The sequence below is a fragment of the Talpa europaea genome, assembly GCF_964194135.1.
Source record: "Talpa europaea genome assembly, chromosome: 15".
In the NCBI taxonomy this organism is placed as follows: domain Eukaryota; kingdom Metazoa; phylum Chordata; class Mammalia; order Eulipotyphla; family Talpidae; genus Talpa; species Talpa europaea.
Window position 1 is genome coordinate 80,925,571 of NC_140083.1, and position 72,089 is coordinate 80,997,659.

At 37.6% G+C, this 72,089-nt stretch overlaps 6 protein-coding genes across 6 annotated transcripts; 5 read left to right on the forward strand and 1 right to left on the reverse strand.

Moving 5' to 3' along the window:
* The first annotated feature begins 18,805 nt into the window (after positions 1-18,805).
* On the forward strand, positions 18,806-19,931 carry LOC311184988 (olfactory receptor 9K2-like). The gene has a single exon (XM_084255323.1). The coding sequence runs from the start codon at positions 18,839-18,841 to the stop codon at positions 19,778-19,780; it is 942 nt and encodes a 313-aa protein (XP_084111449.1). The 5' UTR covers positions 18,806-18,838; the 3' UTR covers positions 19,781-19,931.
* Positions 19,932-26,552: 6,621 nt separating this feature from the next.
* On the forward strand, positions 26,553-27,497 carry LOC311185525 (olfactory receptor 9S13-like; the record flags this gene model as incomplete). Its single annotated transcript, XM_084256150.1, has 1 exon — positions 26,553-27,497. One exon carries the CDS (start codon positions 26,553-26,555, stop codon positions 27,495-27,497), a length of 945 nt encoding a protein of 314 aa, XP_084112276.1.
* A 6,207-nt stretch (positions 27,498-33,704) lies between these two features.
* On the forward strand, positions 33,705-34,652 carry LOC311184955 (olfactory receptor 9S13-like; the record flags this gene model as incomplete). Its single annotated transcript, XM_084255290.1, has 1 exon — positions 33,705-34,652. One exon carries the CDS (start codon positions 33,705-33,707, stop codon positions 34,650-34,652), a length of 948 nt encoding a protein of 315 aa, XP_084111416.1.
* A 15,227-nt stretch (positions 34,653-49,879) lies between these two features.
* Positions 49,880-50,836, reverse strand: OR10A7 (olfactory receptor family 10 subfamily A member 7; the record flags this gene model as incomplete). The annotated part of the gene is made up of 1 exon (XM_084256151.1): positions 49,880-50,836. The coding sequence occupies one exon, from the start codon at positions 50,834-50,836 to the stop codon at positions 49,880-49,882; it is 957 nt and encodes a 318-aa protein (XP_084112277.1).
* Positions 50,837-58,577: 7,741 nt separating this feature from the next.
* Positions 58,578-59,513, forward strand: LOC311184975 (olfactory receptor 6C76-like; the record flags this gene model as incomplete). The annotated part of the gene is made up of 1 exon (XM_084255310.1): positions 58,578-59,513. One exon carries the CDS (start codon positions 58,578-58,580, stop codon positions 59,511-59,513), a length of 936 nt encoding a protein of 311 aa, XP_084111436.1.
* An 8,566-nt stretch (positions 59,514-68,079) lies between these two features.
* Positions 68,080-69,018, forward strand: LOC311185527 (olfactory receptor 6C74; the record flags this gene model as incomplete). The annotated part of the gene is made up of 1 exon (XM_084256152.1): positions 68,080-69,018. The coding sequence occupies one exon, from the start codon at positions 68,080-68,082 to the stop codon at positions 69,016-69,018; it is 939 nt and encodes a 312-aa protein (XP_084112278.1).
* Positions 69,019-72,089: the final 3,071 nt, after the last annotated feature.

The following is a 72,089-nucleotide window of genomic DNA, read 5'->3' on the forward strand; positions in this document are numbered from 1 at the left end:
ACTGAGCACAGTGAAGAAAAAATAGTGCTCAGAGCAGTGATTTTTTAACGGGAAAAAAGTGTTCACTTTAGATTTTTTTTTTTTTTTCAGAAGAAGACTAGAGGAAGGAAATTTTTCCTTGACTTTCATTCTCTTATTTCTCAGGGATAACCAAGGTGTATCCAGAATTTGCAACTCTGGTTTTTGCTTCTTGGTTTTTTGCTTCTAAATCCTCCCCTCCTGCTCCTCTCCCTTCTCTTCCTAAATGGCACAGACTTAGGCGAGGGAGTAACCAGTTCTTCGAATTTCAAGAAAGATCTCTCTTTGTGTCGAGATTCTTTTTTTTTTTTTTATAAGAAATAAATGTCTTTTTTTTTTAAACTTTTTTTTTTTTTTTAGATTTATTTATTTATACATGCACTGGGTACAGTCAGAAGCGCGGGAGGGTGAGAGAATTCACCAGAGCCAGAGCGGGGAGCAGAGCAGGCAGAAGGACCGAAGTACACTGCTGAGGGGAGCAGCGGGCGGCAGGAGAGGTCTGCGCGCCATGTGGGACCCTCGCCGGCGGCCGGGGATCGAACCAGCGCTGCAGAGGCTGCGGGCAGCTTCGCATCCCAGTGCTCAACCGCTGCACCACCAGGGGAGGCCCTGTGTCGAGATTCTTATACGTTTTTTCAAAGAGATTCAGGGGCATTCTTAATGCCTTTCTCTCTATAGTCACAAATTGTGCTTGTCTTTTAAAATCCAGCTTTCTGGCATTTCCTGAGAATGGATACTTAGAAAACCTTCAGAGAAGTATGAACTCTTTCCCTCTCCAGACTTCCATTACACCGTGGAGCTCTCCTGAACAAATTGATCTTCTTTTGCTTTGCATTAGAGACATTTGCATACTTACTTTTATTCATTTTTCTTGTCTTGCTTACCATGTATACATTCTTTGATTTTAGCGATTACGTTTTTACTAATCTCTATACCATCTACATCTCATCCATCTTTAATTAGAATACAATAGTCACTAAATGTAGGCTTGCTAAGAAGAATGGTCATGTCTTTGAGAGAGAATCATTCTGTCTTCTTTTACCTCTTTGCTATCTTTTCTTGCCTTTTCTGCTTAATTTCCAGATCCCAAAGAACACTCTGCAAACCAATTAAAAGACAAAGTGAATTTTGAAATTTTTAAATTTAGAGGAAAAAATTTCTTTTTATGTCGTTTGCTTTTCATTTTCCCTTTACAATTTTTTTTACAATTTTTTTCCCAATTACAATTTTTCTTACCTGTTTGAGAAGATCCACAGCAGTATTTGGCTTCCCTGGATATTTTTTAAAAAAGATTTCATTTATTTTTGCATAGAAGAACCAGGGTGTAGGCCAGAGGTGCGGGGGATAAGAGGAGTCACCAGACACAGAGTGAAGAGCAGAACAGGCGGATCCATGGAAATACACTGCTGAGGGGAGCAGCGGGGAGACAGGAGAGGTCTGCTGCTCCATGTTGGTCAGGTCCTTGGCTGGGGATTGAACTCAGGCTGCAAAGGAGGGTCCTCGAGGTGGTGGTGCAGAGATTTAACCCTGAGGCCACCAGGAAGGCCCTTCTCTGAAATTTTGTATGAATTCTTTGTAAGACTGTTGTAACATTTATCCACCAATATGGCAAGGTGGCAACATTTTTAATTTTTAACTTTCATTCAAAAGCAATAAATTAAACAGTTTCACCTTTTAACTGTCTATACGGTCTTAGGCATATATGATTTCCCCTTGCCTCAAGGTTTATTACTTTTTATTTTCCCCAAAGACTTTTATAAAAATACTGTGTGGTAAAGCAATTGCTCTGTAAGCATTTGAGTACTTATTATCATTGTCAAAGCTTTTTCAGAAAGAGAAGCAAAATTAAAAATGTATTTTAAGAGTCACTCATAATCCATTACCATTTCCTTAGAAAAAAGTTTTTAAGCAGTTAAAAGAAATTTCTTCTTTCATGCATACATCTGTGTCAGGTAGTAAAGCAATAATATTTTAAGGATTTATAGGATCTCGAAGTAGATCTGGACTTGTGCCCAGACACAGGTTCTCATTTGGATCGATGTAACTTGCATGAAGACCTGGGTCGTGTTGGAAGAATTCACGCACTCTGTTCCAGACTGGTCACCATACACGTGAGGCCGTCTGCTTATTTTAAAATCAAGCAAATAACATGAAAATCAAATGCAAAATAAAACCCAGATTAGCATATAATCACATTAGCAGACTAATTGAGTCAGGAGCTCAGCACTTTGGGTAATAAGGTTGCACCCTTCAAAAGAAGAGCAAGAGAAAGTCCAAATTGTTTATCCATCCTTTTATTTCAATGCAGAACAGAGGATCTTGGAACCAGATGTGGCCAGAGTCCCATTCGGGCAGTTAGCACAGTATCACTTACTCTAGGGGACCCATAAGAGGGGATTAGGGGTCATAGACTGAGTGTGGCAGCCCCCTAAGGCTGAAGGGATTAGCATCTAATGCAGTCAGCTTTGCAGAAAATCAGGCTCAGATGAGGCTCTAACCCTTTTATTTATTTTTGTTTTTCAAAACCTGCAAGAGCGAGGGGTTTTCTTTTCTTTCTTTTCTTCTTCTTTTTTAAATACAGTAATGTCTTTTCCATTCTGAGAAATTGGGGCAGAAACAGGGACATTGGACTTTGGATCCGCAGGCATTTGATAGGTCTGAAATAAAACATGTTTTCCTTCTATCCATACTTTCTTTGTTTCCCCCCCCCCCAGACTTTTATTCTTTCTCTTCAATTTCCTTTTATCCATCCTCACCTCCTAGATGACTAATCCCAAATATTTTAGTTGGAACCAACTCCTTTATTCCTCTAAAATTCTGAAAGGAAACAGCAAAATAAACCGTATAGTCTGACATCTTAATTTATTTGGAGCAGTTGTTAATGTGCTACCTTCTCTTTCAGTCATTCCAAAGACATTTATATAATGCTTATACACACACAAACACACACACACATTCACATCTGTGTGTATGCATATTTGTGTGTGTATATATGTGCTTATACGAACATGTACCTATATCTGTGTGAATATTATCAGGCATGTCTAAGATCCCCCTTGTAAATCATTGCATAAACTTTGGACGGCACTAGGATAGAATAAAATGAGCTAGTGCCAAGTGCAGTCATATATCCAGACTAACTATACATTCATCTAGTTCAACTTCTTCAATTTTGCTGAAGAGTTAGATGAATTTATAAGACAGCTAATAAAGTGTTTATGGCCCCAGATCTACTTAGATGCCAACGCTCAAACCCAGGAACACCAACTCTACCAACTGCGCTTTTTCCTAACAGGGGCATCTCCATAACAAACCCCACCTTAAGGGGGCCAGAGCTGAGCGAAAAGATGAGACACTTGGAGAAGGGCCTGCCTGCTGCCCAGCTTTGGACATGCCCTAGGGACTTGTGGGGCAAGAAAGGAAACACGGGGAGGAGAGACAGTTGGAAGAAACATGGGTGAGAGCTGCTTGGGGAGGCTGACAGTGGCGGCTTTACCTCGATTTCTGCTTTTGTAACAGGGGGAAGGTTCCAGGTTTCCTGCCCCACCCAAAAGGGGGGTGGAGCTGAGCAGGGAGAGGCGAAGCTGCAGAGGAGACTGAGGAAGGAAGGAAGCAGGATGGCGCCAGGAGGAGACCTGGAGGAGGCACATGTTGCTGAGAGACACGTGAAGAAACTGCTCTTGCTTTTTGGTCTTGGACGGGGTGACTCAGATGTGGGTGAGACCCGTGGGGAGGTGACAATGGCGGGTTTTGTCTTGATTTTGATTTTGCTCTTTTCCCTCCAGACTTGTCTGGTGGTTTCTGACTGTGGCAGGCTTTGGGGCCTTGCTCTGGGCCAGTCCTGCTTGGGTGGACTTTTACCCACGAGGGGACGGGTCACTTTGGGTGCTTGATTTAGAAACTATATTCTTTGCCTTTCCTGTATTGTTTCCTAATTGTATTAAAATTCCTTCCCATTAAAGTCTCATATGTTTTGTGTTGACGTGGCAGATGGCAGAACCTATTTAGAGTAGGCAGGTTTGGGGGGGTCTGGGCTGCCCCTCTCCCTGCCCTGTAATACTTTTGTTAGGGGGAAAAGGATGTCCCAAAGCAAATTCCATATAGGCTTTGTGGACTCCACCCCCACCCCAGGTCAAAGCCAAAGACACTGGGAACTCCAAATCCCATCACCACCCAAGGGAAGGGGGCTGGGATCTGAGGGTGGGGTTAAGCAGCCAGGTGGATACAAAAGGCAGACACGTGGGCTTTGGGGGCTCTCCATTTTGGGCTCTCGGCCAGCTCGCAGCGTCCGGTCAGCTCTGAGAGTGACTTTGGGTTTCCAGGTCGTCGGATCGGGTAGGACGCATTAAAGACTTTATTTCCCTATTTTCTCCCTGAGTTGTACCTTTTCCTTATTTTCTTTTTCTCTTGTAAATAAACCTTTTATTAACCCTTTTGCATGTGTCTGTAGTAGAGTATTCATAAGTCTCTTTAAAGCGCGCGGGTGAGGACCCACAGCCAGGAACCCGTTTAATATCGGGGTTGCTCTATAACACTTTGATTTTGCTCCTTCCGTCCCAGACTTGCCAGGTCCCTTCTACCCCTTTCCTGTGGTTCTTTCTAGAAGGTGCCTTAGACTTGTGGCAAGTTTTCAGGCCTTAGCGCTCTGCTTCAGGTCAACCCTGTTTGCCTGGGTTACCCATGAGGGGCTGGGAAACTAGCTGCCTTGTACTACCTAGTGGGGGAGAAAAAACTCACAAACCCTTGGAAAGTTTGCAATCCAGAGGCACAGACTGGTAAGCAGAGACCTATAGACAGGCCTCTGGTAGGCGTCCCTCACCTGTGACTCGCCGCCGCATCACTGGTGGCCTGCTCACACAGCCTTTTACCCAGCACGTCACGTCTAGATATTAAAAAATTACAAGGCATGCCAAAAGGAGAAAAATACGATTTGGAGAGATGCAGCAAGCATAAAAACCAGACATGACAGGAATGTTGGGGTGATGGAATTCATAGACTTTTCCAAAGTGTCACCAGAATCTAGTCTTTGAATAAAAAACACCAGAGGCTCCTTAAGCTTTTAAGAACTTACATCTATGGAGAGGCAGATGTCATGTAACCACAAAAAATATGGCATATATAATAATACAGCAGTATCAGTCCAGTATTACATGACACAGAGAAAGGAAGTGCTTATGCAGAGAGGGCGGAGGCTGTTATGCAGACATTTGTTTTGTACCTGAAGGGGTCAAAGTATATAGAGAAACACTCCAAGCAAGGGAAATGGTGAAGTAAAAGGTAAATGTTGTGTCCTGGGGAAAAGAACATTCTAAGGGATCAGCCCACAGTCCTGGTGGTGTATCTGGAGGTGGGTGGTTAAGAATGAGTTCAGGTAAGTTATTACCAAGTAGTTTTGTAACAGTGGAATCGCCATAGAAAGGGGGGGTTCCAGGTTTCCTGCCTCCCCACCCCTGCCCACTGGAGGGTGGAGCTGTGTGGTGAGGAGAAGCTATAAAGACTGGGAGAAAGCTTTGGAGAGGACTTTGGAAGAAGCCAAAGAAAAGATTTAGAGGAGGCGCGTGGACCAGAGAGACGTGAAGAAGAAGCCTTGGACTTGCTCCAGGGCTTGGGGGACCCGGAAGGAGACACTTGAAAGAGACAGAGACGTGAGTGAGAGACCCGTGGGGAGACTGACAATGGCAGCCTTGATCGTGACTTGGATTTTGATTTTGCTCTTTTCCTTCCAGACTTGCCTGCCCCTTCTGCCCCTTTCCTGTGGGTCCCCACCAGGAGGTGCCTTAGACTTGTGCAAGCTTTTGGCCTCCGCGGCCCTACTTTGGGCCAACCCTGTTTGGCTGAGCATTTACCCACAGGGGATGTAACTTTAGATATTTCACAAGCAAACTATTTTAATTATATTCTTTCTCTTCTCTCTATTTATTGCACACTAATTTTATTAAGGTCCTTTGCTATTGAAGGTCTTATGCACTAAGAGTTTGTCTTTATGCAGCCGATGGTGGATCTCATTTAAAACAGGCAGTTTTGGGGTTCCTGAGGTACCCCTCAGCCTGCCCACTAACAATGCCACTCTTAGTACTTTTATCACAATTATTAAGTGTTTATTCAATGAAAATAAGCCTAATAACTTATCTGATCACTCAGTTATACATGAAATAGGTTAACAAAATGTTCTTTTCATTTCATACCTTTGTACAGCACAGTTAATTGATTTTTTTCTCTCCCCTTCTGTTCTTATTTCTGGCTCCCATATTATCCAGTGAAACCATTCTACTAATGTTATAGGACAGGGAGAGGGGCAGCCCAAACCCCGCAAACCTGCCTATTCTAAATGGGTTCTGCCATCCGCCCCATCAACACAAAACATATGAGACTTTAATGGGAAGGAACTTTAATAAAAACTAGGAAACAATACAGGTAAGGCAAAGAGTCTAGTTTCTAAATGAAGCACCCAAAGTTACCCGTCCCCTCGTGGGTAAAACTCCATCCATATGGGATTGGCCCAGAACAAGGCCCCAAAGCCTGCCACAAGTCTAAAGCATCTTCCAGTGGGGACCCACAGAAAAGGGTCAGAAACAACCAGACAAGCCCGGAAGGAAAAGAGCAAAATCAACATCAAGATAAAAGCTGCCATTGTCACCTCCCCATGGGTCTCACCCACATCTGTGTCACCCCATCCACCACCAAAAGACAAGCGCAGCTTCTTCACGTGGCTCTAGGCTCCATGCGTCTCCTCCAGGTCTCCTGGCTCCATCCTGCTTCCTTCCTCAGTCTCTTCTTCAGCTTCTCCTCTTCCTGCTCAGCTCCACCCTCCCTTGGGTGGGGCAGGGAACCTCCCCCTTTCCTGGGGACCACCCTGTTACACTAAGAGAAGATGAATGGATAATTTTCACTGCTTTTAGGCCAAAGGAAGAAATTTCAGGTGCTAAGAAAAACTGGAGACTAAAAATTTCAAGATAGTTTATTTTTACCCAAAGAGCAACTAGTTTTCCCAATTTTTCCATCACTTTTGGTGCTTCAGTGACTGTTGCCGATTAACCAGTAGTATTGAATTTTATAGTCACTAAAAAAATTATACAGTAATTTTACAGTGACTAAATTTTTTATAGTAACTAAATTTTATAGTAACTAAAGTTGCATCTTCTGCGGGTAACTTCCTCTTCCAGATGCACATTCCTGTGATTTCTCCTGCAGTGCACCCTTGATTTACAAGCAGTCCTCAGGAGGTGCCAAAACAAAATTTACCACAGGTAACAGAGAGCGGGGCATGCCATTTTTCTATTTAGAAAGGCACTCTGTAGAATAGTACTTTCAAATTGCATTTTAAAGCAAACCGCAAATTTGGCAGTAGCTGAAAGACAGTATTTTGTTGTTTACTTTGAAAGAAATTACCAATTAGGTAAGGATTGAGTGTGAATGATTCAAGCCAGTTTTTCCTTACAGACACACAAACTCACACCTTGTCCTGTTTCATGCAAGATGAATATTCCCATCACATTATCGCTTGTCTGCTTTGGACTTGATCCTACTGATACTAGGGTGACAGTGGCGTTTTTACACAGAGAAGTGGCAAAATTTATTGTCAGTGGCTGATATCCCGGGCCTACGAATGGCTTATTTTGGCAAATTCCAGCAGGAACTTTCCTTCATCCTTTCAGGGCGATACATTTTTTTCTGAATTGGGTTTAGGAGACACAGATGACTTGGGGTCTCTGCTAGCGGGGAGTAGGCTGGAAGCAGGAATGGCCCGTTGAGGTTCTGTTCCTTGAAATGGACCCTACTCTTATCCCTCCACCGGCTCAGGAGAAACTTTTTCAAGGTGCCAGCCTGGTATTCATCCCCCATCTGTCAAGATCCCAGTCACAGGCCTGACTCTCATTAGAAGCCACCTCCACCTCTCTCACATCTCTACACCCAAACAATCTGAACAATCAGACCGGAGTCATGTCATTGTTTCCTATGGAAATCAGTCTCGTGGAGCCCCGGGGAAAAGACTTGCTTTCTTGTTCTACTTCCCTCCAATGAGGACAGGGATTGGAATGGCAGCTTCTTTACCTTCACTTACGCCTGGGGAGAATGGGCTAGGAATATAGAGTTGAGGCCCGGAGGGCCGAGAATGGCTTAGGGTGGAAGCAGTGGGTGAGCAAAGAATCCCTTGCCTAGGCCACAGTTTGTTTGGAGAGGACTTCAGATTTCTAGGATTCTGAAAACTGAGAGGGGGAACCTCACCTCCAACTCTGCTAAGTACTGGTATGTTAATTGAATGAGGATGTTAGCATGGGTGCAGGATAAAAGCACACCTCATTTGTTGCACTGTTACACCATGAATTTCACAAGCAAACTGAAAATCATAAATTTTCAACTCATTTGTTAGTTCTGCTGGACAGATCTGAATGAAATTTTTTTTTTTTTCTTTTAAAGCTACTCAATGATGTTCAAAGAGCCAGAAAGTGGTGTGCGGATAAAATATCTGTGGGCTTGAAAATTGTTTCTGTCTTTCATGGAGCTACTTGCTTTCAGTACTCCTCAGTTGCTTTTAAACTAAACTAGAAATATTTTGCAATTAGTCATTTATAGCTATAACCACACCTTTGAGTATATTTATGCCTCCTAGACATCTTGTTACAGTTTAAAATTTTTGCTAGCTGTCCCTTGTCCTTTGTCTTAACTTTTATTTCCTTGTTCCTTTTTTTTTTTTTTTTTTTGCAGAGAAAGCAAACAAGAATTGTGTGGTTGTTTTTTTTTTTTTAAACCCAAAGCGATGCATTTATGATGGAAAAATTCGATAATATGAAATCAGTGGTATTCCTGCCAATGTGAGCGAGACATTTGACTGTGAGACAGAGCCAGGGCCCAGGTGTTCTCCCCAAAGGGCATCGTGGGGGGTGGTGGTGGTGGTAGGAGTTGGATCAGAGAATGAATGAATGGGCAGACCCTGACAGCTGAGGTTTTGATTTGATTTGATTTGATTAGATTTGAGGGACTCAATTTTTAGACACAAAACAACTCTGTCTTTTCCTTTAGTTTGCCTTGTGTTTGCTTTTTGACATCTTATTAGAACACTTCTTTTTAAAGAAAATATAGGATTTCTCATTTCTTACTACATTAAACAATACTGAGAATAGTCTGACATTCAAAGCCCCTGAAAGCTGTCTTAATTGACCAATCTACCATTACCCAGATGCTTCCTGACAATGTTTGATAATACTTGCCAGACTGGACCATGGATTTTTATTTGTTTGTTTGTTTTTAAAACAAACTCTACAAATTTGTGTGTCTATTAATACAAACTCTGCATTTAGACTTTCCCAGCAGAGTGTGCTTTTGCTCCTATGCAACTCCTTACTTGGAATTCTTGTGATCCCCCCTTATCCCCCACTTTTTTCCGTAGACCTAGTTCAATCATGCCTTATTTCTTGAAATCAGTCAGACGGAATTTGGATCTTTCCTTCAAGTCTTCACGATTGTTTTTACCTCATCGGTATTATTTATGGCTTTTTATATTAATTTTTCCTTTAACCACATTTATCAATCTCCCAAATGTAGCCCAGACCCTCGTTAGAGCAGTGGGTGGTCTTCCCTTAGCCTCACCCCCACCCTTGTCCCACCAGATCCTTGTATCTGAAAAATCCATTATGTCCTCTACTACACATGTGCATTGTGTAGGGCCAATCTTAGCTCTCAGTTTTATTCATAAGTCATGCTAAAGGGGTTTGATTCAATGATCTTTAATGTGTATGGAGACATTGGTGAAGCGCTACCTAGTCCACAGTCCATGTTAACACCTTCATGAAGAGACTACAGGAATTTTGGAGGCAGGTACCAGCCTTAAAAAAAATCTTTTTCAGGGGCCTCCAGGGTGGCACAAGGGGTTAAGCACCACACTATGACGCAATCCACAGCCTCTGCAGCATGAGTTCGATCCCCAGTCGGCCAGGGAGCAACCCACATGGTGCAACAGACCTCTCCTAACTTGCCCGCTGCTCCCCTCAGCAGTGTACTTCAGTTCTGCCTGTTCTGTTCCCTACACTGTCTCTGGTGAATCCTCTCACCTCCCCCATCTCTGGCCTTCTATGCATAAATAAATAAATCTTGAAAAAAAAAATCTTATTCAGGGCCTCCCTGGTGGTGCAGGGGTTAAAGTCCAGCCACTGCTCATGAGTTTGATCCCCAGCCAGTGAGCTGACCCACATGGCGCAGCAGACCTGTCCTGTCTTGCCCACTGCTCCTCTCAGCAGCAAATTTCAGTAGAACCTGCCTGTTCTGTTCCCCGCTCTGTCTCTGGTGAATCCTCTCACCCCCTGCACCTCTGGCCTAGACCCCAGTTCTTGAATGCATAAATAAATAAAAATAAATCTTAAAAAAATCTTATTCATAGAATATGACTTATAAATGAATTTCTAGAGTTTACTTTTATGAAGTTTAAAAAGAGGCTCCCCAGTTAGCAGAAATGCTGCTGTGACCAAACTCTTGTTGTCCTGTCCCTGGCCCATGGCCTGTGGGAGCTCAGCTTCCCGAGGGGTGCAGAGGCCGGGGGTGACAGATGGCCGGGCCCCAGCAACAGTTTGTGGAAGGAGTCGCTGAGGGGAACTGAGAAGGGCGTGTGTCAAGTCTGCCTAAAAGGCAAAAGAAAAGCCTCAAGGGAGCTGTAAACACCAGGGCCAGTATTACAGACAGATTTTTGCACATTTGAACTTAGGAAACAAATGCAAAATGAAAAAGTGTCTCCTTTAGGCCGAGATTTGTTTTCACTGTCCCCACCATTTGAGCAGCCTCTGCTCCGGTCCCTCGGATGCTGTTGTCTCCGCTGGATCAGCTTCTTTTTGTCATTTTGGACAGGAGTCTTTTCTGATTCCACAGGTCCTGGGAAGGGGTCCAGAGCAAGGTCCTCACCTGACACCTGCGTGTTGAGACAGGTGCTCTGGATGCTGAACGTCTGGGGCTGCTGAGGGGCCAGTGGGTTTTGAACACCTAGAGTTTAAGAACATGAAGTGGCAGGAAAGACCAGAGTGCCCTCAGGACGGTTGTCTGGCTATTTGGTTTCCAAGTCTACCTCTAAGCAAGCAATTGAATCTCAAGACTTAATCTCCCAGCGGTGGAGTCTGTTTGCTCAAGGGCCATCTTGGGGCTGGTCTCTCTCCCTGGGGCCATTAACAGAAAAACCTGGAAGCCTGGATGAGCCAGGATGAGCCTGAGCCAGCACCCAGTGGCCATGGAGGGCAACAGCAGCTTGGACCAGCTGTGCTCTCACCTGGTAGGGAGCAGCAGGCCAGTCATCCAATTCAGGCTCAGCAGAACCAGTGCAAAGTCTTCTAACATTTTTTTTTTTTCAGGAAAGTTCTTTCGAAGCACCATCTACTTTCATGAAAGGCCGAATCTTTCATTCAACACACTGGGTATTGTTTTTAGCATTTTTCTCTGAAAGAGAGTGATAATGAAGTCAGTGATTATATGATCAAGGATATTGGACGTAAGTGTGGCTTGGGAAATTCACTTAATTTGTGAAAAACCCATTTCCAGGCTGGCAAAATGAAGAGGATATTTCTTCCTTATCTAATGATTTTGATTAATACTTTTTGCTTTTCAGTTCATGAAAATATTTTTAAAGGTATAATTTATATCATCTATAGTGTCATGCTAGATGGTCAAGAGAGGTTATTTATATGAAAGTGTAAATTATATTCATAAAAAGAGTCAAAAATTAAGGATCTTAATCCTAGTGTTATTCTGAGGGAGATTTAAGGTGGTCCCGCTCAGTCCGAGCTGGGACTCTGAGAATGAGTGAGCACAAAACAATTAGGGATAAACTGAAATGAGTCTGTCTTCTTCCTTTTAACCTCCAAGAACTTTTCCCTAAAGTTCATTGCCACACACTGCAGGTGATTACCCCGCTGAACAGAGCAGAGCATGAGCATTTCATGAATGCAGAGAGTTCTAGACATAACAAGATTCCTCGTAGGTGACAACAAGTATGGTGAAGTGGATGAGAAGGTGAGGGCACAGCTCGAGGGTCACCAGATTTGGGAAAGAAAACTACCTTTCCATTAGTTGTTTGATCTCCACTGAGTTATGAGAGCTGCCAAAGCAGCTACAATAAGTTACCCAGGAATCTGAGGAGGACACACACCTGCCTCCCCATTCAAGGTGGCTCATCTTTGACTGTCTCGGCAGGTGACCCAGGCACTGAACTCCTCTGTGTGCTCACTGAGGTGAGTGAGGGCAGGACAGAGGAGGGAGAATGGAGCTGGGGTGCCCTGCTTTCCTCTAGCCCACCCTGTGGTTTGTCACATCACAAACCCCCCTTCCCCAGCCTCATTTAAAGGATGCAGGGTGACGAATAAGACCTGTTTTCCCAGCACAGGACTGACTTATTCACTTTCTGTTTCATCTCAAATTGTCTTGAGTTCCAGGAACCCTCTCAGCCCAGGGGAATCAAGAAGGTTAGTGATCTGGTTGTGTTTAGCCTTAAGAGGAATCTGATTTAGAGTCTAAAACTGCTTTAGCCTGACCTATAGACATTCATTTACTAGTTAAAGTAAACAAGCGAGGTTCGGTCAGGTATGAGTGCAACGAGGGGTCGAAAATGAGAGGGGGGCTGGGAATGGCAAAAGACCAGAAGGAGCCAAGAAAAACTTTGTCCACTACCCAGTTTACACATTTTATCCCATAATATTGTTTCTTTTAGAAACAGCAATCATCTAGAGGCTTCCGGGTGGAGAAAACTCATACTGAAGGTGTTTACAGGCCTGGGAGTACACCCTGGGGCTAGATTCCCAGCCCAGCGCTGTCACCAAACTGATTGACTTGGGATAAAGGCCTTCATTTTTCAGAAATTCAATTTCCTTTTTGGAGGATGAAGGGAAACATGGGCAAACCTGATCCTGAACTTCTTTCTAAATGGAAAGTTCATGACCCATGAGAAGGTCTCCTTCAAGGCCTGCTTTCTACCACTGCCAAGCCTGAGTACCCACGGCCAACATGAGGATGTGCTGCCACCTGGTGGCATTTTGATATCGCATGCACTCGCTGGGAAATTTCTTTTAAAAGAAATACTTTCTGTTAAAGAAGTAAAGACATTTGCTTTCATTTGGAAATTTAGGAACCAGCACTTTACACTTGAACTTGCTTCCACTCATGACCCTATACGAGATCACATTCCACATCTACAGACATTAAAAAAACATTTTTTAATAATGAAAATTAATATATCATTTTCTTTTTTTCGGTATTTAGAAATTGCTAGGTTGTGACAATTTATGCTTCAAGTATAAGAACATCAATTTTTCCTTATCATTTTCCAAGTTGATGCATGAGAACAAGAATTTTAATATGCGATGATTAGTGCTATTTAGCACAATTTAAATTTTTTGTTTGCGTTTCCCTTATTGTGAACTGCCTATTACTGTTTCTTCTTATAAATGTGTGTGAGATAGTTATATGTTCTGAATAATAATCCTTTGATGGTTGCAGGCACCACGTGTATTTTTCCTTGTTTTTTATGTTTATTGAATTAATAATGGTTTTTAGTACTGTATGTTAGGGGGTATAGGTTCACACCTCTACAGATGCTCCGTGCTTCCTACCAAAGCCCCAACAATCCTCTTCTAAGTCCATTGGATCCCTCCTCTTTCTCCCCAACTCCCTCCACCCTCCTCTTCTGGTAGTTTCAGTTCTGAAGTGAGATGTCAAGGGTTAGTTTTGGTCTGTTTTTATCTGTTCTTGGTTTTGTTTTGTAAATTCCACATATGAGTGAAATCATCCAGTATTTTTTTTTCTCCTTCTGACTTATTTTGCTTAACATAATCCCCTCCTCTTCCATCCATGTTGTCCCCAATGGAGGCTTCACCTTTTTTATACAGCTGAGCCATAGGCCACTGTCTACACATTCCACATCTTCTTATCCACTCATCTGCTGTCGGGCCCTTCGGTTCTTTCCATGACTTGGCTATTATAAATAGTGCTGCGGTGAACACATGAGTGCGTTTACCCCTGCGAGATACCATTTTTGTATTCTTCAGGCAGACACCTAAGAGGGAAGTTTCTGGACAATGCAGTAGATCTATTTTTACTGTTTTGAAGATTTATCTATTTATTTATGCATACAACAGCTGGGGTGTAGGCCAGAGGTGTGAGGGGTGAGAGGATTCACCAGAGACAGAGCGGGGAGCAGAACAGGCAGATTGACTGAAACACACTGCTGAGGGGAGCAGTGGGGAGATAGGAGAGGTCTGCTGCACCATGTGGGTCAGCTCTCTGGCCGGGATCGAACTCATGTTGCAGTGGCTGGTGAAAGCTTCATAGTGCTGAGACATAAACCCCCTGCACCACCCTGCATCATTTTTTTGGTAAAATTATTTTCTAAGGAAAACCACTCCTTGATCTGGGCTCATTTGTGAGAATTTTGTGTGCTCTGTGGCATCTTTGGTCCTGGAGCTCCAATTTTCCTAGCAGCTTTATGTGCTGTGAAAGACTGGGAGTTTGGTGTGCAGTGTATATGTTACTAAATTGTGAATTAGTGAGACTTACCATGTAACAGCCTATCAGCATTTGAAGATATTGTCACTTGATATCCAATTAAGGAAAATTTGCCTCCAATTTTAAGCTGGAAAGTCTCGAATAAATGTTCAGAAAAGAATCACAACCGCTTGAGTCTTCAGATTTTTCAGTATGTAAAAGAGTCGTGTACAAAGTGAAATGTCTGTGTGCTGATTCTCAAAGCAACCATGAAGTCTGATGAAAGAAAAGAAAAAGGAAAAGCCAAAAGGAAAATCAGAAAGCACTTTGGAATGAAAGAAAATGAAAACACAATAGAGCGGGATGCTGTTAAAGCAGCAGGCAGGTGGCGATTTATAGGTCGAAGTGCACATTAGAAAAGAAAGATCTTCAGCCCCCCTTTGCCCACACTCCTTGCCATGCCCTTGTCCCATGACCCTGCAGTGCTCTCTTGCTCCGGGCTGGCTGTTCTGCCTCATGCCTGGATTCACCCACACCACTTGCTGTGACCAATGGGGTGTTACCTTTCACTTCACCCTCTTAACCATCACTTTAAGAACATGCCAGGGTTGCTTGCTAGAGAGAAGACACACACAGAGGAGAGACAGTCTGCCTCTGTGGTGCCAGCTAAGGCCGCCCTCAATCGGCCAGCTGATACCACAGAGCCGAGATTCTCTGAGGCTATCTTGATGGTTTATGGTTCTTCTCTATACATTACTTTTGCAATAGCCAGCTGATAAGTAGGTGCAAGAAATGTTTAGTTAAGCATCTTATTTTGCGCATTATAGTCTCAGTTTTTTATGACCGGAATTCAGTGTATGGGATCCTAATAATGGCTATTATTTATGCACACAACAGCTGGGGTGTAGGCCAGAGGTGTGAGGGGTGAGAGGATTCACCAGAGACAGAGCGGGGAGCAGAACAGGCAGATTGACTGAAACACACTGCTGAGGGGAGCAGTGGGGAGATAGGAGAGGTCTGCTGCACCATGTGGGTCAGCTCTCTGGCCGGGATCGAACTCATGTTGCAGTGTATTTCCAGCCAGCTCATTCCTTTTTTCATTATTTCTGGTATTTCAGACAAAGGACACATTCTGATATCTCCACCCACGAAACCTGTGGCTTAGTTACAACCAGAGCATTCGGTCTACCTGAGGTGACATGGCCTTGACATAATGGTCACTTATGAGCGTTTGCTTGTTAATTTTAATTATGGATACACTGATCACATGGTTTGTAATATATTTTGCTAAAATATGAAACATAGAGCTCATCTAGTGTAAGATGCTATGAGGAAAGAGGTTTAATCAACCTCGTGGCCACAGGACTATAAGCTGTCATGGAAAACAACCAGTGGACAAATTCAGTGTGATTCGAGAAGGCAGAAATTAAGTGGAGGACTGGAAATCATATAAAATATACCATCTCAACCTAAAGCCAAGTTTTCTAAACAAAAAATTCATGTCCAAGAAAGATCCAGAGATGACTTAAGTTTGAGTAATAAGAACAGTCATGTCCCTCCCCTTTTGGCTCTCCTGTGTGGCTCTCGTGGGATGGACCTGGAGTTTGCACTGCTCAACCCATAATTGCCTTCTGCGTGGCCTCGCCTTCCTTCTCGGTGCTGTAATTATCTGAGATGGTTGCAATAGAGCAATAGTTGCAGCAGGGTCCCTGCTGCTGCATTCCTGCAGGTCCTCAGGGGCTGCCTCTGCCCCTGGGGACATCACCTTTGCTCTACTTAAATTTCCATTTTGCTTTCATCCTTCTCATTCTAAGGACTTGAAGGTAGGGCCACAATGCAGAATGAGCTTGCGCTTGGGATGCCACAGGTTGGGTCATACTAACTTTTCAGTTTCTATAAGGAAACGTTCATTGCTTACAAGGTGCCCCAATAGTTCCCTCTTCCATCCTCTGTCTTTAGAGAGGCGTGCATAATTACAGGGGATTTTCAGGCAAAAAACACCAAAAGGAAATTAAAAACACACTCTTCAATGAAGAATGGGATTTTATTCATCAATGAGCAGCACCTAAAACAAAATAAAATTATATATTTCAAATCAAGATTTTTATAGTTTGTATAAAATTTTAATTTCAAAATTTAATTTTGACATTGTCTTGGATTTTCTTTATATTGTCTTACAACCTTTAACTGCCTTCCTAGAATTAAACACATCTTTTGTGTCCTTGCATCTACCTTTAGAAAATTGCTTAACAGAAATAAAGAAAGAACTATTCAGGTAAGAGATGATAAATTTATTTTTATTTAAGTCAAATAATTGAGTATTTCTACGTTCTTAGTACATACAAAATTTCATGTTTGTTAAAATTTACTGTTTATACATTTTTTAAAAAACAGTATGAATAATTTTTTAAAAAGTCCCTTTTCCTAAAGGGCAAATTACAGAATATTGGCTACTTCTTAATAAATGGAAGGTAGGGGGAAAAAGAAGATGCATTTACTTGTGGTATGGGAGGAAACTCCTTTTGGATACTGTGTTTTCCCTTATTCTGACTGGCATTTAGTAAGTGACCCATAATATTGACTATTCTTGAAAAATAATAGGGATCTCAAAGTAATTACTACCTAGTTACTGCAAATTGACTGATATAATTTTAGACAACATGATGTGACTGTTAAAAAAACACAAAATAAATAATACAAAAAATTTTCCTACTAAAACATGACCAGATATCCAGTTATGTGCTGTGAGATTGGTTGCTTTCACAAGGCCTTCTTACTTTCTCTAAAAATCTCTAAAAGCTTACCTGTTCCATTACCCACTTACATCTCATGACTGAAAGCTGAAATTCCTCTCCTAAGTCTTCATTTCTCTAGCCCTGCTTTTACAATAATATTTTGGAACAAGTGTCCTTACAGAAGTTAATATGGACACCTACTGCTTTTTCAGAAAAATCAATTTAATTACAGTTGTTTAAGCGGATTTCAATTTGTGTTGGCAAAGGAGATCTAAGAATCATGTTACTAAGATGTTGCCAGTTTTCTCTGTGTGTGAACTAAGCTAACTGTTATGGGAAAGTTAGTACTGGGTAGAAAGGAGAAAGATCATGTGATGAGAAGTTAAGAACAATAAAGTTGGGCATTTGGGGAACATGGATAAAGAAACAGAATGGTTGTGTATATGAGGGAGGATGAGAGTCAAGAACAAAATTCGGGCCTCCCCTGGTGGTGCAGGCTGTTGAGCGCTGCACTGTGAAGCTGTCCACAGCCTTTGCAGTGCAGGTTTGATTCTGACCGGCTCGCGAGAACCCCACATGGCGAAGCAGACCTCTCCTGTCTCGCCCGCTGCTCGCTCAGCACTGTTTTTGGTCGTCTGCCTGTTCTGTTACCTGCTCTGTCTCTGGTGAATTCTATCACCCTCCCCCACATCTAGCCTGTACCCTGGTTCTTGTATAAATAAATGAATAAATCTTAAAAAAAAAAGAACAAAATTGTCGGCTATAAACACCAAATGAAAAATGAACTCTTTTTCAATCATGTGCTGCTTCTGATAAGCCATCTAATCTCTCCCCTTTGTTGGATGGACTTAAATGCCAATTACTTTTAAAGTCTGAAAAGAAGAAAGAGATGGCTGTTACTTACTTGGAAAAACAAAGTTTTCAAAGTTACAGGACAAACAAATCGGGCTACCTAACTGTGGGCCAGATTCAAAGTTATCCTTTTGAAAATGTTAGGATCTCTTTGGATCTCTTTCTAAATGCAGACATCACAAAATTAGTTTTCAAGACTGATAAGTTTCTTTCTTAACCCCAAACTTTAGTCACGACATTGTTTTGAAGTTTCCCTTTTTTTTTCACTTGCACAGATGTTTGAGGTCAAGTTGGCTTCTTGGTGGATTTGTACAGAAATTAGTAGGATCCATGGAGTCTCCTCTCGAAGTCTGAACTTTGTCCACTTCAAGAAGCTGAAGATGCATTCATTTTTCAAGGTTTTTAACTTAGAAGTGTGAACTAAATTTCATGGTAGCTTATTTTAAACTCTTATAAACTGCTTAAACATAAACTTCTCTTAATTCCACTGTTGTCCATGAAAGTGACGTTATTATAGTGGGAAGAGCACTGGATTTGGGGAACCACACTGGAAAACTATGAGTTAGGCTACTTCCATGTTGTGTGATGGTGGCCAAGGACAGCTACCTCATTTGCTCCCTCGAAGAGGGTACAGCAGTCATCCCCCAAGTGACTGGATGGCCAAAAGGAGATAACACAAATTTCAATGTCTTCTAGAACAGGAAAGGCTATTTTATGATACCTGGAATTGGTAGAAAGTTGAGTTTTTAACCTCATCTTGTCCCTCTTGGCAGGTTGTTGCCATGGGTGACAAGGGAGCAGGCAACCACTCAGATGTAACTGACTTCATGCTTGTAGGCTTCAGGGTCCGTCCAGAGTTCCACATTCTCTTCTTCCTTCTATTCCTGATGATCTATGGCATGGTCCTTGTGGGGAACATTAGTTTGATGGTGATCATTATGACTGACTCCCAGCTGAACACACCGATGTATTTCTTTCTAGGCAACCTCTCCTTCATTGACCTCTTCTACTCCACTGTCATTGCACCTAAAGCCATGGTCATCTTCCTGTCTGAGAGAAAGACCATCACCTTTGCAGGCTGTGTTGCCCAGGACTTCCTTTTTGCACTGTTCATTGTAACAGAGGGCTTTGTTCTGGCAGCCATGGCTTATGACCGCTTCATGGCCATTTGCAGTCCTCTTCTTTATAGTGTCCACATGTCAAGACGCCTTTGCATATACCTAGTGGTTGGTTCCTATTTCTGTGGCTGGGTCAGTTCTGCCCTGCAAGTCAGTGTAACATTCTCAGTGTCTTTCTGTACATCCAGAGTCATTGACCACTTCTACTGTGATTCTTACCAAATTGAGAAGATCTCCTGTTCCAATCTCTTTGTCAATAAGATAGTTTATCTTACTTTGGCTGCCGTTATTATTTTGCCCACAGTAGTTGTTATTATAATATCTTACATCTATATCGTGTCCACCGTCTTGAGGATCCCCTCCAGTGAGGGCAGGAAGAAAGCCTTCTCCACATGTGGCTCTCATCTGGGGGTTGTGAGTGTGCTTTACGGGACTGTCTCCTTTGTGTATCTCACACCTCCAAGCAATCCTGAGCTTCGTAAAGTGGCTTCAGTATTTTACATATTGATCACACCCATGTTAAACCCTCTTATTTATTCACTAAGAAACAAGGATGTCAAGCAAGCTTTGAGAAAAATTCTATGGAGGAAAAGAACTTTATCCTAATCCTACTTGCCTGTGATTTCCCTATTAATGGGCCCATTGATTGATTCATTCTGATTTGCTTTTAATGTGAGGCCAAGTTGGGTCACTTTAGGATGACTATCCCATGATTGAATTATTTTCACTGAAGGAGTGATACCAATACATTTTTCACTCTTCCTTAAGAGTCATGTTGTATCTTGGACATCAATAAAATATGTAGTGCTCTGTAAGGAAACACAATCCTCGTTCCTTCTAAGTATAACTTTAAGATAGTGAGGGAAAAGAGAATTTTATTTTCCCTTTGGTTAGAAAAATTGTTTCAATAGTATATCAAGCTCAGAATATGCAATCTCTGATTATTAGAGGAAGCATCAATCTGAGGAGTATGATGATTGCTTTGTAATATTTAGTTTATTTTATAAAATCTTTTCAGAGTGACTTGATTCTGGGTCCATAATTTGTGAATAAAAATCATTGTATAAAAATTGTTTTTTGTTGTGCCATCTTGAGTTAATCAGAACAACTCAAAAATCATGGGTGTTTAATTGTATCTTAGTGGTATTTGTGGTTATTATTGTTATTGCTTTATTATCATAGCAAAGAAATGGAGAAAGACATTCTGTATCCAATTTCTTAAAAAACGTGTACCCAAATCTATAAAGGGATAGCCGTTAGTGCTGGTATCCTATTTAAAGGGACAAAAATTGCATTAGATGTTCCAAATCATCCTATTACAGTTTGTACTGGGTTATTTTGTTTTCTTAAAAAATCACTACTTGTATGTAAAAATTTTTACTTGCTTTGATTTTGATATTTAAATTATACGTGACCTTTTAGTCTTTTTTTTTGTATTGGTGTTGTATTTAATGAAATTATTTGCATTTTTCAAATAATATTTTTGTTGCCATATTACCATGATTTTCCTGATTCAGGTTATTCTTTCAAATGCAAATTGCAAGTATTTAAAATCACCAAATATGATAAAATGAACAGAAAAGTTTGCTGAAAAGAAGTATCAAGGATTTGCTCCTATTGTATCTCTTTTACTTGTGTATTGTGGGATAAAATTGTAATACTGATGGGAGATACAGAGATGTAATAGATATCGAACTTAGTGTATGCTTGCCTGTGTCCCTAATATGAGATATGCCAATATAGTCAATCAATTTTGAAAGGTCCCAGTGATCATGCAGTATAAACAACTTGTAGAGGTTAGAAATGGAGGGGCAGAATATGCAGGGATGGATAATGGCAGAACAGAATATTCTGTATTTGGAATAAGATACTATTAATAGAATTTTCTCATAATTTTTATATACTCTAGCTTAGAAAATTTCCTTAGTCAAAGACGACTTCAATATTTTGTCTCACATGACAAAAGTGGTTTCTTTTTGTACTGTTCTAAATGTTGTCCTGGAATTTAAAATGTTTTCTTTGTTCCTTGCCAATATTTCCAATAAATCGATTAATATTATTTCATCACCTTCTGCATTGTAACTGTAGGCATCCTTTTTTTGTTTGCTTAACTGAGTTAAGCAATAAACTTGTTAAGTTTATTTGTTTATAAAATACTGAAAATTACTTTGGATAACGTAAGCGAGGGGAACAGCTGGAATACGGTAAAAGCACACTGAATGAACAGGAGAGTCGGGATCCAGCCTTGCGGTCGGGTAGAAGTCCAGCCATCCAAGGAATGAAGAAGCAAATTAAAGAATCCAGTCTCATTGAACGATACACCTGGAACATATGAATACCAGGTATTTTCAAACATTTTTCCGTTTCTGAAATTTTTAAATTTGGATAGAGCAGAACTCAGAGGCCACGTTTGGGGTATGGGTCAGGGTTTTGCTCTTGACTGGGAACTTTATAATTAGAAAAAAAAAATTGCATCTCAAACATGATGGCACACTGGTTAAAGTGGCTTAAATCCCCAAATCTGATAGTACTAAATACTGAAGAGGATGCAGAGCAACAGGACATCTCACTTGTTGCTTATGAGTACAGGGAGCAGACAGTTTACCAGCTTCCTACAAAACTTAACATAAACCGTACAGAGTAGCATTTGTGCTTCTGGGTATTTTTCCAACTGATTTGAAAGTTTGTGTTCACATAGAAACTGCACATGAATATTTACAGCAGTTTTATTCTTAAACCACCAAAACGTGAAAGCAAGCAAGATGTTATTTCATAAGCAAATGCATAAAAAAAAAATCTGTGGGACATCCCTATAACAGAATGCTATTTAAATACAGAAGGAACACATTTTTAATTCAAATACAATATGAATAAATATTAAACGCATTTTAATAAGTGAAAGTATGATCCATTCATATGATATTCTGGAGAAAGCAAAGCTGTAAGGAATAAGATTAGCTGTTTGTAAGGATTTGTGGAGCACAGTGTTTGACTACGGGAGGCCCAGGGATCTTCAGGGGAATAGGCTAAACTTGTGCAGGGCTGTTGTGGTGGCCACATGAATCTATGCTTTTGCCAAAGCTCAAGGGCCTTCTTTGTACAAAGAATGAAAATCTACATGTACCAAAAAAAAAACCAAAAAAAAAAAAAAAAAAACAACTAGGAGGTTAGCCCACCTCAGAGCCAAACTGCAGATTGAGACTAAAGAATCACACTGTTTTACAAATAAAAGACCTGATATCACTGAAGGATTGTGCGGGAGAAAGTGAGCACCTATATAATTCTGTAAAACAGATTTTTGCCTGGAGACTCTGTCACTAAATAGAGAAGGAACAGGGCAGAGTCACTGTGTTCTGGTTGGTAATGTTGTTTCTCTCAGGGATGCAGCTTTACAATTGATCGTGAAAATTCTACGCAAATATCCGCAATTGTTTACAAATTTAAGTAACTAATGGCAACTGGTAGAGACCCCCAGTTTCCGCTGTCAGAAGGGGGATAGCAAAAGGAGAAGGCTGGAGAGAACCATGTGATATGAAATTAGAGTTGGAGTTACCAGTATGAACTCATCTTTAGATTAATGCAGAACAGAGCAGATATAATGACTCAGACTTGTCTTTTTTTGGACTGAAGATTTGATTTTGACCTAAAAAGTAGGAAGCTACGCAAAACAATAGTAGAAATTTATTATGTGTAGAGCTCAATGTTAAAAGAAAGCCAAAACATTGAATTATAATTATTAGTAGTATGGCAACTCTTGAGTGAAGATTCGCCATCACAAACATTATCGTTTAAATTAAGAAAATTTTACTAGTTAATGATACTATAGTTATAATTATAAATTTAATGAAAAGTCAACAGATGAATTTGAAGAAGTACCTTACATGCATAATAGTTTAAAGGTGTTATTTAGGTATTAACAACAATATGTTTCTATAGTTGATCTTAGCCAAAAAACTGAAAAGTGATATTTTTCTAAACTTGGAATATCTAAAAGTCAAAAAGTTACCTAGGTATTATTAAAAGCAGTATGGAGGTAGCTTAAAACATTAAAAACAAGGGGGCCTCCCTGGTGGCGCAAGGGGTTAAGACGCAACCTATGAAGCTGTCTGCAGCCACTGTGTAACAGGGGGAGGTTCCAGGTTTCCTGCCCTACCCAAAAGGGGGGTGGAGCTGAGCAGAGAGAGAAGCTGAAGAGGAGACTGAGGAAGGAAGGAAGCAGGGTGGAGCCAGAAGGAGACCTGGAGATGGCACATATAGCCGAGAGACACGTGAAGCAACTGCACTTCCTTTTTGGTCGTGGGCTGGGTGACTCAGATGTGGGTGAGAGACCCGTGGGGAGGTGACAATGGCAGTTTTTGTCTTGATTTTGATTTTGATCTTTTCCCTCCAGACTTGTCTGGTGGTTTCTGATCATTTTCTGTGGGTCCCACTGAAGGTGCTTTAGACTTGTGGCAGGGTTTCGGGCCTTGCTCTGGGCCAATCCCATTGAGATGGACTTTTATCCATGAGGAGACGGGTAACTGTAGGTGCTTGATTTAGAAACTAGATTCTTTGCCTTTCCTGTATTGTTTCCTAATTGTATTAAAGTGCCTCCCCATTAAAGTTTCATATGTTTTGTGTTGATGCAGCGGATGGCAGAACCTATTTAGAGCAGGCAGGTTTGCAGGATCTGGGCTGCCCCTCTCCCTGCCCTGTAACAACTGCAGCATGCGTTCAATACTCAGCCAGGGAGCTACCCACATGGCGCAGCAAACCTCTCCTGACTTGCCCGCTGCTCCCCTCAGCAGCGTATTTCAGTAGATCTGCCTGTTCTGTTCCCCACTCTGTCTCTGGTGAATCCTCTCACCCTCCATACCTCTAGCCTGTACCCCAGTTCTTGTATGCATAAATAAATATTTTTAAAAAACATTAAAAACAGGGCTACCATATGGCCCAGGAACTCCTAGGCATCTGCCCCCAAAATCAAAAACAGTAATTCCCAAAAGGAAACCTGCGCTCCCATGCTTATTGCAGTGCTATTTATCATAACCAACTTATGGAAACAACCTAAATGCCCAAAAACAGATGAATGGATCAAGAACCAAACCAATAACAAGCATGAGAAATCTGGCTATAGAATTCAGCTACCAGAGTTGGGGTGGGGGACAAGGTATAGGGGGGGCCCCAGAGCCCTCTCTTGGAGGACTATGGGTGCCTTGGTGATGGGTGTGGCTTGGTAACATACCTCTGAAGAGATGTGATCCTAGTCCCTGAATGCTGAGACTTAACCCCTTGTGCCACCAGGGAGGCCCCCTCTATTACTTTTCTTCTAATATCAGTATGATGTATTGACAATAGAGGTAAGCAATGAATTTCTAAAACAGCTGTAATCCATTTAAATGAAAAATTGTGAATATTCCTCTGTAAATCATGAAAATCGAAGAGGAATCAAATACTTCTCATCTAAATGTGTCTTCTTAAAGTCTTTTCCATAAGTAGAAAGTTAGTTTTCATGGCCTCTAGAGAGCCCCTCTAATGTCCTAAATGCCTGCGAGTTCTTCTCCCATTTTCCTTTTTGTATTATAATACAAAATGCATTGCTGGTGAGAGCCCTGAGTCCCCCATGGATATCCCACAGGGGGAATGCCCATTCACACTGGTTTCCCTCCCCTGGAGAGAATTTCTCTCAGGACCTGTCCCACGTCTATTTGTTGGTTTAATCAATTAAAGAGTAAACTAAAAATAAGGAGGAGGAGAGGTAAGCTACACTTTTTGCTAATACTTGTTCATTTTAGCAAATTTGTGTCATGAGCTGAACAGTGAAGAAATGCAACCCTTATCCTAGAAATGCTTCCCGTTAAACAAAGGTTTGCTAGTTTTCCTATTTTTATTTCTCCTTGAATAATCAAGTTTAAATAAAAGTTTTACTAAGATAAATTGTATTCATTCTTGAGAGTATCTCATATTGAAGTTGTTGATTCTCCACACTGACTTTTAATTCATTTTTTTAAGAAAGCAGATCTTGTAACTGGATCGAATTGATTCTAATATAATTCCATAGTCCCAACCTACTTTAAAAGAATGTCAAAATTAATTAAACTGGAAAAATAACCACAAAAATATAGGAGATGTTATGAGACAGTTCATAATTTCTATCAACTATAATTCATTTATTATTAGTTATGCAATTTATAGATATAATAAATATATTTATAATAAACATATGAGACATTTTTATAGTACATAAAGTTTTGAATTTACAGTTTGTCAATTTTCTGTTACATTTTATGATCGATTATTGAATAGAAAACCACACCACTGTTCAATTTCATGAATCTAAATAAGCCTTTTAAATCTGTTCTTCTTTCAATGTTCCCATTCATAAAATTAGAATAAAAATTGCTTCTTTTTTTACTTCTCCACTGTATTTTATTTATGGTCATACTAAAAAAAGCTAAATTAATAGAAAGCAAGTTTGTTTGAATGCATATTTCTTCCCGTATCCTTTTGTAGTGCTCTTTCAGTTGCCCCCAGGCCTTCTAACTTTCACATGCACAGATCTTTGTGTTTCTCATTAGATTGTCTATTTCTGAAAAGGCAGTAAAACCTCCGCCCAAGATCGTGGACTCCACCAGTTGCATTTCACTCTGCAGTATCTAGTGGGAATAATCAAGGGAAGCATGACAAGAAGGAAAGAAGTAGGGAAAGGTGGGAGGGAGCCAGGCAATAGGGAAGGAGGGAAGACAGGACAGGCAGGCGAATCACCAATAGACATTTGATATCATTGTGTCTGGGAAATACAGCAAGAATCACTTCTGCATTTTAGCAGATGATCTGTGCCTCTGAGTCACCATAAGGACAAAAATAATCTACGAAATAAGGATATAAGAGAATGGGTAAAAGGAAGATGCTTTTGTCAGGATCTGAACTCTTTGTTAATAGAAGCAATCATTAAAAAATTAAATGTGACCATCAATTGAATGCACCTTCACTCTAAATAAAATCTTAATTAGATTATAACGGCTTTGAGAAATTCCTTTCACTAAAGGAGGCAATTTTCAATGGCAGCAAACTGATAATAAATAATAATAAAAACAAAATAAGACTTTTCTTCTATAATCTCATCTCCCCAAAGTACATTTACAGAGCAAATATCCATTATCTGCAAATAAGTAGAGCCATGAAATTTAACCAATCAGATTGAACTGTTCGCCAGGAAGAATATTAAAAAATAGTATTATCTTCTTTATATGTTATTAGGAACAATAAAAATATTAGGAACAATACAATGAAACAAAATTTTTACACACTGACCCTAGTTATTTTTACTAAAACAAATATTTTCATCCCTTATTTCTTTTCTTTTTACCATTTCTCCAGTTCCATCTGTATCTCAGCTATGAAGAGTGAGCTTAATAAGACTTACTCAGATGTGACTGAGTTTATCCTTGTAGGCTTCACAACCTCTCCAAAGTTACAAATCCTTTTATTCCTAGCATTCTTGCTGCTCTACGTGGCCATTGTGGTGGGAAATATCAGCATGATATTAGTCATTAAGATGGACTCCAGACTTCACACTCCTATGTATTTCTTCCTTAGAAACTTGTCCTATTTAGATTTGTGCTACTCCACAGTCATTGCGCCCAAAACTTTAGCCAACTTCTTGTCCAAAGAAAAGAAAATTTCTTATAATGGCTGTGCAACCCAATTTTTCTTCTTTGCCCTTTTTGTCACAACTGAAGGCCTCCTTCTGGCTGTGATGGCATATGATCGCTTCTCTGCCATTTGCTCGCCTCTCCTTTACCCAGTGCAGATGTCCCAGAAGGTCTGTGTTCAGCTGGTGACTGGGTCTTACATTTGTGGAAGCATTAACTCCATGGTCCAAACGGGTTTCACCTTCAGTTTGCGTTTCTGTGGAGAAAACAGATTAGACCACTTTTTTTGCGATGTCCCAGCCCTGATCAAGATCTCCTGCGTGGACACCTTTGTGAATGAGATCGTGCTGTTCATTCTGTCTGCTTCCATCATCATCAGCACCACAGCTGTCATTCTGATTTCCTATGCCTATATCCTCTCCACTGTCCTGAAGATCCCTTCCACCAGCGGCCGGAGTAAGACTTTCTCTACCTGTGGCTCGCATATAGCAGTGGTGAGTTTATTCTATGGCACTGTGTTCTTCATGTATGCCCAACCTGGGGCCATCTCTTCATCAGAGCAAGACAAGATCGTAGCAGTGTTCTACACACTCGTGATACCAATGCTGAACCCTCTAATCTATAGTCTGAGGAACAAAGATGTGAAAGATGCTGTGAAAAGAATTTTATGCAGGAAACAATATTTATAAAACATAATGAACAGATTTTTTTCCCTCCAGGTCCTAGTTATTTTTGTTCTTGTGAAATTACTATATTAAAGATATTTGCAAGTATGACAGCAAATACTTTTCTGTTTTGCAAAATAATTTTCTTATAACATAGACTGTTATTTTATTTGCTTAGAATATACTAAAACATGTTCTCAATTTATGATTTAATATTTTCATTTCAAATTTACTTTAAGAAGTAAATATTAAGAGCTGCTATATAATGATTAAAGTAACATTGTGTATGTGTTTTCTATTCTTTAACTTTTTCTTACTATAAAGCAAGCAAACTGATATTTGAAAGAAATAAAAGGCCTATTGTGTAGGTGGTAAAATAATAGTTATGGTTACATGGAACTCTTTTGAGTAAAAGACCTGTTTCCAGGTTTTTTATTCACCCAGGTTTATATTCTGAGGAGTATCATCCTTAGAATCACTATTCCTATAAAAAGGGGACCCACAGTAAATTATTTGAGATACAACTATTTACATATATGTAGCAATAACATTCTACCAGTTTTTATTTCCCCATTTTCTACTTAAGGTTTTATAATAATAAAAGGTAATACATAAAGAACAGGTGCAACGTGTCACATTCAATTTTTATCACCATTTTCAAATGAGGAAACTGAGGTATTTGGAGACTAAGTAGCTTGGTGTAGGCAAAATGCAACATATCTTCTAAAGCATGTGGAATATTTTAAAAAGGTAACATCACAACCTAGAAAAAGCAATTTCAAAAAGGAGGTATATATCAGTTATTCAGTCCTGGAATTACAACAAACCTGACATAACCCTTTCAATATTTGTGCAAATATTATGTTGTGTTTCTATTTTCTTTTAACATTTTAATCAATGTTTTGATTTAGAGCAGTGTAATTTCTCTATATAATTTCAGTTATTGACCTTTTCTCTTTTAATATGTTATGCATACTTATGCACTCAAAGTCAGATAAATACTTTTATTTATTTTCTAATCCTGGTCCACAATAGAAACTTCACTTGTTTCATTATCTTGCTTGCTTTGGTTAGCCAAGGGGGTGAGTCAGTCTGAGACCAGTGTCAGGGTTCTTATTATTTTTTAAGATGATTTATTTTTTTTTAATTATAAGTTTGAAGAAGCTATTTGAATGTATAGTTTATTAAATAAAATGACATATGACAGAAGTAAGAAGCATAATGATTTCTACCACCCCTCCCCCCACCAAACACCATCCACTGTGTTCCCTCTTAAACTCAGGTCCCCAAGATGTTTATTGATGTCCAATAGATTTGAAAGTACTTTATGTTGTCAAGTTGTCTGTTATTTGAATGTCCAATCTTTGGTTTTCTCATTCTGACTTGCTTTGCTGCATATAATTTTTTCAAATTCTCTTCATTTTGTTGAAAATGGCTGCATTTCATCCTTTCTGTAGCTATTTAATATTCTACTATATGTATGTTCCACATCTTTTTTTATCCTTTTGTCCAGGGAAGGAGATTTAGGCTGCTTTCAAGCCTATGTATTGCAAATAATGCTGTTGCAAATGTTAGAACATACGGAGTTTTTATTGATGGTTACACATTATGTGGTTAGCTGCCCAAGAGTGGGATTGCTAGGTCATACGGTATTTCTATTTTCAGATTTTAAGGTAAATCCAGATTTATTTCCATAATGGTTCTTCCAACAGGATAATAGGGTCATTTTTCTCTGCATCATCTATAGCACTTATTGTTGAGGATATTTTTTCATTTTTTCATACCGCCCCATTGAGTGTAAGGTGAAATTTCATGGTAATTTTAATCTGTATTTCTTTTATTAGGAGTGAGGATGAAGTTTTTTTCATGTTTTGGTCTTCTTTCATATCCTTGGCTACATTTATTCCTAGGTAGTTTACTATTTTTGATGTGACTGAAAATTATATTTTCATAATGTCTTATTTCTGATAGTCTTTTGAGTCTAAAAAAGAGCAACAAATATCTCCAGGAGATTCACCTGAGCTCCAAAGACAAACACAGGCTAAACGAAAGGTTGGAAACAACTCTACAAACAAATGGTGCCTAGAAAAAAGCAGGAATAATGATATTTATATCAGATAAAATAGACTTCCGGCTAACAAGGTAACAAGAGACAGAGATGGAAGTTACTAAGGGGTCAGTACACCAGGAAAATATAATACTCATCAATACACATGCAGCAAATAAGAAACACCAAAAAAGTATAAGACAAATTTTATTAAATCTGAAACCAGACATTGGAAAGAATAGCAACTTTCACCAGTGGACAAATCAACCAGACAGAAAATCAAAAAGTAAACAATAACTTTGAATGAGGAATTGGCAACATAGCTTTAATGGACATATATAGAATACTGCGTCCACTAAAAGCTGAGTATACACTTTTCTCAAATGCACAGGGAACATTCTCCAGGATCAACCAAATGCTGAGTCACAAAACAAGTGACAATCATTTAATGAAGACTGAGTCATATCAAATATATTTTTTGATCATAATGGTATCAAATTAGAAATCAGCCACCAAAAAAGCAGGAAAAAAATCTAATAAAGAGATTAAACAGCATATTAACGAGTAACCATTGAATAAGCAAGGAAATCAAAAAAGGAAATTGAAAAATGCTTGGAAACAAACAAAACAAAAATGAAAACACAACCTTTCAAAAATCCACGGGATGCAGGAAAAGGAATACTAAGAGGAAGCAAATAGTAGTAGGACCATATCAAGAAACAAGAAAGAGCTCAAATGAACATCCTCATCTCTAAACTTAACGTATTGAAAAGGGAAGAACAAACAAAACCACAAACAAGTAGGAGGAAAGAAATATAAAAAGTTGGAGCCGAAATATGTGAAAGAGATCTGGCTGCAAAATGGAGGCAACCAGAAGGGGAGGGTGGTGGAGAGGGTGGTGGACAGGGTGGGAGAGGCCCAATGGAGCTGGGGGTGGATTACTGGGGCTTTGGTGATGGGCATAATGTGAAAACATAAATTTGTGGAGGTCTGAATCTATAACACTTAACACAAATACAATGTTGTGAAGCAACCATACTTCAGTGCAAAGGATGTAAGGTAGGTCTCATGAAATTAAATATAATTAGATAGTGTGTTGTCTAAGAAAGTAAATTTTCCCTTCAATAAGATTATTCATAGTGTTGAATGCACCTCAGACTTCAGCTAAACATAGACATAGTGCATCAAATTTTTCTAATTCCTTGTCATATTTCTGATCTAAGGGGAAAACCATTCAGGCTTTTATCTTTAACCTTGTATTTCTGAAGCTGGAACTGCCGTGGGACAACACCAGCTTCTCCCGCCCCCACCCCACCACCTCAGTGGCCCCAACAGGTACACCCCTAAAGGCACCTAAGGCAGGAGCTGCTGCTTGTGGGCAGCGCCTCCCTCCACTGGCTCCTGGAGGGTTTGAACAGGGAGCCCCTAAGACTCCCAGGACAGAGCGGGAGTTTCCCGCAGGCTGCCTGGGTAGGATCCAACTCCGTGGACTGGGCCTAATGGTCACCCCAACATTGGATTTGAGAGCTACAGCCCTGCTCCTCCCATTCCCCACTCCCACCCTTCCCCCCATGTTACCAATGTTACTTCACTTAAAAAAATAATTTAGTATGAAGTTATTAAAATATTGTTAAATGCTGTCTTATGAAAACTAGTGATTTCAAACCAGTAGAAGAAACACTTCAACGCTCTGGCACAAATGCCAGAGGTCTGTGACAATCTACCACGTTTTGGTAAAACTTACTGTGGAGCCAACATCTCTCTAAAATGCAACGGGTAGAATATGTTTTAGAACCCAAGATAAAGCTGGATGTGTGCTATGGAAATAAACGCAAAGAAGCTAAATGGATACCTGGTTATATAAACCTGGTTATATAAACCAACCTGGTTATATAAACAGCTTTAGTGATGTAATTTAGGTTTCCATTAGCATCAGAAAATTAAGAAATGAATTAGATCACGAATTTGTGTTTTATAGGAACAGAAATTCCTCCAGTGATATTTGTAAAAACAGAGCAATGAAGAATGAAGAGTATCAGATTCAGAAGAATTTTATAATTAATAATCACTTTGATTGACAGAGTGAGAACATTACTATTCTTCTAGGAAGGAATAAAATTAAATTCATTGGTACTCAAGCTTCTACATAGGGACTGATTTTACTATAGGTGGGAATCTTAAAAAATAAATGAATGCTGCCCCACACTCATTTCATTAATGCACAATTTTCAATATTCAGATTAATTAAGAATGAGGTGTGATCCAGGAATCAGAATTAAAAGCAAAGAGAAACAAAACTTTCCCCAAGAGATTGTGAAGTATGGGTAAGTTTGGCAACACAGACCTAATTGACCTCCAGGGTCTTTTATTTATTTAATAAAACTATATATATATATGTATGTGTACCTATATACACATACTAAGCATATAGTTTCTAGTTTACCTTCTTGGCTTTAAGAATAATTATATGTATAGGTCAAATGACTTAGAATTTATGACAGATAATATAGGAGGAATTTTCAGTTCTGTCTTTGCATTATATAAAAAGATATTTCTCGGGATTTGAAATGTTGGTTTTAATAAGTGAAAATGAGGTACATATGATTTAGAAATAAGTAGGTCTATTTATGGAGTGTAATCAGATAGTTGAATAAATCCAACATAAACTATGAAACATTTTTTTGTAACTACACTTTCTTCAAAGTTTCCTTTAAAGGTGTAATCAGCTATTAAAATTCTTCAATGAAGTTTCTTTTGGAGTCTGCTGATTTTCAAGTAAGGTTTTTAAAAATCATATATTTAATGAAAATGTTTTCTTAATTTAGTATACATTTCTCTTTTTTCTGTACAGTCGCTCATATATCCATTATTTATTGAGCAATATCTATTTTCCGGGTACTACATATTCTATTAATTGATATACACAATTTAATTTAATCTTTACAACAGTGATTCTACCAGGTAGCTGTTTGAAGATATGTTTTGCTGCAGTGACTCACTGAATTTGAGCAATTTGCCCAAGATAACTTAGCCAGTAAGTGACAAAACATGGATTAAAACTCATATTTATATGAATGAAAATGCTATTTCTTTAACTAATAAAACACTTAGACTTCACAAGAAGTAATAGAAGCAAATCAGTTTCACTTCTTCTGATTCTATTGTACTTTTAATTTTGTGAAAATTTCCAAATAAAAATATGACATTAAGTTCCTTGAAGGGAAGGGCGTTTTTTTGTTAGTTCAAAAATTAAATATAGCCATGGAATCACAGAACTGTAACATAAAATTTCTTTTATTAAAATTGGATTTAATTTTTCAAGTATCTTAAACATGATTAATATTTTATCTGTGTGTCTCTTCAGTGCTTGATATTAAACTTGATAGTTATTTAAAAAAGGAAAATCTATGTAATATAGGGTTTTTTTGTCCTATTTATTTGCAAACATCTTCTGTTTCAATAATGTATCTGTACAAGGAAAATACCTGCTGGGGAAGTAAATCTTGTACTTCAACCGTAATGCTTCAATATAAACATACTCATTCATATATCTAATTGCTAATGTTCTACATTAAAAGTTACTCTAGAGTTTGGCTGCAACTGGGAAGTAGAACTATGAACAATCAGGGATTAATAATAGGTGACGTTGGAGGCAGAGGTTAAACAGTGTACAGTTAATATAGGACTTTGATTTATCTTTTCGGGTGACTTTCTTTAAGATCGATGCTTTATTCTATTTTGATAACTAGTAGTCCCATGTTTTCCAATGTCTTCTATAGCAGAATGACTTCCCCACACCAGTCATTTCACTATATCTTGTAAAAATGGAGTTGCCATGTTTTCACCCAATTTTCCATTTTTTTCAGTCTAAGTAATTATAAGTGCTTGTTTGTTTATTTGACTAACATTTGTTACACCTTTAAATCTTCCAGTAAGTTTAAATATTGCTTTTCACACTCAATTTCATGTTACCCTTCTAATAACCTATATATTAAGTATGATGTATTTGGGTACTTGCAAATGTAAACGTATTCTGTTGGATGTGTTGCCAGGAAAATGTCATTTTCAATTAGCATATTATCTTTTATTGGGAACTTCAGGAATCAAAAGTTGACAAAAGTTTCCACAGTCTTCATGATCGCCCACTATTTTTTTCAGATAAATTTTTCAGATAGCGCTCAGCTATGAAGAGTGAGCTCAATAGGAATTACTCAGAGGTGACTGAGTTTATTCTGCTGGGATTCAAAACATCTCCAGAAGTGCAAATCCTCTTATTCGTACTCTTCTTGCTTATCTACATGGTCATTGTGGTAGGAAATATCAGCATGCTAATTGTTATTAAAATAGACTCCAGACTTCACACACCTATGTACTTTTTCATCAGAAATTTGTCCTGCTTAGACATCTGTTACTCTACAGTCATTGCTCCCAAAACCCTCGCTACTTTCTTGTCGAAGGAAAAGAAAATTTCTTACAATGGTTGTGCAACACAGTTCTTTTTCTTTGCTCTCTTTGTTGGCACTGAAGGCTTTCTTCTGGCTGTGATGGCATATGACCGCTTCTCAGCCATCTGCTCGCCTTTCCTCTACACGGTGCGCATGTCTCAGATGGCCTGTGCCCGTCTGGTCCTCACCTCCTATATCTGTGGAAGCATCAACTCTATGATACAAACAGGTTTTACCTTCAGTTTGCGTTTCTGTGGAGAAAACAGATTAGACCATTTTTTCTGTGATGTCCCAGCCCTGATCAAGATCTCCTGCGTGGACACCTTTGTGAATGAGATCGTGCTGTTCATTCTGTCTGCTTCCATCATCATCAGCACCACAGCTGTCATTCTGGTTTCCTATGCCTATATCCTCTCCACTGTCCTGAAGATCCCTTCCACCAGCGGCCGGAGTAAGACTTTCTCCACCTGCACCTCGCACATCACTGTGGTGAGTTTATTCTATGGCACTGTGTTCTTCATGTATGCCCAACCTGGGGCCATCTCCTCGCCAGAAAAGAGTAAGGTTATAGCTGTGTTCTATACTCTTGTCATCCCTATGTTGAATCCTTTGATTTATAGTCTAAGGAATAGGGAGGTGAAAAATGCTGTGAAAAGGATATTGTTGAGAAAAACATCTTTTCATTGATTGAGCTGTAAAACTATATAATAGGGTAAAAGCAATATTTTCAAATATTTGTTAGGAAACAGCTTGAATTTGGAAATTCAAGCTATTGGAATTAGGAAATGATTCCAGAAGTTTCAGAAGATTGAAGTTTATTTTATTTTTAACATCAATAGATTTTTTAAAATGAATTTAAAAATCATTATAGATTTTTAATATCCTTATAATTCTTATATGGTGTGGTGTCTAGTTTGTTGTAATTTTGTTTAGGTATATTCAAAATTGCAACTCATAGATACAGTACTATTAATTAATGCACACTTTAAATTTATTAGTATAATAGGTTCAAATATGTGATCTTTACATATCTATCTATCTGGAAGAGGGAGAAATATTTATACTACTGAATGTTCCAGGTTTTTTCTCTAAATCATAGTCAACTTCGTCACTGTCCAATCTTTGTAAATGAGAATTAGAAATGTTATTACATTGTAAATTATTCACTTTGCCCAAATACTTATACAAAGGAGGGGTGCAAATTATTACACCAATGATTTCCTTAATAATATCTTCATATTATCCAAACATTAATGATGCCATCAAGGAGCAAAAACATAAAAATAAATATTGTGATTTAGCTTTTGTAAAACTATGTTGTCATGGGAAGTATTAATGATAAATGTTTTATAATATTTCCAGTATTATTTATGCAATTTGCCTCATTATTTATGGTTCGTGGATCATTTTCATAACACATATTGACTGAGAATCCTTAATTTAATTTGGAAAAGTTATTAATTTAATTTGGAAAAGTTACTGTCACAATTATTTAGTGTTGTGAATGCCTGTGGGTAGCTATAATTTCTGTTTGGAATCCCTTTATCCTACATTTATACTTAACTAAATTTTCCAATAGTTTGATTTCACATTATTAGAATTTTGAGTTCCATATCACTGATTTCTGTGGCTCTAACTCTCCTGGTATCAGGACAGTTGTAAGCCATTATTGCATGGTAACTATAATTACGAAGAATGTATAATATATTTGAATTTTGCTAAGAGAGTACATTTAAATGTTCTCACTACAAAAATAAAAAGGCAGTGTTATGACTTAAAATGTTGAGTAAACTTATATATGCATCAAATCATTATGTTGTACATCTTAAACTTGCATAATGTTATATGTCAATATAGCTCAGTAAAGGTGGGGGAAATAAAATATACACATGCTGGCACATGAACTTTCTGTTCTATAGATAACTGTGTTTTCTTCATAACTTTAATACAAATAGAGGAACAAATTTAGTAAACTTACTTGTAAGCTTTAGCACTAAGCAAAAATTCAAAGAAAAAATTCAGACAAAAATTGTAGCTTTGCTCTTTGGTGCATTGAAAGTAGGAGCCATTTTTCATCAGCAGAAAAAAACAAAATGGAGAGAAAATATTTTTAAAAAGTATGGAGATTCAATTGTGTAGAAAAAGACGAGCAAGTAAATATAGACAATTAAGAATATTTTGCCCATCAAAGGGTGTTTTCCTGAAATTACATGACAAACCACAACCTAAAGTGTATATTCACAATGCACACAAACAAAAAGATTATATACTGAGTTCTTACAAATTTATAAGAAAGGCACAATCAACCAATAGGAAATGGGAGAGATGCATTAGCGCACATTTCACAGAGCAAACATTTACACTTCACACGCATACAATATGGCCAGTAAATTTTGCTGGGATGTTTTATGTCAAAAGTGATTAGAGAAATAGAATTTAAGGTTGTAGGAAAATTCTATTTCACACCCATTCAGTGGGAAATTAATGAAAAGGTCTGACTATGCCAGTGCTAAAGAGTACATGGTCTGTCACCTGCATCTCTCAACAGGACTGATATTGTTTTTATGAGAGCAAAAATTATTTTTTGTTGTGATGAAAGAACTTATTTTTTTATTTATAATCTTATATAATCATTCACTTTGTTGCTTATACATAAAATGTAAATTCTGTTTTGTGTATAGATATACACAATATACAGTTATATTGTGTGCTTATAATATGAGCATTTCCTGATGGTGATTATAAAATATACAAAAATGTAATGAAAAAATTATAACAAAGAAAAAATAAGGTTGAATATACAGATGCTTTACAGGCTCTATTTTACATTACATTCTATACTGTTGGAATGTTCATTTGAATTGAGTTGAATCTATAAATCAGTTTGGGTATATCTAATCTCTTGCAGTATTGAGTGTTCCAGTTATGAATATGACATATTTCTCTAATTAGGTCTTCTACAATTTCTAATTTTTTAGTGTAGGGGACATACACATTTGTCAGATTTATCACAAAATGTTTAATATTTTTATCCTATCAAAATGAAGGATTTCATAAAAAGAATCTTCTTTTTATAAAAACCTTCTTTTATAGGTCTATTCAAACTCCTCCAGAAATTTTAGGTAGAAATAATATATTCCAAATCTTATTTTAAAATTTTCATAGTTATTTTATTATATTTTTATTGAGTTTTCATTGATTTAAAACATTGTATAAGACTTAGAATTACAGGACACACCCTTCAGGTGTATGTTATCACAAGACATCTACCACCAGGTACCCATAACCCCCCACCATAGTTCATTGTGCCCCTTTGTAACCTCCATTCTATAGTCAGATTTCTAGGGTTTCCTGTTTGTAGGGTTTGCTGTTCTGTAAAAAGTTTCTATAATTTGTTTTTTACCTCCCTAGCTTAACTCCTAAATATGTTATTTTTCTTGATACTTGTATAGTAGAAATTCAGCTTAATTTTCTTTTCAGATCCTTTGTTATTAATATAGAGCAATGCAACTAACTTTTCTGTATTGACTCTGTGTTCTGCTACTTTGAGGCATTTTAAAAATCTAGTTCTAATAATTGATATATGTGGACTATATTGTGTTTCTTTTTTTATTACTATTATTAGGATTGACAGTCTGAATAATTTCAGTGTATTTTGGGCAATAAAGACAGTACTTACTTGATCCTGGGATGAGTAAGCAAAGAAAATAATCTCCTGAGGATTAAAGGTCAAATGAAAGAATTATGATCTGGATTGGTTAGTTAAATTATGGAAGGATAGTATCTGTACATTTAAAACTTTAATATATTGATGAAAGAAACTGAAGTAAACACAAAACATGGAAAGATAGCCCATGTTAATGAACTGGAAGATTTAATATTGTTAAAATTGCCATACTATCCAAAGTTATTTTTATATTTATATTATTTAATAGCATCAGCTCTCAATAATTTGGTAATTATTTTTTAGCAATGTACATGTCATATATACAACCACCAACATCAGAAAGTAATGTTATTACATTACTATTATATCAACCTCAGACTCTATCTTCTCAAAATGATCCTATATAGCAAAAGGATATTTATTAGAAGCAGAGATTGTATCCAGTTGTTCTCATGTACTTTCAGTCTCCTTCAAGTCTAACAGATTCTCAAGATTTTGAATTTTCATGACATTAAGACTTTTGAATATTATTTGTATGGTACTTTATAGAATTTTCAAGGAAGTTTCTCTATGACTAGATTCAATTAACAAACTTTTTATAAGACGATTACAGAAGTGTTGTTACCGTCTCCTTGTGTCATTGCAGGTAGCACATAAATTCATTCTGTCATGTTCCTGATAAATTTTACTTAATCACTTAATGAAAATCTATCTTCTGCTAGATTTCTTCCTTTAAAGTTAAGCATTGTTCATTGAAATAAATAAATATAAAGGTGCACTTAATAAGATATAACAGCATAGCTGGCATCTTATTTTATTAAATGGGTTGTATCATTTTACTAATCAATCTTGATGCAAAAATTGTCCTCAGTTTGGCCAGTGAGAGCCCCTTAGATGCTTCTATGTCATTCTGAAATGTTCCTATTTATCTATGAGAACTTACTTTATAGCAAAAGTGATAAATTCATAAGCTATAAATAATTCAATAAAGACATGCCTACACATATATGCATAAACCGATAGTAGAATATTTTGTTAAAGAATGGGGTATTTTTAGCGGAGGTAGATCCAAGATAGCATCAGAGGAGATTCTTTGTTTCATTCCTTACAGGACCATCCTGGTTGTAAGGCAAACATCCCAGGCTGGGCAGGTTCATTGTTGATTCAGGCAAATTGAAAAGGAATCTTGGAGCCTAATTACCTGACACCCCTTTAATGTTAAAGCAATGAAAAGGAGCCTAATTTACTCCACTTTTCCTACACTGGTTAATCAGTGGAATACTGTACCCAAAGAGTACTATGCCTAGGGACAAGCTAGAATATCTCTTGGACATTGGAGACCATTCCGACTATATCAGAAGAGACATAAAGTATATTCATGCTTTAGTGAACAAGATGTGGGTGGGGAGACATTTGGAATGTGGACTGGAACAGAAGACTTCTGTACAAACTACAGTACTACAACTTAGCCAGCAGCCCCAGGAGAAGAGAGTCAAATAGAGCAGAGACATACACTTTTGATTGAGGATAAATATCTGCAGAAGAGCTGGAGTGTTTGCAGTATGAGATCTCCAGTGAAGGAACATGTATAGTGCACTGGCTTGTGATCCTTCTTCCACAACATTTGGTACTAGCACATGCCACTGAGCACATTCAGAGGCAGCAGATTTTCAGTTCTGGAACAGGAGAGGAAGGCTATAAGATGGTACCAAAAACATAAACCTGCTCCCCCCAGAGTATTCATACTAGTGACTGGACCCCTCCAAGCCCTCTTCACCCCCTTACTCAGCAGTTGCATGATCAGGTCTCATGCATAGAGAAGCCTAAAAAACCAAACATCCCAAATCATATAAAAACCACAGTGCCATCTGCTATAATTGAATAAGTAGTTCAAATCTCTACAGTTGCAAACAACAAAATGGTCAGGCAAAAAAAAAAAAAAATATATGGCAACTTGAGGCCTCAAGGAAATATGACACCATAGGGAGAACAACTTTCCAGAATCCAAGCACAAAGATGGAATATTTTATCTTCCTAGCAGACAGAGAGTTCAAAGTTCCCGTAATAAAGGAATTCAAAGAAATGGAAGAAATTTCAGGGGGAAAAGTCAAAGTGATAAAAGAGCTGTGAAAAACTGATCCACAAAGTTCAGAAAAACAAACATGTCATGAGAAATAAAATTAGTGAAAAGAAAATAGAAACTGACAATTTAAATAAGAAAGTATGAGAGTTTCAGTATGTAAAAAATCAAGAGAGAAGGGGAAAAATGCTGTAGAAAGCAATAAGAGCAGACTAAGTCAAAAGGAGAATCAAATTAGTGACCTTGAAGATAATAATGCACCAAAAACCTGGGTTGAAGAAGAAAGAGATATGTGAAGGGAAAAAAATGAAGAAATACTTAAGATCTATCCAAATCCCCTAGGAAAGGCAACATGAGAGTAATGGATATTCCAAAAAAGGAAGAGAGAGAGAGAAGTAAACAGAGAAATTATTCCAAGAAATGATAGAGGAAAAATACATAAACTTGGGGAAGGAACTAAATATGCAAGTCTATGGAGTGAAAATAGCACATGCTTGTTTAAATATAATGAGACCTAGACCAAGACACATGGTCAAGAAATTTCCAAAAGTTTAAGACAAGCAAAGAATATTAAAGGGATAAAGATGAAAACAGACAACCAATAAAGGCACACCGATCAGGCTTATGGACTTACAGGCTTACATTTTATTTCTCTGAAGAAACTTGATAAATAAGAGGAAAATGGAATGATGTGTACAACATCCCTAAAGATAAAAAATTCCAGACAGGAATAATATAGCCTGCAAGATTTCCCTTCATATATGAGGGAGAATAAAATTCCAAGAATTTTATTCCAAGACAATAGGAGCTGAAGGAGTTTGCAAACACCAGATCTCCAGTTCAAGAAATGTGAAAGGAGGTCTCTTATCTAACTCAAAGAGAAGAACATAAAAAAAAGAACAAGAAAACAGAGAGACAAAGAATGAAAAGACAAAATTGAAATAACAGATCCTCATGTATCAATAATCAACCTAAATGCAAATGTACTGAACTCACCAATCAAAATGCTGGCTGGATCAGAAAACAAAAACAAATTTTCTGCTGTCTCCAGGAGACACATCTGAGCTCTAAAGACAAATATTGGCTCAAAGTAAACTTTTAGAAAACAATATTACCAGCATATGGGACCCCAAATAAGACAGGGACAACCATACTTTTGTCAGATAAAATAGACTTGCAGCTGTACAAGGTAACAAGAGTCATAGATGGATATTATGTAACACTCATCAATATGGATACACCAAATGAAGAGACATCAATAAATGTAAGAAAGCTATTGTTAAAATGTGAATACAGATATTGGCAGCAATGCAACAGCAGTAGAGGATTCTAACACTTCATTTCCTCAAATGAACAGAGCAACCAGACAGAAAATTAAAAAAGAACAATAGCTTAATATGAAATTAAACCACAAGGGTTTAACAGATATTTATAGGGCATTAAACTCCAAATAATCTGAAAAGTCATTCTTCTCAAATATGCATGGAACATTCTCTAGGAAAGACCACATGTTGGATCACAATACAAGTGTCAAATTCATGAAGATTGAAATCATATCAAGTGTCATCTCTGAATGGTATTAAACTAGAAATAAACCATAAAAAGAAGGCAGAACAAATCGCTATGTGGAGATGAAACACACTGCTGATTGACTATTGGGTTAATAAGAGTATCAACAAATAAATTTAAAAATGCCTCAAGACAAATGAAAATGAGTTCACAATGTACTGGGACCTATTACACACAACCAAATCAGTAATAAGAGAGAAGTGTACAGTAATACAGGCCCACATCAAGAAACAAGAAAGATATAAAAAGAGTCCAAACTGGGAAAGAAAAAAATAAAGCAATCATTTGAAGATGGCATGATAATATGTACAGATAACCTTAAAGACTCCACTAAAACAATAGATCAATACAGTTAAATGGCAGGTTACAAAATCAACTTACAAAAATCAGTTGCATTCCTACATCCATACAACAACCTGCTGGATAGAGATCAAGAAAACAAGTCCATTTACCAAAGCATCAAAAATTAAATTCTTTGGAGTAAACTTAACAAAAGAGTCACAGGACTTGTATGATGAAACTATGAGACATGTTAAAAGAAAGAGAAGACACAAATAAATGGGAAAATATTCCCTGCTCATGGATTAGAAGAATTAGCATTGTTGAAGTGGCCTTTTTTCCCAAAGCAGTATATAGATTCAATGCAATCCCTATCAAAATTTCAATGGCATTCCGATTATAGGGCAAACACTACTGACGTTTATATGGAACCACATAAGATCCCAATTAGTCAAAGTAATCTTGACAACAAAAGAAGAGGAATGGATGTATCAGACTTCAAATTATAGATCAAAATCATAGTTATAAGAACAGTATGTATGATTAGTATAAAAATAGACACACAGATCAAAAGAATAGAGAGCCCGGAAATAAACCCTCCCTATCTAGACAATTAATATACAACAAAGGAACCAAGAGTGTACTTGGAGAAAGGAAAGGCTCTTAACAATACTAGGAAAACTGGACAGCCACATGCAGAAAAATGAAACTAGACCACCCTCTCATAACAAATACAAAAATGAACTCAAATGGATTAAAGATTTTCATGTAAGACCTGAAACCATAAATTATATAGAAGAAAAGATAGGCAAAATAGTTCATGACATTGGCCTTAGTAAAGTTTTTGTGAATTCATTTCCAACAGCAAGAGAAACAAAACAAAATATAAAGAAATGGGACCACATCTAACAAAAAAGCTTCTGCAGGGGAAAAGAAACTACCAATAAAACAAAAAGACATACTACTGAAGAGGAGAAAATATCTGACAAGGGGCGAACATACAAGGTTTGTGAAGAACTAATGTAACTCAACAAAGGAATAAATAACCCAATCAAAATTTGGGCAGAAGAGCTAAATAGACACTTCTCCAATGAAGACATACGAATGGCCAATAATCTATGTTCTAGTGGCAACTATATGTGTAGATAGATAGATAGATAGATAGATAGATTAGTTTGCATGGATTTTAAAATTAGTCTTTAAAAGAGAATCAACTATAAGTTTGGCATTCTTAAAAATTTTTATCTTAATAACTTTAATTTTAAGTGCCCTAAATATAAAATGATTAAGCTACATGCACATTTCTTATTGCTACCAATTCATCACCAGAATTCAAATCTCTTTATTCCAAATTCTTTCTGTTCACAAGACTTTACCCATATTTAGATTAGTTATAATTAGTAAAACATTTCATTATATAAATATAAATAGTAAAATATTTCATTATAATTAGGTTTCCTTCCTAATCCTGAGAATTTGTGTAATTAATGAGAGAATTTTCTAATTAACTTTTTTTTGAGCGTCTCATGTTAATTATGTAAGACAACACAATCCTTTTAAGACACCCTTTATACTTAAAGATTTTGATGTGCCTTATGGAGTGTATAGTAGTGAAAAATTTACTTTTTTAAAGCTGCAAACCCTAAGAGACCAATTAGAAACTCAAATAGCACTTCTCTATTGTTATCATTAATTGTCTTTGTCCTTAGAGAATATTTATACTAATATTTTTAAAGATGAAGTCATCCTCAAGGTAGCATGTTTGGAATCAGTTCACTCTGATGGCTTCCACTACTGGGAATCCCCCTGGATGCCTACAATAATACTTCATTCTCACAGCTAAGTGTGCCAGTTAGAGGGATACCTAAGAGAGATGGAATCATGCTTTGAGAAGGTTAATGAGAAGCAGGGACCCCCGTGGGTCTCAAGGTACAGTAGGGGTAGAAAGTAGCTAATTTCTCAAACTTCCTTGGACAAATTGAGCTGGTTTTGCTATAATTAGCTGTTGGCTACAGCAGGGCAACCAGAGGAGATGATTCCCACTGGTAGAATGAAACTTTTTTTAATCCTGCTATGACTTATCTTAAATAAAGACCATATTAAAGAACTCATGATTTTAATCAGTCTCACTGGGCCCTATTAAAAAATGAATTTAACAGTCAAAGAACAAAATTAGAAAGAACCTTAAGAATTCCCTGAGTAATAGGGTGACTCAAGCCTGAAATACTTTTAAGTGGTACTTTAAATGTTAGAAAATATAGTCCTAGACAAATATTTTCTTAAGATTTTATATTCTCTCTCTCTCTCTCTCTCTCTCTCTCTCTCTCTCTCTCTCTCTCTCTCTCTCTCATACACACACACACACACACACACACACGAATCTCTTGGGTGAATGTTAGCATTATTAGAGTAGTTTCCAAACACTCTGATTACTAAAAGTAACATACATGCAAACATAATTTTCTGATTTCTTCCATGGACAATTATATCTGCCTTTGACCATATAGCTTCTTTTAAAAATCTATTTGAAAGAGTAATTTATAACTTCCAATTTAAACTCCTTTTACATAATCCCTGGAAGTTACTTTAAAATTTATTTACATATATTATTTCTTTGGTGAATATAGTGATGTCACTTATCTGGTTTAATAATAACCTAGAATAAATGGGAAGAGAATCTTCTTTTCTACATTTGAACCAATTTCTCTTATTTCTAAGATACACATGCAAAATTGTATTTATTACAATTTCTTGCCATTTCAAATATATACTTTTCTTTAAAATCAGTGTTTTACCTATTTTATTTATTTTTAAAATTGAGGTAGCACTGGTTTACATCACTATACATTTTAGGAGCATAAGTCACACCTCATCAGGTGTGTGCTATCCTCACCTAAGTACCAAACACTCTCCACCAAAGACAACTAACTCCCCTTCACACTTTGCTTATCAGAACCCCCTTTTCTAGTAACCTGTTGTGTAGTCAGAACCCAAAGATTTGGTTTAGTTTTGTCTGTTTCTTTGCTTTGTTTCTCTCTTTAAGAATCATTTTGAATGACAAGATAAAATTAACAACCTCTTTTGAGATGCTAAAATCTTATGGAGAAAGTTCAAAAAATATATTCTCAGTAGTTAATCAGATAAATATGTTACAGTCTTTCCTTCACACATTTAAAATGTTCTCATTATTGTATTCCCTGCAAGGTCACATATATAACATTTATCTTACTGTAGGATTCTTTGATTAGCTTGAGTAGTTGCTTTAACTGTATTAGAAATTATGTTGCTTGCAAGTACTGTATTCTCAACCAGTCCTTTTAACCAGAGCAGTCATATAACAGACTAATTAATTATTTTCACTATTAATGCTACTCAGGATTTGAAGAATAACTACCAACACCAACAAAACCCCCCTTGTCCAAGTGTGAAGAACATCTATTGTCCAGTCATCTTTAAAGTTCTCCTGCAGCCACCCACCAAGAGTTGAGGAAGAACTTCCTGACTGATTAAAACTGGTGATTAAAGCAGAGGGTGAACCGATGAGAACACTGAAGTTGCCTGGAATCTACCTAAAACAATGCAATAGTCTTCCTACTTCTACCTTAAGAATAATTGAAAAGGAAAGCAAGGCACTATGTTAGCCGTTGATCAAAAATGAAACATTTTGTATCTTCTGACTGAGATTAATTTCAGACACTAATAATTAGGCTATAATTCAAAATTATTTTTTTACATTTCCTAGAATCTTAATCACTCTGAGGTGGAAGATTTCTTACTTTTAATTAAATAAGAGAATTTATTAAATTATTAAATTAATTTATCAAAATTTATTTTTGAGGATTTTATCAGTTGATTCTGCAACAAAAATTAATTATCCTTAAAGAAATGTTTAACTATATTGGCTTATCTTATAGCATTCATGCATGTAAATAATTCCCTGGAAAAACAGGAAACCATTTTCTGCCTAAAGACAGAGGATGGGGATCAGAAAGGTATAAGACAATGGAGATTGAAATTTTAGATACTGTCTTTTAGAGTTTAATATAGTCAAGTGCAAATTATTTATGTCAAGTAATTTAATCTGACAATTCAAACCGAACACTTTCTATACACATTAAATCAACAACCCATGAGTATACCCTTGATTATATTCATCAATTGAGAATTTCATATTTTTGAAAGCAAGCAATTTCATTTTCCAAAATCTCTGCTTTTCAAAAGTTTTCCCTTCAAACTGATCAAAAAGATGTTTTCCTGTGATTTCTTCCCATTGTTTTTTAATTCTATCTTTTTACTCTCTTGAAAATAAGCCAAACATCTTTGCATGTTCGTTCAGTGTATAATGATAATTGCTTCAATCTTTTATAAAATTCAGCTTCCTTAGCGACTTCAGTCCAAGCTTATCCATTGTGGTCAAACATAGAAAATCTGGCCACCTGCAGTATAAACTTGCTTTATTATTTTACTTGTCTTTCAAATGTAGTAACACCTACAAGTAAACACAATACACATTCAATCATTTATTTTTAAGTACTTATTTAGAGTTTTCAAGGTCCCATTTGAAGGATACAGTCCATGAATCTCTTGGAATGAATATTGTGGAAACCACTGATTACCATGGTACCAACTATCTCGCCTCTCAAACAGTTTATAAGTTATTGGGGAAAGAGATAGCAGGGAGTTAAAAATGCTGTAGAGAACAATAGAGTTAGGTGATAAAAAACATGAGTCATATGTGAGATGTCCTTTCCTTGGTATAGGAAAGGAAAACACCGGGAATGATCCTATTTCTTTGGGCAAATTTTAAGTAATTTTAGTAAATGCAATATTTTAAATAAAATTTCATGTCACAATTTTTTTTAAAGATTTATTAATTTATCTACACAAGCAATGGGTACAGTCAGAAGCGCACGAGGCTGGGAGAACTCAGCAGAGCCAGAGCGGGGAACAGAACAGGCAGACTGACAAAATACACTGCTGAGGGGAGCAGTGGGCGCGGCAAGAGAGGTCTGCACACCATGTGGGACCCTTGCCCGGTGGCCGGGGATCGAACCGGCGCTACAGAGGCTGGGGGCAGCTTCGCAGCCCAGTGCTCAACCACTGCGCCACCAGGGGAGGCCTTCATGTCACAATTTTTGAGCTAAAATGTCACAGTGCCTGATTTTTTAAAAAATGCAAACGTGCAGAAAAGGTATTCAGATGCAATCACTACAAATTCTGTCCAGCAGATGGCACTGCTAGAGAGCTTTTCAAGAACAAGGCATCTTAACTGTGCACCATGAAATAATTTGCCTCTGAATTTCTTTAACTGGTAGGATTTGAACATAGTTAAATGTCATTTTTTTCCTAAGGCATTTATTCATCAGTTAATAATTTGAAGAATGATTGCATTGTTTATATTGAAAATGTATAATTTGGTGACAATTTCAAGTGTACAAAATTCTATTCTGGCTTACTATCTTACTTAACAGATTAATCAATGTTGCCAGATCAATTAACAATTATTAACAAATAGTTGGTATCTGCAACTATATATGTATAAATAGAGAAAGCATATTTAATCTTACTTAAGTACTATTTTAAAAATTAAAACATGATGATAGTGCATTTCTGTCTAATGTTGGAAATGGTTTGGACACTAACCACATACTTTGATTTGTGTATTTGGAAAATTTCTCTTTAGTCAGGTGATCTGGTCACAAAGAGTACTTTTGTATTATGTAATTTGTTTAGCTTTTTCCTTCTGAGGATAGAAACAACTTTTAAATTAAAATCCTTAGGAATCACACCGAACAAAAGGATAACTCTCAATTGTTTATCCCAAAATAATGAATAATATTTGTAAAGAAATTTTCATAATTCTTGAATCACTCTTAAAGTGTATATGCATGTAAGATCTGTATGATTAAGTAATAAAATAATTAAAATCTATTTTAATTAATGTAGTTGTAAGGATAGCCACTGAAAATTTTAACCAGACAAATATGTATCAAACTAGCAGATGAATGTAGACTAATAACTAATCTTTTCTAGAAGTAAAAAGAATAAAAAAAAAGTCTGTTATAAGTCCTCAGAACTTAGTTAAAATGGCCTTTGATTTATTGAAGATTGTATAACTCATGTCAAAATTACATTAAAAAAAGATAAAAAGGGGGAGAAGATATTTCTATCTCATGCAATAGAAAATTCCAGTGTATTACTAAAAGTGGATTCATCTGCCTACATATCATTATGACACTACAGTTACGAAGTTCTAGGCAGTGTTTTCCTTCGTGGACAATAATAAATTATTTAAAATAATAAATGATTTCAAAATATAAATAAAAGGTAAGAAATTATGACTATCTGGATTATGTCAGCAGAAATAAAGAGAAGCAAATGGATTCTCTTGTTTCATGGGGTTCACTTGCTGATTTAGGCGTTTCCAGTTAAGTTACATTGAACTTTCAAGTGAGATAGCAATTAGAAACTAGATTCAGATTTTGAATTGGTACTGTATAATGTAGGTGGTTAGCTTTCAATAAATTAATAAAAATGTCAATAATTAAAGTCAAATAGGGGAATATTTTGAATGTTACTGGAACATATATAATATCAGAGGCTACATATTATCACCAGTCACACCTAGGAAGTGGTCTTTATGTTCTTATGGATCATTTACTGGAGTTGAATAAATATATTTTTGAGGACAAAATAGGTTTAAAAAATCCTAACACAGGAGAGCGAGCACTAAACAAATCTCAAAGAAGCAGGGGGTACCAGAAAGTGTCTCGTTGGTGCCCATAGCTTTTTATTACTCAAATTAAAAATATGTACACATCACTTTCCCCCACTACATTTTACATTGGGGCATATTTTGAGATTGCTTTTGCAACCCCTTCTCATTCTCTTCTAAACCAATAGTGAATATTGAATTGTCTCTCGTGATATGTGTGGGATGAACTTTGGGATGAACTGCTTTGGAGTTCAAGCAATAAAATATTGCATATGTTGGGTATGAGATTTCTTTCATCTCATTTCCTGGGAATTTTATTATCATTCTGGTATTCTAGGAAATTAGAGATTGAGATGATGCAGGAACACCTGCCATGGAGTCCTTAGCAGTTTGGTGGTGAATAGCAACAGCATAGCTTCTTTAAGTGGTTGTGCAGAGGAGTGAGAATTAAAATGAGAACCAAACAATATAAGAGACCTGACATGACCGGTGGCTGTTAGACTGGGGTATGTGTGTGTTTGTGAGTGTGTGTGCGCGCGCGTGTGTTTGTGTGTGTACATGTGAGCTATTTATGTGTTTCTGAGACAACTAAGAAGTAGCTTTGGAAGGTGAGGTTGTGCTGTCCCACAGGTACTGCTCATGGAAACTTCAGTCATCCACGCTTCTGGAGTTTCTTTCACCTAAAAGAACTTTTTAATTAAGATATCTACATTTACTTTAAACATAATGCTATTCACACTGAATAGTCCACCGTAGAGAGTAAAATTAACTGTCATATGCACTAAGAAACCAAAAAAAAAATTTTTTTGTGAGTCACTTTATTGTGAGTTTTGCTTTTTTGCTGTGGCCTGGAACTAAACAGACAACATTTCCGAGATGTACCTTCATGGACAGTCCTATAGGAAATTATATTCAAATTGATAACTCTTATACAAGGTTTCTAAATGGAATAACAAGAGTGAATGTTACACAGAGACACATTTCTCTAAAACTTCACTATAATAAAAATAAAAGACAAGAGGATAAGAAGAAATGAATAATCTAGTTTTGTATGAAGAATCATGTCTCTTACTGGATTTATAAATTCAGTGCTTAAAGTTGTATCATACTTCATATAACTTCTCAGTTGATTATTAAAGATGATTATTAACATGTATGAAAGCAGAGAAATTAAACTTCCATAATCCACTTTAAGAACTCAAATTCTAAAAGCCTATGTATGACACTAAATTTTATTATTTCCTATCAATTTTCTTTTTTTTCCATTTAAGTACATTTCATTTACTTCACTAAAATGGTGTGAAATATACTTACCTTGATCCTAATGCCATTGGAAAATGAAAAAAAGAATTGTGTCAGGATACAGGAGATGCTTGGTAATTATGTTGGTGGGACGATATGGATTGAATGAATGATAGACAATTTAGTGATCCTACCACGTAGTTCAATTTTGCCAAAACTCACTGAAAAATGTAGTATACATCCCAATGTTTTGGGGTTGCTGAGCTATAAATTTTTTAATGACACCGTTTTGTGATATAAGGATCATAAAGTCTTGGGGAACTCTTGGCAGAATAGTGTTTTGGCTATGGTGGCTCTTTAGGTCATTGTCTACGCGGGTGTCTTTGTGCTACCTTTTGAAAGGCTTCCTTCACTTCCTTGTTTCTCAAGGTGTAGATGACAGGATTCAGAGCCGGGGTGACCACTGTGTACATGAGTGCAGTGGCTTTGTCTGTCTGTGCAGTGTGTGCAGCCTTAGGTTGGAGATAAGTGAACAACGCTGTGCCATAGAACAGAGAAACAACCAGAATATGAGAAGAACAAGTAGAGAAAGCTTTGTGCCGGCCAGCTGCTGAGGGCATTCTCAAGATGGTCACCAGAATGCGTGTGTAGGAGCACAGGATGAGGAAACAGGGACTCATAATGAAGAGCACGGATACAGCAAACATTACAATTTCATTGTGGGAGGTATCCACACAAGCCAGCTTCACCACAGGCATGATGTCACAAAAGAAGTGCTCGATCCTTCCTGTGCCACAGAAGGGCAGAGTGAAGATCCAGGTGGTCTGGGCTGACTCCACCACCACCCCAGTTGTCCAAGATGCTGCAGCTAATTTCAAACACACACTGGGGCTCATCAAGAGGGTGTAACGCAGAGGGTAACAAATAGCTACAAAGCGGTCATAAGCCATGGCTGCTAGCAGGCAGCATTCTGTCAGCCCCAGGATGGTGAATATGTACATCTGCACGGCACAGCCCCCCACACTTATGGTCTTGTTCTCCACCAGTAGGTGGACCAGCATCTGAGGGACCACACTAGTGATATAGCACATTTCCAGAAAGGAGAGGTTAACCAGGAAGAAATACATGGGGGTGTGCAGGGAAGGAGTGACCCAGATTAGACAGATGATGATGAGGTTTCCTCCCACCGTAAACAAATAAATGATTAAAAACACAACAAAGAGCACCGGTTGTAATTCTGCTAAGGAGGAAAAAGCCACAAAGGTGAATTTGGTGCAGAGGGACTGGTTTCCACTCATTGTAGGCTCAGAGTCAGACATCTGTGGATACAGCGGAGAGAGTAGGTGAAGGAATAAGGTCCCCTAACATAATCAAACCCCAGCAATGGACGCTTTCCTGGAATCAGTGGTCTGACATGAGAATCTAGACACTTGGATTCCTTTTGCTAAATCTTTTAAATAATTGCCCAATTAAAATGCATGCAATATTCTTCGCTGATTTTGAGTTGTGGATCTTAGGCTATTTTAGAGAAAGTAAAGAAAGTATCTAATCAGATTTCTTTTTGTTTTATATTATTGATATCCAATCATATGCATATGCTGTTGTGTGAATAATATATAAAGACAGTCTACTTGTAAATGAGCCATATAAAACCTGCATGTATCGAGTAAAATATAAAGGGTCTATATTCTGGTCTTTTGAATTACACAATCGTTCTTAAAATCATATTTAAGAATTTGGAAGCATACATACACTCATTTATCTGTTCATTTTCCAGAACAGCTACAAAGCGGTCATAATAATTTTATTATAATTTTAAAATAATTTCATAATAATTTATTATAATTTTAAAATAATAAGCCAATGATTGGGCAGTTGAAATCCATAGAAACCAAAACTAACAGAATCTTCTTTCTACAGCCTCAATGTAGTTTTACAGGGAATTATGAATAGTGAACATACCTAGAACCACAAGGTGAATCTTTTCCTTGCTGGGATCCTAGACTCTCTACGATTCCGAATTATAACATGATTATGAGATGAGCTATATTTATATTCTGGCTAGAGAGCTTAGGGATTACATGCACAGCATGGTTTAATTGTATTTGTCTCAAGAGAAATTCATGTAGGAACAACAATAATGAATGAAATAATGGAAACTACTGAGCTATTCAAAAAAGACAAAATTTTCTTATTTGTGGCACCATAAATGGAACTGGAGGAAATTATGCTAAGCAAAATATATCAGAAGGAAAAAGATAAATACCAGTGATTTCACTCACACATAAGCAAAACAGCAGAGCAGGCAAAAATTAAAATAAAGCAAAATTTCAAAATCTGGGTGCAGAACTGAGGCTCCTAGAGAGATAGGGAGGGATGGGGAGCAAAGATTAAGAAGGGGTACCTTCCTCTATGGTGGAGGATTATTGATGCTTTGGTCATGGGCCTGGTGTCATAACATACATCTAAAAAGAGGTGAAACTATACCCTTAAATTGCATACTATGTTGTAAACCAAGATTACCTACAAATACACAATTCAAACAAACAAAAAACTCAGCCCTGTCTTTTGCAATGTGATTCTGAAACTACTCTCCACAGGAAAATAAGTTTCCTCATATTTTGAATCTATTCTGAGCCCGGGACTTGATTTTGCCAAGAGAATGTAATGTGCTAATTCAGAGTACAGAGTCAAGAAGCCAAACATACATCAACTCTCTTGCACCCACATGATTTCTCAAGACAGCAAGACAAGACTAGCCTGCTCGAAGAAGAGCCATCTACTCAAGCAGATCTCATCCATTCCATGAGGCCATTGTAGACCAGTTTAAAATCAATTGATTCTCCAAAATGTGGTTCTCCACATCAGCAGAAGAGTCTAACTGAGCCAGAGAATGATGAGCAATAATGAATGCACTGTTAGTTTAAGGCACTAAATTTAGGGGAGTTTTGTTACATAAACTGTGGCATGAAACACGTAATGAATGCCAGATAATTAGATTAAGTATCACAACTGCAGGTTCATCCCTGATTCTAATTGAAATTATTTGCACTATGCTGCAGGGGACAGAGAAGTGGTAAATGTTATCCATTATAGTAAGAAAGTCAGTTTCCAGAGCTTATCTTTCTTATCCCCCATTGAGGTATTGAACTCTTTCTCCTTCAACTGTCTGTCTTTCTGAATATTAACTCCTCAAGCTTCCAGGATTTGTTTCTGTCTTCTACTTGGTTTCCTTTATAAGGTCACTGGCTTAGATTTCCACTTACCCTGTGTATCTCAGCACTACTTGACCACATAATGATAGAGCATCTCTTAGGAAATTCTTATAGGAACCCCATTAGCCCATAGATATTACTCCTATTACTATAGTTTCTGTAATTGCCTTTCCCCTCAAATTTTATCAATTTATCAGTCATTTATGAAACTATATAATTTGGAGAATACACCTTCACACCTCCATTGTGTGTTCTTTTCATATCATTAATCTCTTTGTAAAGAATTCTTTGTTCCTGGGTCTCTTTTCTAAGACCTTTCACCTGCCTTTCTGTGTTTGACTATACTTCTAATACCTTATTTGCTTTGGTTAAATTATTAATCTAAAATATTTGTCTGTATACTCCTCTAATTCTATGACCTTCATTTAAGTCACTGGATTTCTAGTCTCTACTTTTTCCATCTTGCGTTCAGATGCTCCTTATTTCATAGGCATATAAGCTGCTTTTCTTCTGGTTGAGGTTCTCTGGGCTTATTTTGTTTGTTTTCTTTGTATAACTTTGTGGTAGGTAAAGGAGGGGGTGAAAGCTGGAGTCCAAAGACTTGGTCTCTGATCTTGTGGGTAAGGAGACCTTTTCATGTGGTCCTGGATTTTTGCTTTTGGAGACACATTATTTTTTCAATACCTTAATTATTTTTTCAATTTCCTTGCTCTTAATTGGTCTGTTCCAGTTTTCTATTTCTTTTTTATTCAAGTTTGGAAGTTTGTAGACTTCTAAGAATTTGCCAGTTTCATTCCAATTTTCCAATTTGTGGCATAAACACATTCTTATTAGTCTCTTATGGTCCTCTGTATTTCTGAGGTGTGTATAGTAACTTCTCTTTCATTTCTGATTCTATTTTTAGAGTTTTCTCCCTCTTGTTCTTAGTGAGTCAGGCTAGAAGTCTATTTTTTCAAAGAAACAACTTTTGGTTTCATTGATCTTTTGACTCTCTTTTTGACTTCTAGTTCATTTGTCTGGGTCCAATTTCTATTATTTCCTTCCTTCTACAGGTTTTCTATTTCATTTCTTCTTTTTCTCAGGAATTTCCATACCTGTATTGTTTAACAGCTGACTAAGTAAAAAAATAAATTGATTATAACTAAGGGGTTGGCAAACTATGACCCATAGGCCAAATCCAGTTCATTGCTCATTTTGATAATGGCTGTTGAGATCAGAATGGATTTTACATTTTTAAATGCTGGGCAAAAAACAAAAGGATAGTATATTGTGCATGTGAAAAGTATATGAAATTCACACTTAAATATCCTCAAATGAAATTTTATGGGAACATAGACACTCATTCATTTCTGTATTTTTGATGCCAGCTTTCACACTATAATGGCAGTAGGGAAGTTGTGATAGATCCACATACTTAAAATACTTACAGCCGAGTCATTCACAAGTTTGCTGACCCTTTGTGTAATGGCTGATCCACTTCACTTTGTTGAAGCAGAAAAATTTCCCTGTTGGTTATATATGACTCCCCAAACCAGGCAGAGGCAATCTGCTCACCCTGCATTCAGCAGGCTATGCTCTCTGGAGACACTCACACTCTCTGGCTCCCAAGCTGAGAGCCCACCAGCAGGTGACACAGAGAGGAGGCAAGGAGCCTTTCCCACTAGCAGGTGACACAGAGGGGAGGTAGGAGCCTCTCCTGGTCCTGAAAGCCAGCCCAGGAGTCCTCACCAAGAGACTATGACTCACCTGGGGCGCCTACAGTCTCTAACTACAGCAGCTAAACTCTGAAGAGTACAGTGGGGATAGGTGGGTGCCTCCCCCGGTTCCCCAAACCAGACACAATCACATGCTGTGCTTTCTGGGGAGGCTCAAACTCTTTAGCGGCCAAGCCGGGAGCAAACCAGGAGGTCCCACTACGGGGGAGGTGGGTACTTCTGGTCACCGAAGCCTATTTAGAATCCCTTGATCAGCAGGATGCTCTCTCCCTGGGAGCCTACACTCTGGTTATAGCAGGGGAGCACTGGGCCATGCACTGGGGATGGTGGGTGTCTGTCCCACCTCCCTGGGTCAGGCGCAGATATCGCAGGTGCCCTTTGTTATGCAGCTGGTGGCTCACACACTCTCTCCGGCTGCACATTCTGCAGACTGCCTCATAACCCTGAAATTGCACACGTGATAGGTGAGTGTTCCTTCCTACTGTTAAACCCCGTCACAGGCTAGTCACAGGCCATCAGGGCTATTCAGCAGAATACACTCTCAGGGAAATCTTCACTCTAGTGCAGGGGAAAGCAAGGGAGATCTGGCTTCCCCAGCATCCTGGCACAGTTCCTGCACACTTGCCTACCCCTTTAATGGTCCCTGTCGTTCCCAGCGCCGGAGGCAATGGTCTTCACTTCCCAGCTCTGACCCACATGTGACTCTTCCTCCAGCAGCTCTCACTGTGTCCACGAAGGGAGGCATGACTCAAGGGTTCTGTCATTCTGCCATCTTTCCCCTCTCCTCTTGTGTGAGTGTTGTTAAAGCTATCTATAATCTTAGTGAACAACTCTTTTTGTTCTGGATATATTTTCTAAAATCCTGAGTTGTCTTAAAATTTTTATCCCCAAATCTCTGTTAAATACTTGCTTCTACTTTATGTAGGTCTCTGAGATACAGCCTTTCCATCCTGCATTCAGATGCTCGGTCTCCTAGGCAAGTGCATCGCCTTAATTGCTTTTTCCAAGAAGGGTGCTGTGGCTTTAATTTTGTTTGTTTCTCTTCTTTACTTTACTCCATTACAGGTGAGGGAAGGAGGGGATGTATCAGTCTTGGTGGGGAAGAAGGATTATTCTAGACAGAGAGGTTTACCTTGCTTCGTTTTCCCTCCACTGCAAAGCAAACTCTGCTTCAGGGAGTCCAAATTCCAGAACTCTGTGTCCTTGTTGCTCCTGTGGCTGGCGCAGCGTGGGCTGTGTACAGATTACAGCCGCCCTTGCAGATCTCAGTGCAGAGGGGGGTAGGACTCTGCCTCTGACACTCCAAAGCAGCCAGATTCTCCATGATTGAATCAACATCGCAGCACATGGAAGCAAGCAGGTCTACACTCACCCATTGCTGAAGAAAATTTCCTCACGCAAGTTCTCCATACCCACACAGTCTCTGCCAGTGTCCAAACTGTTTGGCTGGCACTGCCGCTCCCTGGCCACAGTTCCCTCGCTCTCTCCCCCTGTTGCACCACCGCAGTATGTCACCAAACTCAGAGCAAGATTTCTGGGTTTCAGTTGACGATTGCCAGTGATGACTTGGTGAGTTTTCCCATTTTTATAGGACAATGGACAAAGGGATAGGAAACTTGTCTTGTATTATTTTCAAATTAAAGTGTAAGGAGTTTGGTTGTTTTGGTGTGCTGGGCTGGTTGGGAGGGATTTTGGCAGATGATCTGATTGAGGTTCGGTGGAAGTATCTTATGTCTTGATAATGAGTAATAGTGGAAAGATAACAAGATACAGCAAGATGAATGAGGAGTTTGGGAAAGTTCAGTCTGAAGAGAGAAGAGTAACACAAATGGAGATAAATGGACAGATTCAGAATTTGTGTAGGACGTAGAGGTGGCAATACCTGCTGTGGGAAATGAGCAGCAAGGTAAGAAAACTAAAGCCCTGGTCAGTAGGAACCAAGGAAGGCATCATTTTTCTTCTGATATATTTCTCATAAATCCATGAGAGTTCACTTTTTTTTTTTTTAAGATTTATTTATTTATTTATACATGCACTGGGTACAGTCAGAAATATGGGAAGGTGAGAGAATTCACCAGAGCCAGAGCGGGGAGCAGAGCAGGCAGACCAACAAAATAAACTGCTGAGGGGAGCAGCGGGTGCGGCAGGAGAGGTCTGCGTGCCATGTGGGACCCTCGCTGGCGGCTGGGGATCGAACCTGCGCTGCAGAGCTTGCGGGCAGCTTCACAGCCCAGCGCTGAACTGCTGCACCACCAGGGGAGGTCTGAGAGTTCACTCTTAGTTTCCTTTGTTCACACTGTTTACCCTACCTAAAATGTCATATTCTACTTACTAATCTGTCTCCAATGTCTTGCTAATCCACGCTTTCTTACAAATCTTCCCCAACTGGCCCAAATCCTAGAAAAATCTTCACTCCTGGTCTCCTTTGCCACATACCAAAATCAGGATCATTTGCCTTTAAGTTTATGACACTGTATATTGCTATATTCATTCATGCATTCTGTATCCTCAATAAATTGGTAAATTACAATATTCAAGGATGTTACCTTGACTTCAATTCCTCAGTGTATTGCAGTGCATTCTCCATGGACCTGTGAAAATATTTTAGTAAATGTTTGCTACTTATAATGAAGTCATGAAAGATGAAATTTGGCCTCATGGGATGAAATGCTTATATCTATTGTTTCCATGACATTTATTTTATTAGGTGCTAATCGATTCTCAAACACACAATTTCATTTCAATTAGCATGGTCTTTTACTCATATTATTTTGAGACAGTATTACCTTGAAGTGTTTGAGCACACTCAGTCACTGGTCATTACAGTAAAATTGACTAGAGTTTCTCCTCTGTATTCTCCTGAGTAGAGGTACATTACAGTTCTGCTGTAACTTGGCCTCTCCATCAGTTAAGAAGGAATGAGCAAATAGAAATCACCATTTCATCTGAATTAAAAAACACTCTCAATGGCAGTTTTTTTCTTTATATCTTTCCTTGCTGTCTTATCTCCTCCCTCCTCTGTTTTCTTTTTCTTCTCCATTTCATTTTTCCTCTCTCTCTGATCCCTGACTCACTATATTTTACATTTCACTTAATTATTTTCTTCACTTTTTCAAAAGAACATCCTGTGGAAACATTGAATTTGCTCAATTCTGTTCAAATCAGACATACTGGGCCTCCCTGGTGGCGCAGTGGGTTGAGCACTGTGCTGTGAAGGGGTCTACAGCCTCTGCAGCGCGGGTTCAATTCCCAGCCAGCCAGGGACCTACCCACATAGCGTGGCAGACCTCTCCTGCCTCACCCGCTGCTCCCCTCAGCAGTGTCTTTGGTCCACCAGTGTCTTCTGCTCCCTGCTCTGTCTCTAGTGAATTATCTCACCCTCATGTGCCTCTTATCTGTACCCAGTTCTTATAGAAATAAATAAATCTTTTAAAAAAATCAGACGTACTGTGCAATCAGTCAGATCTAGTGTTGGAATGAGAAATGGTAAATGTGAAGAGAAGAGACAAAGAGATAGAAATCAGGACAGAATACAGCACACTGAGTGATAACATTTTTAAAAAAGAATCAAAAAGCATGAGATCTAATATTGATTAGCTGAGTAAATATCCCAAAAGGCCACCAACTGCAAAACTTATAGTCATGATTATATTGAATTAATTCCAATATTTATCTGAAGCCAAAGCTGGATTTCTGTTTTCAGTCATCATCATCTTGCATCTCTTCCACATGAACTGCCTGCTCTTTGACTCAATGAAATTTATGTAATCTTCAGTCAGGATGAATGTTGAATAATATGACACTTGGATTCTCACATACTAAGAAAAGAGGAAATCAGTTTTTTTCACATGTAAATTCACCTTTTTACATAATTATAATAAATATAACTAAACAAGAACATAAAGATGACATATGAGATGGGGAAAAATATTTTCTCAATGTGTACAAAGGGACAGATTTTACTACAGTGTGTCTTACAGTAATAATTTCAGGAAAGTGTACCTTTCCTCCAGATAATCAGTAGAATTACTAGTATTTTTACCTTGGTACTGTCATATTTTACCACTAGATCCTTTACATATATTTCTCTCAATATTTTTACTAGAGCAGAAACAGATCAGGAGACAACAATGGAAAATCGTACAAAGGTGACGGTGTTTATCTTAGTAGGACTGACAGAGGATCCCGGATTGAAGATCGTGCTATTTATCTTCCTGTTTCTCACCTACTTGCTAAGTATCTCAGGCAACTTGATAATCATCACCCTCACTTTGCTGGATTCTCATCTCAAGACCCCCATGTACTTCTTTCTTCGAAATTTTTCCTTCTTAGAAATCTCATATACAACAGTCTGCATCCCAAAATTGCTCGCCAGCATGGCCACTGGTGACAAAACCATTTCTTATAACTGTTGTGTAACTCAGTTATTTTTTGCCTTCCTTCTTGGCGCATCTGAATTTTATCTCCTGGCAGCCATGTCCTATGACCGCTACGTGGCCATCTGCAAGCCCCTGCACTACACCACCATCATGAACAGCCGGGTCTGTCTTCAGATGGTGCTTAGCTGTTGGCTTACTGGTTTCCTCATCATCTTTCCAGGACTCATCTTAGGCTTACAGCTGGATTTCTGTGACTCCAACATCATCGATCACTTCTGTTGTGACACTGCTCCTCTCCTACAAATCTCCTGCACAGATACACAGTTTTTGGAAACCATGAGCTTCATCTTAGCTTTGGTGACCCTCCTGATGACTCTGATTTTAGTCCTTCTATCTTATACATACATTGCCCTGACAATTTTAAAATTTCCTTCTGCCAACCAGAGAAAAAAGGCTTTTTCGACTTGTTCTTCTCATATGATTGTCATCTCCCTCTCATATGGCAGCTGCATTTTTATGTACATTAAACCCTCAGCAAAACAGAGGATATCCTTAATGAAGGGAGTTTCAGTGCTCAATACCTCAGTGGTCCCACTTTTGAACCTTTTCATTTATACGCTAAGGAACCAGCAGGTGAAACAAGCGTTTAAGGATTTGCTACAAAGAGTTTTGTCATTATCAAAATGAAATCACAGTGAGATACATAAAAGAGATTATTACAGAAAACTGCAAAACAAATACCCACATTTGGTCTGAATTTCCTTTACTCTGCTACGTCCTTTCGCTTCTTTCGGAAGTCCCATGATGTTTTCATTAGTAATTGATTCTCAATCATGCCCTTCCTTTCAAAATCAAAATTTTGTTTTTATTTTCCATTATAAATATTCTCATATTTGACCCTTCCTCTCTATTCTTTCACTGAAGTGCAAATAATAAATGAAAGTTTCACCAACTTTATGTATCATTTCATGAGGTGATTATTCTCAGATGTGCAATGTATTTTGTTCTCTTATTTAGTGTTCTATAAAATAGAATGTCTAAAACAACTTTATGATGTGGCTTTTCTAGAATTTTTTTGTCTTACCATGGATTTTTATTTCCCGTTACAATTTTCAGTTGTTTTTCCCTTTGAATATATTTAAAAGTAGGAATTTGATCTTAAAATATGTTATTCTTTGTCTAAGAAAAAAACTAGCCTGTACCCTTAAATCTTATATACTATAGTATACAAATTCATAAGGCATATTATCTCTATATTATGTTTGGTCTTCTATAAGTAAAATTTGAATCATATATGTGCATTAGACCTTGGCAACTTTTTTTTTTTTTAAAGATTTATTTATGCATACAAGAACAGGGGTACAGACCAGAGGGTGGGGGGTGAGAGGATTCACCAGAGACAGAGTAGGGAGCAGAACAGGCAGATTGACTGAAATACACTGCTGAGGGGAGCAACCAGTGAGTCAGGAGATGTCTGCTGCATCATATGGGTTGCTCCATGGCCGGCTGGGGATTGAACTCATGCTGGAGAGGCTGCAGATAGCTTCAAAGGCTGCGTCTTAACCTCATGCACCACAGGGAGGCCTGATCTTGGTAACTTTGATTAAGACTAAAATACAGTCTGAGGAGATCACATTTGATATTTTTTGTCAGCTAGTCCTCATTCATCTTAGAACTCTGTTCCTTGAACTCTACATCTATAACACAGTAAAACCTAGATCTTTTTTAAGAGGTTAAGGCTAATTAGAATAATATAACAGTTAATGGATTAAAAGAGGAATGTTAATTATGAATTTTTTTTAATTTCACATTTTTTGTATATCCTCTTAGGAAAACAACAGTGAAATAGACCACATAAGCCCTTTTATTTAGAAGCATATAACTAGTGGTATTCAATGACTATGATAGGGGAATATTAGTGTTCTGTGGTGGGCATAGAGTAGCAACGAACATTTGAAGAGGTGGGAACCTATACCCTTAAATCTTACATACCATTATAACCCAATGCTATGTCAATTAAAAAAAATGTAATTTAAAAAATATAGAGATAATTGGGGATAAAAGAAAAACTAGTCATGACAGGTAAAAGAAAATCAAATTAATTATTTTAATTGGACCAAGTACTGATAATAAGACAGTAATCAGTAGTAAATGTTGAGGAAAAGGACATATATTTTAAAATTATTTAAAGCTATTTAAAAATGTCTGTATGTACCAACCATTTTATAGGAAATAAAAACACAGATAAGCATATTAAATTATACCATAAAAATCCAAAATATTCATTTTAGAATGCAGCATAGTCTATATTAAAATAGCCCTGTTGCTTCAGAAGGACCAGGATTAAGAACCAGAAGTTTCCAGAAGTATAAGGAACAAAAAGTATCATTCTAGATAGAAGAGACATCAAGTGAAACAGGTAGACTTCAGATTGATACTAATTTCTACTAATCTGATATTATTTTAACAAAAATTTGCATTTTAAAGGGGATTGAATAGTTAAAAAATGTGTTGAATATGATGTAGTCAATGGATTGTATTTTCAAATCCCTCATCTGATAGAGTCAAATAATGGAATATACAAGAATGAAATATGATATCTGTGGTTTGTTTTAAAATAGTGCTCCAAAATTATAATGTTTATAACACTTGAATTTAAAATAATGTATTCCTGAGTGTTCATTATACTATTCTTTGTATTGTTTATGATTACCAATTTACAAAATCAATATTTTAGGATAAAATATAAAGGTGGAAATAAGGTGACTGACATTGTTAATGTGCTAGTTTACATTATGTTCCTTAACTATTAACCAATCAATATTGGAAATACTTTGTTAATTATCCATGTCATTTTTGGGTATAATGTACTAAAAAAGACAGTCAAGGATAAAAGGGCAAACCAATAGTGTATTAATTCTAAAAAAAGTCCTATTTCTTTACCTAATAGTTATTGGAACTATAACCACAAAATTCTAAATATTGAACATTCCAATTTTTAAAACTACTGCTGAGGATACTAAGGACAATTATACAAGGATAGTAGTCACGATACTTTTTATTTTAATGAGAATTCCTTTCCAAATTCCTGCCTGCAATCTGCCCTTACAAGGTAGGATAGAAAATAACATTTAATGTTATTTTAATCATTAAGAAGAACTAGTATTTATTAAGTACTAATCTGTGCCATACACGGTCCTAGCTACCTCACCCCTGTGAAAATAGCCCATTTGAAAATAAATAAGAAACAACAAGTGTTGGTGAGTATGTGGAGAATGTTGGTTGATTGCAGACTAGGCCAGCCTTACAGCAAACAGTTTGGCATGATCGCAGAAGGTTAATGCTAGAGCAAGTCCACTCCTAGGTATTATTCTGAGGAATGCAAAAACATGCATTTGAAAGGATATGTGCTCCTATGTTCATTGCAGTACCATTTGCAATAGCCAAGTTATGGAAGCAACCTATGCGCCCAAGGACAGGTAACTGAATACAGAAGATGTGGCCCAGACACACAATATATACACAATATATAATCGCCTTACAAGAAAAGTGAGAAGGGGTTCTGACACTGGAAAAGATAAAAGGAAAAAATATAAGACATTGAACAACAGGATCAATAGTAATACATAATCAAAATTATAAACAAGAATAATGAGACAATAAACATTAAAAGGGAGAAAGAAGACAGAATCTATATAATCAAATCATTGCTACCAGCACAAAATACACTCAGACACAGAAAGTTTGCTATAACCACAGTGCAAAAACCGTGTTAACCAAACACAAAAACCTAGGATAATGACATACAGAAGAAATGAAGAAACCGAGAGAACCAGGAAGGAAAGCTATCTAAATAAAAATTTGGATAAATAGAATGATTTGTACATATTATAATTTCAGATTTAAAGACAAAGACTTAGAGTGAAAGGTTGAAGCAAAGTATATCAAACCAATAACACTGAGAGAGAAAAAGGAAGAAACTACTATTTCTAAATCTGATAAATTAGACCTTCAGCCAAAAAAGGCAACTAGGAACTAAGATGTGTACGACATCATGATCAAGGGGACAATTCATCAAGAAGCTAAAATGGACATGAATATACACATACCCCATACAGGAGCCCCCCAGAATATAACTCAACAACAATCAGCACGAAAGCAACTCATTGACAGCAACACAATAATAGTAGAAAATCTCAACACACCACTTACACCCATGGATAGATCATAAAGACAGAAAGTAAACAAGGAAATGAGGTCTTTAATGAAGCTTTGAACTTAGTAGACAACTATAAAGTTTTCCATCCCCAAAGAATTGAATATACATTCTTTGAAATGTACAAGAAACTTTCTCAAGGAGAGGTCAGATGCTGGGACAGAAAATGTCTCAAAAAAATGAAGCATTGTCCCTCATGGGTAGAACACCTAACAAGTATTCAGGAACTGGATACCAGGGAGAATCCTGATGCATGGGGGTGACAAAGAAGCACACCCCTTGCATGTCAGAGACCCAACACTGCAGCAGGATGGGAGCAATCAAAAGCCAGACATCTGAGTGGCAAACATGTCTGAGAGGAACATGGGGAGGCAGCAGTCTAGGTGAGATTGAGATAGCATGGCTGCAGCCTGGCAGGGGCCCTGGAGTGGGGAGAGTAGAGACATGGCAGAAGCCCACATGCTTGGGGAAGATGAAGCACAAAGTACAGAAACAGGGTACGCCACATGATGGAGAGGAAAACAGCCACTTGGGATCTCTCCAGGCAGGAGCAAGTATACCACAGTCACTCAGTCTGAGATCCGGGACCCTAAAGAAGAATGACTTTGGGGTCCTGCCTGTGAACCGGGTCTCCCCAAAGACATCCATGACTAGCTGCTACCCCAGAACTTCCATCCCTCCCTACTAATAACAGAAGCTGTAAAGAACTCTACAGCTACTGATCAGGGAGACCAGTGGGAGGCAGAGGGGGGACTGACCTAAAATGGAGGCCGTGGAGGACTGACCTAAGATGGCGGCTCTGAGAGCAGCCGCCGGTCTCCTAATCAGAAAACATTTCCTGCTGACACGTACATGCTGCTGTGTCTCTACACTTTTCCTATCAATGAATTAGGAATAAAAGTTGTGAAAATCGGGCCTCTCCGGTGGCGCAGTCGTTGAGTGCCATACTGTGAAGCTGTCTGCAGCCTCTGCAGCGCCGGTTCGATTCCCCACCGCCCAGGGAGAACCCCACATGGCGCAGCAGACCTCTCCTGCCTCACCTGCTGCTCCCCTCAGCAGTGTCTTCGGTCCTTCTGCCTGCTCTGCTCCCCGCTCTGGCTCTGGTGAATTCTCTCACCCTCCCGCGCTTCTGACCGGTATACCAGTTCTTATATAAAATAAATAAATAAATCTTAAAAAAAAAAAAAAAAGTTGTGAAAATCCAGGCCTAGCAGTGTGAAAACTCCCCTGTGATCCACTACTCTCCCCCTCCCTTCAGCTGCTGGCGGAGTGTGGGCTCAAGTGGAAGACTGAAGATCCTTCCTCAGTTAGAACGATTTGAAAAAAATCATTTGATTTTTGAAAGCTTTGAAAAGCCCCTGAATGACTTCATACAGGGGACCAGCCCCATCGCACGCTCCAAACACACCTACAGATAGACAACGCCAGCCTTTGGGGCTGCATATTTTAACAGTAACTTTGGAATTAAGGGCAATAGTTAGCCCTGAAAGGGATAGTGAGCAGAAGGGAAAGGAGTGATGGTCAGGAGGACGGGGAACTGTTTGTCCAAGTGGTGCTGCTCACCTGGGGAGCGCAGGACTGGGAGGGGGAGGGAAGAATAGAAGAGAATATGGTGATGGTTCCTGGGTGATATAGTGGCAGGAGAGCTATGGGGACTACAAGGACATAAAAATTAATTAATTAATTAAAAGAGGGGGAAAAAAAGATGACCAAGCTCTATAAATGTGATCTCTGTTCTGTATTTTATACTTCAATAATTTCTTTAAACTGTCTGCTGTGTAATGCCTCAATGATTATAACGCTTATCTGTAAGAGCAGATACTTGTCATTTAAGTACCTAGAATGGCAAGTGGATTTGAAATGCAACTTTATGTAAAATCAATCAAATTTTCCTATAGATTGGTTCTGGGAATTTAGACAGCAGGTACAAACATTTGATTCTCAATTGTCTGTCTAGGAACTCATTCCGCTTCACTTCAGAGCTCTCTAAATCTGATCTTAAATGGATGAGATACCAATAAATATTTTTTTAATCAGTGATGACATGAACTTTGACTCTGATTTTGCTACTCAAAAAGGATGAATCTCAGAGGCTTAAAAAATGTATGTGTAATTATTGAATTCATCTCAGTTTAACATTTTAGCAATTAACCTTAAGATCTTTTCGGGACATAGATTAATGAATTGCATTTTTGTGATGTATATTTTGCCACAGACATAGAAAATGATATCGTTTTTCTTAAAAGTCATTATGGTTATCAACAAATTGTTGCCTCACAAAGGTCTTATCTTTTTTAACTAGAGTTTATGGAATACAGCTTTCTCCACTTGTGACTAGTTCATCCTATACAGTGTTCTCCAGGGTAAAGTTTACTTGTTTTTCAAAAATATTAAATCAATCCTCTTGAGACTAGTGGCAGAACATATAAAAAGGAATTATTTTGCTACTTGTAATCATAAAAACTAAAAGCCAAGCAATTGGGTTTCTCAAGGAGGACAGAAACATCTTAAAAAACAGAATGACCTTGAAAACTTATTATTTTATTCCTTTTTAAAAAAAAGTTTAAAAAAGATGTATATTTTATACATAATAAAATATGCTATGATTAAACAAAATATAAATTGGAGAACATTGTTTTAGAAATTGAGAAGAAAGGAAACTAGATAAATTTCTTGTCATGATAAAAATCTTTGAGCTTACATCCTTAGTGTGTTTTATTAGAACTAATGTACTTTTAAATGTGAACCCAAGATAAAGTAGGGATTAAAGAAAAAAAATGTTGGATAAACTACCCTCAGAAATTGCTTCTCTTCTAGGATTCATATCAAAAGCAGAGTCGGAAATGAAATTACTACAAGAGACAGTAAGGTTTGAAAAATTTGTGTTTTTATTTTAATCACAATAATTTATTTCATGAAGCTTGAAAAATTGATTCCAGTAGAGTCTATTGGCAGAGTTTGGCATGAAATTCAAAACTTTTTTTGCAAAGCAATTAAACTTTTTTTTTGCAAAGAAATTACTATTTTAAACGTAATACTGAATGAATTGATTGTTATCTTAGTAGGAAATCTTCATTTGGTAAGTATCTAATTTGAATAAATATCTGTTACAATATCCAACAGAATTGCAGCAATGTTCTTTGTGAAATAAATGTGCTGTTTCCTCCACATAATTATACATAATAGCATATGATTTTATTCTACATTGTCATTATGAATTATGACACTAGAATGATGAAATCATCCTGAACTTGGGAAATTATTGTTTTATATTTGTCAGTCATATTGAATTCAATAGAATTCAAACATGTCATGAACTTTCCAACTTTCATGTGCTAAACAAATGTCTTACTCTTTTCAAAGCCATAAATTGGCAAAGCAATCACAGAAGCCCTTGGGACTCTAAGAGTGGTTGGAAACAATAATCAGTCAATGTAAACTATTTTATTTACATTCAGTAAAATAATTACTGGGAAATTAGAAAGAAAAAATAATGTCAAGTAGCTTGTTACATTTTTTATTTTCAGTAATTTTAAAATTTAAATTCTGGCTAAAGACTACCCACATAAGAGTGCACCTCTGATTTTGTGTTTAGACTCTATGTAACTCATCTGTTGATTGAGGTTTTTTATTGTCATCTTTAATTTTTAAAATTTAAAAAATGTGGGCCTCCCTGGTGGCGCAGCGGGTTGAGCTCAGCACTGTGGAGCTGTCCACAGCCGTGGCAGCCTGGGTTCAATTCCCGGCCTGCCAGGGAGATTCCCACATGGTGTGGCAGACATCTCCTGTTCTGCCCGCTGCTCCCCTCAGCAGTGTATTTCGGTCAGTCTGCCTGTTTTGCTCCCCACTCTGTCTCTGGTGAATCCTCTCATCTCCCATGCCTCTGGCCTGTACCCAAGCTCTTGTACAAAAATAAATAAATCTTTAAAAAAAAATTTAAAAATGTACTTTTCAATGTACATTTAAATGTGATGAGTATTCATTTTACTATAAATGCCCAGAATATAGAGAATTCTAGAAAAATTATTAATTGATGGCATAAGAAAGAAAAAATATGTAAAAAGAGGTAAGAAAAAAGAGTTTTATTCTGCTGAAATAATTTCTAATCACTGGAAATATTTGTCTATTGTTTTAACACCAGATCTGGGCTATATGAAATGTAATAAATTAAAATACAATTTAACCTGGGACAAAGTTTTTCTTAAAGAAAAGATCGTAGTTTAGAAAAACTTGGCGATGCTTTTGAGGTGATCAATATGAGGACAGAGGCATGGTTGGAAAGAAGATTCTAAAAAATGGGAAACATGAAAAGGTTAACATAAATCTAATTGTTGTGTGTGACCAAAAAGAAAAAATATGGATATGATTAAGAGAGAAGAGCTTACCCTGGCAATAAGGACAGCCATACAGAGGGTGACACCAATACAAACCAACAGGCTTAACTAGCTGAAAGTTATTTTTTTAAATAGCTTGTTTTCTAGAACCTGCCAATGTGCCTAAAATACTCAAACATGCTACACAGCAATACAATTGTGTGACAATATCCTTGTAATCTTCTTTGGTATCTATCTTGAGAAAAGACACCATCCAGATGAGAGAGGAGTATATTTACATGCTCAGGGAAAGCACAACTAAGTGTTCTGAGCATTTAAATATTGACGTCTTCTGAGTGTTGGTAAAGTATTACATTTCCACTGGCTATGGTGGCAGATCTTTGGGCAAAGTTTATTATGATTTTAAAAGGTCCAGAGTCCACAATGAAATTTGACTGAGAGAACTGAAAAATCTACTCTTAAGATTAATAAACACAAAGATGTGTTTGACTCTTATCCCTCTGTAAAATTAGGATAATGAAATCTTCACACTTTTCCAAAAAGTTACTGAAGCTGTGTAGTTTTAAGATCTACGACCAAGGAGATAGTTACATTAAAAGTACATATTAACCATAAATAATTTCAGATGAGTATCTCTTACCAACTTTCCTCCTGGATTCTCACTACACACTACTTTTTTTTCTGTTTTAAATAACAGCCAACTATGAGAAACCACACCACAGTGACAACCTTTATTCTTCTTGGGCTGACAGATGATCCTCAATTACAGCTCGTCATTTTCCTTCTACTTCTCTTCACCTATGTGTTGAGTGCCACTGGGAACCTCACCATCATTGCACTCACCCTACTGGACTCACACCTCAAGACACCCATGTATTTCTTCCTCCGAAATTTCTCATTTTTAGAAATCTCATTCACGACTGTTTGCATCCCCAAATTTCTGGTCAGCATGGCCACAGGAGACAGGACCATTTCTTACAATGGCTGTGCGGCACAGCTGTTTTTTACTATTCTTTTGGGGGCAACTGAATTTTTTCTTCTGGCCGCCATGTCCTATGACCGCTACGTGGCCATCTGCAAGCCCCTGCACTACACCACCATCATGAGCAGCAGAGTCTGCAACTTGCTCATCTTTGCTTCTTGGTTGTCTGGCTTCATGATCATTTTCCCAGGGCTCATTATGGGTCTCCAGCTTGATTTCTGTGCCGACAATGCTGTAGATCATTTCTTCTGTGATGTTTCTCCTCTGCTGCAACTGTCTTGCACAGATACAAAACCAATAGAGTTAATAGAGCTTCTGTCAGCCATTTTGACTCTCCTGGTTACCCTGGTGTTAGTGATTCTCTCTTACACGAACATCATCAGAACTATTCTCAAGATACCGTCTTCTCAACAGAGAAAGAAAGCCTTTTCTACTTGTTCTTCTCACATGGTGGTCGTGTCCATTTCTTATGGCAGTTGCATCTTCATGTATGTGAAACCTTCTACTAAGGAGAAAGTGTCTTTAAATAAAGGGATAGCTCTGCTCAGCACTTCTGTGGCTCCCATGTTGAATCCCTTCATTTATACCTTGAGGAACAAACAAGTGAAAGATGCTTTGAAGCACATGGTCAAAAAGATGGAGATGTTGTCCATGCAATGAATCAATATGGTGGTATCACTAAGGGTATGAGTAAAATAAAAAAAATAAATAAAACAAGAAGGGTGGAGACTGTTGCAGAATTCTTCACTATTTATCTTCAAATAATATGTCCATCTTTTTGAGTTGTAATTCTCATTGTGATCAGCCTAATCTCTAAAATTTTACCCTCATGGGTATTTTTCCCTTTAGCTGAGAACATGTATAAAATGTATTTCTTCTTTGTGGTCCAATTCATTTCAATTTTTGTTGCTGCCTCTAAAGATGTGCTTTCAAAATTCTCTGAGTGCTTCAAAGTTTGATTTCTTTTTTTTTATCTTCTTTTCCATTTTTCTAGAATTCTGATTTGCATTTGGTATACTGTACATATTTTAACACACCACATAGATTTGATCACCACATAGATTTGATGCAGCCTTTATTGGTTGATGAGGAATTTGAAGTCTGATTTCTGACTGTGCTTAATGGAACTTTAATTGACGTAGCATATTTGTTTAATAGCATTTCTTAAAATACATATTTTGATAATTTCAATTTTTTACCAAGGCTTACAGTTGGAGTTTACTTTACAAGCAGATGAAAGGAACTCCAGAGAAGTTAAAACATTATTGCCCTTGCAGGTCTCACACTGAAATTTTCACTAATGGTACTGATTATTTATAATGGCCAAGTTTTAGGAAATATATTAATTTCCATCATCAAACCTAGATAAGACAGTTATTGCTATGTTCAATTGATTAAAAATTTCAGGTATATTGAGAGCATGAAAGGCTTCCTGATGGGAAAAAATCATTGATGATAAAATTCTTTAATGTGTGTTTTATACACATATTTTACATAATAGAGTTCTTAGCATACTTTAGACCTTGTTATCAAAATAAGTAGAAATCCTTTTTTCCATGTTATTTCAAAGGGAAATAAATAGAAATCTATTTATGGAATTCCATAGAATTTATGGAATGGCATCATTATATTATGAATTATAAAATGTAGTATGAATTTGTTTTCTAAATTTAGAGAGCTGAGCATTAGAAATTAGATTCAATGACTGATGATGTGCAAAGCAAAATATTTTAGCTTTTTTTCTTTCAATTGCATCATCTCTCAGTGTGACAAAGAGAAAATAATTTTTCCTAAGAAGACTAAATTTCCTTTAAAAATTAATTTCTTTTGTGTATATTTAACTATCACCTAATTTTCATATGTGATTAGTGATAGTATGGTTTCTTTTAAATGTTTCTCAGAGAAATAGAATTGAGGATTTTACCCTCAGCATATATACCTTCCAAGAAGTGTCTTAAAAACTCAAGGACAAGGGCCTCCTTGGTGGCTCAGGGGGTTAAGCACCGCACTGTGAAGCAATCTGCAGCCTCTGCAGCATGATTTGATTCCCGGCCAGCCAGGGAGAAGCCCACATGGCGAGGCAGACCTCTCCTGTCTCGCCCGCTGCTCCCCTCACCAGTGTCTTTTGGTCAATCTGCCTGTTCTGTTCCCCACTCTGTCTCCTGTGGATCCTCTCACCCCCCCTACTTCTGGCCTGTACCCTGGTTCTTGTACGCATAAATAAATAAATCTTAAAAAAAAAAAAAAAACCTCAAGGGCAAGAAAAATAATGCAGGTCAAAAAAATCAAAGATTAGATAAAATTTGCATGCAAATGTTTATAGATTTATACAGAATTGTCACAGTCACTCTGTTACTCAGTCTGAGATCTGGGACCCTAAAGAAGAATGACTTTGGGGCCCTGCCTGTGAACCAGGTCTCCCCAACGACATCCATTACTAGCTGCTACCTCAGAACCCCCGTCTCTCCCCATTAATAACGGAAGCTTGTCTACTATCTCTCATTGTCCACAACATGTACAGTAGTAACCAAGAATGACAACAGTAATATTAATAACAAATAGTGCTAATAATATAGCCATAACACAGTTTGGAAAAGTAAAATCAATGCAGCTAACTTCTAAACTGCTGATCTCAATTTAACCAAAGAAATGAAGAATAATTTAAAGGCACACAGAAGAATGTATGACCAGGCAATGCACAACCTGAAGAGCCATAGTCATATATATGGACATGCCATACCTGTTAGTACATTGGCAAATAAGTAGGTACAAAACCCAATAACATGTTGTCTTCCATATGCATACAGAGAAGGTAGAAAATAAGTTAGGAAACAAACATTACAAATAATAGAAGTTGTTGAAGTGACTGAGTAGTGGATTTCTTGGATAATATGGACAGGAAAGCTTCCTCTGACATGTGTCCAATTCTGAGATCTGAATTAAGTGAGGGAGTTTTCTCCTGTCTTCCTTCAGAGTTTTCTTGTTTTATCTTTTATGAGTTTGACATTTTTTTGAAGAATGATTGCTGATAACTTTGTAGACTATCCTCCAGTTCGGGTTGGATTTGTGTTTTTTCATGATTGGAATGCAATTATGAGTTTTTCACAATCACCACAAAAGTGGTGTTCTTTAATTTTGATCACCTGGCCAGGTGATGTTGTGTTTTCTATTGTGGTGATTATAGTTACTAAATTTTTGGTGGAGGTACTGTGAGATAGTGCAAATCCCTTTTGTTCCCAAATATCTCCTCCCAAATATTAGTATCCATGGGTAGGTTTCATCTGCAATAATAATTAATGTGATATTTGCCACATGCTTGCCTTTCATTTCCCTATTTCCTTCTAATTCATCAACTAGAATTCCACTGTAAGAAAAAGTCCTTTTTCCATCATTTCTTTATTCAATCATCTATTTCAATCAATACCACCCAGAGATGTTTTCTTTTTCCCCATGGGTGAAAAATGGATGTGATCGTTGTGTATTTTGTTGACATTAGGAATTCCATTGAGTTGCTGCTGTGTGTTATCATGGTGGTTGTTTTCTGTTGAGATGCTCCCTTGTTTTTAAATTAGTTCCCTTCTGTCACCACAAGATATTTCAGGACCATTTTCTATTTTCCCTTCTCAATCCTGGAGCAACCACTTCTCCAGCATGTCATGTAAGGTCATAGATAGAAGTAAAATGTACTGATTTTAAATTATAATTGAAAGAACAAATGCCAAACAAAGTGG

Excerpts from the sequence above, each read along its gene's own strand:
- LOC311184988 (XM_084255323.1), top strand. The coding sequence starts at position 18,839 with ATGGGTGACAAGGGAGCAGGCAACCACTCAGATGTAACTGACTTCATG.